Genomic DNA, 65754 nt, shown 5'->3' with positions numbered 1-65754 from the left:
CAGGCCACACCTCCTAGCAGTGCCACTCCCTTTGGAGGTCATTTTTGTTCAAACCACCCAAGCGGCAAACATTTTTACGCGCTAAACCATCTGTCTGTCCCCTGTGGAAGCATGCCTAAAAAGTCGAGAGTTGTCTTACTTTTGTCTCTTCCTGCTTGCTTGATTTTAGACAAGACCGCCAGAGCTTGAGATTGTGCTGTGAGTGAAAGCTCTGTGCCCACTAGGAAGCAGGGATTTATTTTTTTTATTTTTTATTTTTTTAATTTATTTATTTATTAAAGATTTCTGTCTCTTCCCCGCCACCGCCTCCCATTTCCCTCCCCCTCCCCCAATTAAGTCCCCCCCCAGCCCGAAAAGCAATCAGGGTTCCCTGTCCTGTGGGAAGTCCAAGGAACCCCCACCTCCATCCAGGTCTAGTAAGTTGAGCATCCAAACTGCCTAGGCTCCCACAAAGCCAGTGCGTGCTTGCCATTGTTCTTGAGTTCTCAGTAGTCCTCATTGTCCGCTATGTTCAGAGAGTCCGGTTTTATCCGGAAGCAGGGATTTAGTAGAACCTTATATCTGACACTGGTTGTCTTACCTGTCCTGGATTGTTTATACTTGGTCTTATATAAGGGAGAAATAGCAAGGCTGGAGAGCTGGCTCATCAGTCAAGAATACTTGCTGCTCTTGAAGAGGACCTGGGTTCAGTTCCCAGCACCCATATCAGATGACTCATAACCACCTGTAACTCCAGTTCCAAGGGGGTCTGATACCCTCTTCTGGCCTCACCAGGCACTCGTAAGATATACATACATGTAGGTGCTCTCACAGACAGTGAAAAATAAATATATCTTTAAAAAAGTAATAGAGAAATATCTCCTGTCGTGTTTAAGTTACTTTGACTCCAGGCTTTCTTTCACACAACCGAATGGTATAGAGAGTCCCAAAGCTCAAATGCTGTCCCTGTAAACGTGGGTGGTTCATCGCTATAGCCCTAGTACCTAGTACCCTGTGTGAGGGAACGCCGCCTATCTGCATCAGTGAGGTAGGAAGAACCTGAGTTTAAGATCTGTGGCTACAGATTAATTTTCAGGAAAGCCTGGGCTGCATAGTATTCTGAAAACCAAACAAACCAAAAACAAAACAAAAAAACAAAACAAAAAAAAACCCAAACCAACCAACAATGAAGTTAATTAATAACCCCTTGTTTGTTTGTTCTTTTGAGACAGAGTTTCTTTGTGTAACAGCTCTGGCTGTCCTGGAACTCACTCTGTAGACCAGGCTGGGCTCGAACTCACAGAGATAAGCCTGCCTCTGCCTGCAGAGACCTGGGATTAAGGGTGTGTGCCACCACACCTGGCTTAACTACTCTTTTTTTCCTTTCTTTCTTTCTTTCTTTCTTTCTTTCTTTCTTTCTTTCTTTCTTTCTCTTCCTTCCTTCCTCTCCCTCCCTCCCTTCCTCCCTCTTTCTTTCTCTCTCTCTCTCTCTTTTGTTTTGTTGTTTTTCAAGACAGGGTTTCTAGGTAGCTTTGGAGCCTGTCCTGGTACTAGCTCTTATAGACCAGGCTGCCCTAGAATTTACAGAGATCCACCTGCCTCTGCCTCCCGAGCGCTGGGATTAAAGGTGTGCACCACCACTGCCCGGCTACTCATAATGTTTGTCAGAATCCTTCCACACTTAACTGCCTGAAAGAGTTCAGTTATCAGAATATGAAATCAACAGCACTTGCAACAGTCACTGCAGCATGTCACTTCTGCAGCAATAAGTATTTGTGTGTTTATTTCCAGTGACCATCACAATTTCAACATATAATGCACACAAAGAAATCATTTGAGTATAACTATTTAGGGTTTAAAAATAAATTCAATTGAGAAAACTATTGCTTATTCACAGAAAAAATAAAAGTAAGACAGTTTGCCAGTTTTATAGAAGCCTATTTAAAGACAATTGTCAACAGGAGTGGAGAACCATGCCATCTAAAGAGAAGCTGGTCATGTCTGAGCTCACAGGGCAGCCATGAGTGGGATGATGGTGCCTCAAAATTAGGGAACAATGACCATGAGGTCATTCAGTTACAATTAGTGTTTCTCCTTTTGAATTTAGTCGGTACATACGTGGAGGTGTGGATTATTATTATTATTATTGCTTTTTGGGGGCCTACCACCCAGCTCATAAATAAATATACGAAGGCTTATTTTTTCTTACAAATGCCTGGTCTTAGCTCAGTGTGTTTCTAGCCAGCTTTGCTAACTTAAATTATCCTGTCTAACTTTTTCTCTGGGCTTTTACCTTTTTTTATTCTTATCTCTTTTTTTCCTTCTTACTCCATGACTGGTTGTGTTGCTGGGTGACTGGCCCCTGGCATCCTCCTCTCTTCTCCTTTTCTCATTCTTCCCCTTCTATTCTCTCCTATCTATTTTCTCTGTATGCCAGCCCTGCCTAGCCTGTCTCTTCTGCCCTAGCTATTGGCCATTTAGCTCTTTATTACACCAATCAGGTGTTTTAAGCACTCAAAGTAACACAGTTCTACAGAGTTAAACAAATATAACATAAAAGAATGCAACACGTCTTTGCACCATTAAGCAAATGTTCCACAGCATAAACAAACTTAACACTTGTTAAGCTAATATTCCACAATGGGGTGCGGAGGAAAAGAAGGGGGAGATTCACCATCCAAGGGTACTATGGAGTTTTGTTCGAACAACTGATTGGCCCTTTCTTTTGAAAGTTGTCTACTTTCGATCAGTTCTGCCCAAAATTAATAAAACAAATGTAGTTGCTTTTCTTTTCTTTTTCTTTTTTTTTAAAAAATATCTTTTAAAATTTTACATATCAATTCCAGTTCCTGCTCCTTCCCTTCTTCCCATTCCCTCCACCTTCTCTCCCACCCCACCCCATCCACTCCTCAGAGAGGGTACGACATATTGATTTGGGGAAGGTCCAAGGCCCTCCCTACTATATCTAGGCTGAGCAAGGTATCCATTCACAGAGAATGGGTTTCCAAAAAGCCAGTACAAGAAGTAGGGGTAACCAGCAGCACAGATGTAGTGATAAGAGCGGTGGGGCTGTGTCCCCAGCACCCCAGCTGCCTGGCTAGCTTATGCCCGAAATAATTACACGGAAACTGTATTCTTTTAAACATTGCCTGACCCATTAGTTTCAGTTTCTTATTGGCTAGCTCTTACATATTGATCTAACCCATTTCTAATATTCTGTGTAGCCCACGAGCTGGCTTACCAGGAAAGATCATAACCTGCGTCTGCCTGGAGTGGGAGAATCATGGTGACTCACTGACTCAGCTTCTTTCTCCCAGCATTCCGTTCTGTTTACTCCGCCTACCTAAGGGTTGGCCTATCAAATGGGTCTAGGCAGTTTCTTTATTAATAAGAAATCACTCCCACATCACACAGACACTGAGAGAAACAACTAATAAATGGGACCTCCTGAAACTGACAAGCTTCTGTAAAGCAAAGGACACGGTCAACAAGACAAAATGACAGCCTACAGAATGGGAAAAGATCTTCACTAACCCCACATCAGACAGAGGTCTGATCTCTAATATATACAAAGAACTCAAAAAATTGGTCATCAAAAGAACAAATAACCCAATAAAAAAATAGAGTACAGACCTAACAGAGAACTCTCAACAGAGGAATCTAAAATGGCTGAAAGGCACTTAAGAAAATGTTCAACATCCTTAGTCATCAGAGAAATGCAAATCAAAACAACTATGAGATTCCATCTTACACCTGTCAGAATGGCCAAGATCAAAAACACTGATGACAACTTATACTGGAGAGGTTGTGGGGAAAAGGGAACACTTCTGCATTGCTGGTGGGAATGCAAGCTGGTTCAACCCCTTTGGATGTCAGTGTGGCGATTTCTCAGAAAACTAGGAAACAACCTTCTTCAAGACCCAATAATACCACTTTTGGGTATATATCCAAAGGATGCTCAATCGTGCCACAAGGACATGTGCTCAACTATATTCAGAGCAGCACTGTTTGTCATAGCCAGAACCTGGAAACAACCTAAATGCCCGTCGACCCAAGAATAGATAAGGAAAATGTGGTAAATTTACACAATGGAGTATTACACAACAGAAAAAAAAAACAATGACATCTTGAATTTTGCAGGAAAATGAATGGAGCTAGAAAACATCATTTTGAGTGAGGTAACCCAGACACAGAAAGACAATTATCACATGTACTCACTCATAGGTGTTTTTTTTTTGCCATTACAAACAGAAACTTTTATTACAAAGAGAAATAACTACTTTGTGTTGTTTGTAAAAGCCAACCTACAAACCACAATCCCAGAGAACTTAGACAACAATGAGGGCCCTAAGAGAGACTTACATAGATCTAATCTACACGGGAAGTAGAAAAAGACAAGATCTCCTGATCTTGGGAGCATGGGGACATTGGGGGGGGGGGGCGGAGAACAGGGAGGGGAGCAGAGAAAAATGTAGAGCTCAATAAAAATCAATTAAAAAAAAGAAAAAGAAGATGAACTGTAACTTAGTTCTATATTAAATCTGTAGTTATCTACATATAAATACATTTAGTTTGTTCCCTAAACCTAAATGTGCTTATAATTATTTTGCACAAGATTATTCTTATGTATAAGTCATCAATAACTCAAATTTTGAATTAGTAGCCACCAGAGGTTTTAGTGCACTTAATTTTAACTTCCTATTCAATAACTTGTTTTTAATGTGATAGACAGAAACGTAGCCGACAAACAGCACACTAGAAGCAAACATTTCACTGAACATCAGAAGCCACTGCCAGTAGCCCCGCAGTCTACCCTATAAAACTGCCACCGACATTCAGAGGGTCTAGTTTGTTCCTATGCTGCTTTCTTCCCGGTCCTGCTGGAGTTGGTGAGTTCCCATTAGCTCAGGTAAACTGTTTCAGTGGGTGTCCCCGTCATGACCTCTTTGTTCATATTCTCACTCCTCCCTCTCTTCAACTGGACTTTGAGAGCTCAGCCATAGTTGCTTTTCTAAGGATACCAATATCCATTTTAATAGATTTATGATTAATTTAAACATATATTAAGATTATTTCAACTTTTAATTATTTTTTAATCAAATTATTTTTTAAATCTTTTTCTTTTGGTATGAGTGTTCTGCCTGCATGTATGCCTGCATGCCAGAAGAAGGCACCAGATCTCAATACAGATGGCTGTGAGCCACCATGTGGTTGCTGGGAATTGTTCAGGACCTCTGGGAGAGCAGTCAGTGCTCTTAACCCCTGAGTCATCTTTCCAGCTTCCTTATTTTTTAATATTTACAAATGTTTTAATTTTAAATTTATATGTATGAGCATTTTGCTTGCATGTATGTCTATGTATGATATGTGTGTGCCTGGTGCCCAGGATGTCAGTTATTCAGGAATTAGAGTTACAGATGTTGGACCCTAGAGTCCAATCACTGAGGAGGAGTTGCTCCAAGAGACCACTCTCACACTACAGTTGATATAAAAGCATGAGGATTTTATTAATTCTGTCATGACAGGGTTTTTCAGCATTCGAGGAGCCAGAAAGACCCTGAATGGCTGGTACAGGCTATTTTTAAAGGAAAAAAAAACCCCACAGAAACAAGGGGGGGGGTGTCTGGTTCTTTAACTATTATGATTGGCTTATTCAAAAGGGCTATTACCAATAATTGGCTGGAGAGTGGTTGCCAGATCAGATGAGGTAAGGGGGAACATCTGAGGGTCACTTTGCCCCCTTCCCAGGGACTGAGTCAAAACATCAGGAACTGAGTCAACACCTAAGGGCTATCTTGCCCCTATTCAGGGAGATGGAAAGTTCCCAACATCTCAGTACGCGCATGCATAGCTGTTATGTCCTTTGTTCCCAGGGGAGGGGGGAGCACTGCTGCTGAGAGGCCTCAGACATGGCTTCAGAATTGTCTTAAAGTTTTAAACAGACAGTTGTGAGCCACCTATGGGAATCAAATCTAGGTTCTCTGGAAGAGAAGTCAGTGAGCCAGTGCTGTTAACTGCTGAGCCATCTCTCTAGCTCTATTTTTATTTTTTAGGCTCATGGCTCTGGCTGACCTGGAACTCACAGAGATCCACCTGCTTCTCTCCTGAATGCTAAGCCACATTAATTTTTTTAAAGCTAGTTTTCCCTGCAATGGTTTCTGCTGGTTGTGGGGTTGTGCACACAGTAGGATGTGGTGAAGAGGCAGAGGCAGGAGAATTATGAGTTCAAGGCCAGTCTTGATCAAACTTTGCTAAAAGCCAGTTTATCAACATAATACCATCAACAAAATCTTTAATCCTCTAGTTTTATAAATATTTATTTTTATTTGTATAATTGTTTGCTTGTGTAAATGTATGCGTACCACATGCATGCCTGTTGCTGATGGAAGCCAGAAGAGGGCATCAGATCCTCTGGTATTGGAGCTACAGGCAGTTGAGAGCTGCCATGTGGGTGCTGGGAACTGAACCTGGGTCCTTTGGAAGAGCAGACAGTGCTGTTAACTGCGGAACCATCTCTCCAGTCCCCAGACAGCATTCTTAACCATGGCGACATTTCTCCATCCTCTGATCTTTACTTTTAAATGAATTTAAAATAAACAGTCACACAGTGTGGGAAAGGTTCTAATGATACGACCTTGTGAGGGAAGATCTAAGGTGTTTTTCATTGACTGGAGCCTGGGTTAGTGGCTCTCAGCTTGCACAGCTGTATCCCATACTTTGAACATGTCTGATGCCAACGTTGGATTTCCGATTAATTATGTCAGACCTCTAGGATAAGATTCATAAATCAGCATTTGTGGAATTCTCTCTCTCTCTCTCTCTCTCTCTCTCTCTCTCTCTCTCTCTCTCTCTCTCTCTCTCTCTCTCACACACACACACACACACACACACACCTGCCTCCTGCGATGATTTTAAAGTCAAATTTGTGAATAACTAACTGATCTTAATTGGGGATGATAAAATTGATTCCATTTGAAAAACTGGTGTGTTTGTGGACTTTAAAAAATCATGTTTGTTTCAGCGTGCAATTCTAGAGTTGGTTTTTGTTTGTTTGTGGGGTTGTTTTTTTTTTCGAGACAGGGTTTCTCTAACTTTGGAGCCTGTCCTGGCACTAGCTTTGTAGACCAGGCTGGCTTCGAACTCACAGAGATCTTCCTGCCTCTGCCTCCCGAGTGCTGGGAGTTGTTGCAGTGATAAGAGTTTACTCACAAAGGAAGCAGAAGCAAGTGGTACAGGTTTCAAAGTCTCTGTTTTAGATAAGCCAGGGTAAGCCCGACAGAAACCTGAGAGCCACAGATACTCTTAGAAAAGGTTACTTACTAGCAAAAAGTTCAAGGAAGACAAGCAGTCAAATGCAAGCCTTAGAGGAGAAACAACCGAGTTACCAGTGTAGACGGTTCTTAGAAGTAACTCTCTATGATCCTCATGCAGAGGCTACAAACATCTTGTTAGCTGAAAACAAGGCTGCTCTCAGAGACACAATCGAGGGAAGTTTAAATTCCTATTGTTTGGGGGGGGGAGTGTCGGAATACGTCAGGATGGGCGCACATTTCGGGTTCTCACACTCAGTTTACTTAAACACTCAGTTTGTCCGCGAGCTACCCGATCCAGACTTGCCGGGCGCGGGAGTCGAACCTTCTGCGCACGCGCGAGCGGCGCGCGAGTCCTTGTGGGAAGGCTCCGGCGGCTGCGTGTGACGCCGCGCGTCTCCCTGGCTGCGGTGGGTGTGTGGTGACTGCCGGGGCGGGTGAGCACGCTTTCCCGTTACCGCCGGCTGCAGGGGCGCTCGGGGTGCCGGGCGGGAGCGTGGGGTCTGCCTGCGCCTGGCCGGGAGTAGGCGGCGACGGCCGCCGGGCAGCGGGGCTGCGCGGCCGGTTCCTGAGTGGGCTCCGCGCGCCGCCGAGGCCTGCGCGTTCGGCCTGACCGGGAGCCGGCTCTCCGTCCCGGCTCTATGGTGGTGGGCGTCTCGGAGCCGCCGTACGGTCGCCTCCTGTTGGCCAGGGTGTGAGGGTGTTCGCCAGGCGCTGGACGTTTCTGGTTGCCCGCGTAACGAATCCCGTCTGTAGCCGGGGCTGTCGTAGGTCCCGAGGGCGGGTGGGTAGCGGAAGAAGCGCTTTTGGCTCTGCTGCATTTCATGGTGCCGCCCCCCCCTCCGTAGCTCTGGCTGTCCTGTTACAAACTTTGTTGTAGTAGAGCAGGCTGGCCTCGAACCTGCTGCCTCTGCCCCCTGAGTGCTGGGATTAAAGGCGTGCAGCATCACCTCACGTCTAGTTACTATTGAACTCACTTCAGGGTCTTGTTTCGATTTGTGCTGGTTTGTATCCAGCAAGAGCATTATATTATACTAGTTTTGTTTATGAAGGAAATGCACGCGCATAACCAAATGTGTACACTGCTTGAAGCTTAAACCGTGTTGTTGAGGAGGAGTCAGAAGATCCCTTGCACCCCCAAACAGTCTCTTTTTAGTGGGGAGAAAAAGCTGTTATGTTCCTATTCTCACTCTCATAGTTTCTCTACCTTAAAGTACCCGGACTTATCATTTTATCCCTTCCTTTTCGTCTGTCTGTCTGTCTGTCTGTCTGCCTGCCTGCCTGCCTGCCTGCCTGCCTGCCTGCCTGCCTGCCTGCCTGCCTTCAGTCTTCAGGGTTGAACTTAACGTCTTTTTCAATTGTTGGCACATGCTAACCCTTTAAAAATTATTCTTAGGCAAGGTCTGTTAAGTTGTCCCGTTGATCGTAATTTGTAATGCACCCTCTACCTCCTGAAGAACTGGAATAGAAAACAATGGCCAGCTGTGCCCAGCTATATAGTCTTCTTGTGCCTTCAGTGTCTTAACATTATTTTTTTATTTTTTATTTTTTTTTGGTTTTTCGAGACAGGGTTTCTCTGTGGCTTTGGAGCCTGTCCTGGAACTAGCTCTGTAGACCAGGCTGGTCTCGAACTCACAGAGATCTGCCTGCCTCTGCCTCCCAAGTGCTGGGACTAAAGGCGTGCACCACCACCGCCCGGCTTTAACATTATTTTTTTTAATTTTTTTTTTTTTGGTTTTTTTTTCAAGACAGGGCTTCTCTGTAGCTTTGGAGCCTGTCCTGGAACTAGCTCTTGTAGACCAGGTTGGCCTCGAACTCACAGAGATCTGCCTACCTCTGCCTCCTGAGTGCTGAGATTGAGTCTTGACATTATTAAATACAAAGTTACCCTAGTCCCATATAATATAATTTATTTAACTCATTTCTACCCTTAAAAAAATCCCATGTATATTCTCATTTTTTATAGGGCCTCTTCAGGTATGTGCGCTCATGTGGCATTTGGCACTGCTTTCCCACTTAACAAACTAATTTTCTCGGGTCTTTGGTGGCCATGCTCTCTCATATCCTTCCAGCTCCCTAGGTACGGATGCCTAGTTTTTCTGATGTAGCCATCTCTTCCTGGTCCCTAAGTATTACTGTTCTTCAGGCTCTGTCCAGTTTCCTGTTTAAGTATTCTATCAGTTACAGTGGCTAAGCATGTTCAAACGCATGATGAGTTTCTACCTTTATTAATGCTGGTGTTGCCAGGCAGTAGTAGCACACACCTTTAATCCCGACTCTAGAGAGGCAGAGGCAGGCAGATCTCTATGACTTTGAGGCCAGCCTGGTCCACAAAGGGAGTTCCAGGACAGCTAGGACTATTATACAGAGAAACCTGGTCTCGAAAACAACAACAACAAAACTTTAGTGCTGGTGTCCCCCACATTTATCTCTAGTCCCTTTACCTACTGGTTATCTTCTGATGACCCCTAAGCACTCAACATTCAGCAGTCCAGACTGAACTCATTCTGCTATTGTTGCCTCCCTTTTAAAATTGCTTTTCTTTTTCAAACATTTTAATTGTTTTTTTACTGTGTGTGATGGTGCATGCATGTGCTGTGGTATACATGTCAGAGAAAACTTTGTGGAGCTGGTCTTCCCTTTGCACCTTTATGTGGGCACCAGGATAAGTTGTCAGGCTTGAGTGGCAACTCCAACCTTGCTCAAAATGTCATTTCTTGACTCAAAATGACATTACCTGTTCCTACCAAGCAGAAATCTAGAACATCATTTAAATCTTTATTTCCCAGTTTCTCACCTAAGTAGTCATCAGGTTATTTTTATTTTACCCGTTAGTCCTTTTACGTGGCCTTTAGAATGTAACACCCCATGGCCTGGCATTTCAGGATCTGTCCCGTGTCCATGTCTAAGCTCTTCATTCCCTCGGCATTCTCTCTGCTGCCTTTTCCTTCCTGTTACTCCTTTAACTGGACCACTTTTCCAAGCCCAACTGAGGTTTGAACACTTAGTCAGTTCTACTGTTTTACCCTCTGATTTACGTTTATTTATGCCACGCCAGCATAGTAGTGACCAACATACGTGGCCTTGTTGAGCACCTCAGAGTGACCTTGGACCTTTGACACTACTGCCTCAGTCTTCTGAGGGTTGGCATCACAGGCATGTACCACTACAGCAGGTTTAAATGCAGTTTTCTATTTCACAGAACCATTAAATTATGATGGATTTATGGAGATGCATCTCCATTGTGAATTTAAGCATCTGTCATTCCAATTCTTACCATAGGGTGTTTACTCAAAACTTTGCAGGTCAGAATGACTTCAACAAGTAAAGCCATTGAATTACAGCTACAAGTGAAACAAAATGCAGAGGAATTGCAAGATTTCATGAGGGATTTAGAGCACTGGGAAAATGACATTAAACAAAAGGACCTGGAACTAAGAAGACAAAGTGGTGTTCCTGAAGAGGTAAATGAAGGTTTCCGTTAGTATAATTTGTCATTAGTGTGTGTACAATGTATGTGCGTGCACGTGTGCCAGCATGCCACAGGCAGCTCCCTGGGGTTGGTTCTCGGTGGGGTCCAGGAAGTAAAGCACTTTCACCTGCCAAGCACGTTACTGATCCAGAAATTTATTTTTTAAAAAAGTGTGACCTTGTAAAATGTGTTCTGAAAAGCCTGAAATTGCCTGTAATCCTAGTACTCAGTAGGTGGAGGCAGAAGGCTCAAGAGTTCAAGGTCCTCCCTGGCTATGTAGAGAGTTTGAGTCTAGCCTGGGCTACATGAGATCCTGTTAAGAAAACATAAAAATGCTGAGATTGGAGTGGTTTATGTCACCGTTAACATTTTCAGAGACTCTGCTTACTGAGTTTGAATAATGTGTTAACTATCACAAGATATTCTAAATCTTGGTGTTTATTGAAAAGATAGTCATGTGATAGTACTTTTTTTTTTTTGAGTCAGGGATTCTGTGTTGCCCTGGCTATCGTGGAACTAGTTCTGTAGACCAGGCTGGCCTTGAACTCACAGAGATCCGCCTGCCTCAGCTTCCTGAGTGCTAGGATAAGAAGCGTGTGCCACCATGCCTAGTTAGGTTGAGCTATTTGTATTAAGCTGGTGTGTTTAAAGTCTGGCTAGGTTTTCATGCTGTATGTAGCAGTTGTTAGCATGCCAGGTTGCCTTTGAGCTTGTGCTCATTTATCCTACTAACTGAAAACCAGGAAGGCTTTGAAGTTTGAATTTAGAGTTGTAAATTTAAAGGCATAATTCAGACTTCAGGTTAATACTTTTTTTTTTTTATTTTCTCTCCCATTCACCATAGTTTTTTTTTTTAATTTATTTATTTATTAAGGATTTCTGCCTCCTCCCCGCAACCGCCTCCCATTTCCCTCCCCCTCCCCCGATCAAGTCACCCTCCCTCATCTGCTCGGACGAGCAATCAGGGTTCCCTGACCTGTGGGAAGCACAAGGACCGCCCACCTCTATCCAGGTTAATACTTTTGTGATTGAACAATCTGTAGCATTCATCAAATAATGAGTTGAACTTATAATCACTGCTTTTTTTTTTTGTGTATGTGTTTTGTATGCCTAGGTGTGCATGCTCATGCATGTGCCCATGTGGTACATGTCTCAGCTCCTTGTATTTGGACACAAGGTCTTTCAGTGACCTGCCATATCCTGTGTTGTAGCAGCTAAGCTGACCAGCCTGAGAGCTCCTGAGATCTGCTTGTCTCTGTTTCCCACTACAGTCACAGGCATGCAGACTCAGGTCCTTTTGCCTGCATAACAAGTGCTCTTACCCACCAAGCTATTTCTCCAGTCCTCATAATCAGTACGATAAAATGATGCACTTGCAAATTAAATTGAGAAAAAAAAATTTGTATTTGAAAATATCATTTTTAGTGCCAGGCATGGTGGCACAGACCTTTAATCCCAGCACTTAGGAGGCAGAGGAAGGCGGATCTCTGAGTTGGAGGCCAGCTTGGTCTACAGAGTGAGTTGCCGGATAGCCAGGCTTATACAGAGAAACCCTGTCTCAAAAAAAAAAAAAAAAAAAAAAACAAGCCGGGCGGTGGTGGCGCACGCCTTTAATCCCAGCACTCGGGAGGCAGAGGCAGGCGGATGTCTGTGAGTTCGAGGCCAGCCTGGTCTACAAGAGCTAGTTCCAGCACAGGAACCAAAAAAGCTATGGAGAAACACTGTCTGGAAAAATAAAAACAAAAAAACCAAAAACAAAACAAAAAAGAAAGTATCATTTAGTGATAACTTCATACATTGTTAGTATACAAAAGTAACAAAGTGTCAAAGTGCTCAAAGCTTTTGTTTTTCTTTCTCTTGTCTAGAATTTACCTCCTATTCGAAATGGGAATTTTAGGAAAAAGAAGAAAGGCAAAGCTAAAGATTCTTCCAAAAAAACCAAAGAGGAAAACACGAAAAACAGAATAAAATCTTTCGATTATGATGCCTGGGCAAAGCTTGATGTGGTAAGTTTATCTAGTTATGTATTTCTTAGTAGTTAGAAAAACATTTCTTGGCATAGATACTAGTCACAGATTATACAAAAAATGATAGTGTTTGTGTGGCCTGTGTTTCTCTCTCTTTTTGTGGTGGGCAAGGTGTTTGTTCTAATGTGGTTCAGGCTAGTTTTGAACTTGTGATTCTCTTGCTTCAGCTTCAGGAGTGCCAGACACATTGTAGACAGGTACATACCACCATGTCAGCTGCAATGCAAGCACGTGTCCTGGTTTGCTTCTCCGCTACTGCGATGAAGTACTGACCAAAAGCTGTTCAAGGAGGAAGAGGCTGGTTACATCCTATAGTTTAGAGTGCATCATCAGAGGAAGCCAGGGAGGAGCATAGAGGAACACTGCTTACTGACTTACTCTTAATAACTTGCTCAGCCTGCTTTCTTCCTTTTTTTTTTTTTTTTTTTTTTTTTTAATTTCTTGAGACAGGGTTTCTCTTTATAGCTTTGGAGCCTGTCCTGGAACTCGCGCTGTAGACCAGGCTGGCCTTGAACTTGCAGAGATCCACCTGGCTCAGAAGTTAAGTGCACTGATTGCTCTTACAGAGGTCCTGAGTTCAATCCCCAACAGCCACATGATGGCTTACGACCATCTGTAATGAGATCTGATGCCCAGTCTGTTTTCTTATGCAAACCTGGACCACCTGCACAGGACTGGTTCTGCCTATAGTGACATTAATAAAAAGATTACCATACAGACTTGCCTGCAGGCCAGTCTGATGGAGGGCTTCACTTTCCTAGGTCTGAGATAGCTACTGAGTACTGTGTGTATCTTATTTCCCATGTATGACTCACACAATGGTAAGACATGCTCTGCCTCAGAACCTATCCCAAGGCTCCAGACGTCTACTGTCACATTAGTTTGTGAACCTATTAGCCAGTTAGCCTACCTTATTCTGGAATCACACCTCTTAAAGTGATGTGGTTAGAAGTGTCTATATTTGGGGAGAGAAGTGAAACCCTGTTTAGAATATATGTGGGTTTTTTTTGTTTGTAAGAAGATTTATTTAGTTTTGTGTGTATGTGTGTTTTGCTTGCATCTATGTAAATGTACCACTTGTGTACAGAGACCTGAAGACAGAGTCAAATTTTCTGTAACCAGAGATAAGGAGTTGAGCTGTGGGTGCTGGGAAATAAACCTGGGTTCTCTGCAGGAGCAGCGAGTACTCTTAATGGCTGAACCATTTCTGTCATCATCAGTGTCCTAGCAATGCCTCAGCATGCATGGGCAGCCCGTTTATGGTGGTTCTCCAGTTGTTCCTGTCCTGGGCAGTCCTAGATCCTCGTGTTATTGTCATACCCAAGGTTCCACAGTCTTCCTTTATGTTGTCTATCCATTGTTTTTTGGGTCTTCCTCTTTGCCTTATCCCGTGCACTCCTCTAAGCAGTGCTATCTTTAGGTATCGCCATCATTCATTCTCATAACATGGCCAAAGTATCTCAAGTGCTGTTGCCGTATCCTGTAGTTTACTTCCTTTTGTAGATGGAGATGTTTCTTAATGTCATCTCTTTGTGTGATACCTAAAATCCTCCGGAGACATGCCATCTCAAACACATCAGCTGCTGTTCTGAGGAGCGTTTCATTGTCCAGTTTGCAGAGTTGTAAAGAAGGCAGCTCAAGACAAGTGTCTCATAAACCTGTGATTTTGTTGTTGTATGTCTCTTGCTGATGAAACCTTTCCTAGTACCTGAAATGCAGCCCTCGCTATCCCTATCTGCCTCTTGAAGTCTGAAATAGTTCCCTCCTTTGAACTGAGGTTTCCTCCCAGATAGACAAAGTTGACTGTTAGCTTGAGGTTCTGATTCTTTATTACAATGTTAAAATCCTTATGCTCCCTTCCCAAGTGTAGCATCTCAGTCTTCCCGATGTTTCCTTTCACACCAAGGCTTTCACTGACTCCCACCACTCTATTCACCATGGCCTGCAGCTCATTCGGACTTTCAGCAACTAGTGCTGTGTCGTTGGCAAAACACAAGTTATTGATTCTCACACCACCTATCTGCACGCCAATCTCCTCATCCTCCAGGGCTGTTGCTATTGTTAATCCCAGACTATATTGAAGAGCAGTGGTGAGAGGACGCATCCCTGCAACACTCCCATGATTGTCTTAAACTGATCACTTAGTTCTCCGCAGACTTTGTTTGCAAAGGTGTCTTTATAGGCATTTTCTAGTATTCTTATGATTTTCTCTGGGTACCTGTAGAACCTCATTGTTTGCTAAAATCCTTTCCTCCAAATGCTATGGAATGCCTTCCTGAAGCTCCTGTAACAGATAATTCTTTGTATTTTCTGTCAGTTGCCTCAGAGTGAAGATCTGCTCAGTTTTGCTCCTGTTAGCTCTGAATGCACACTGGCCACTGCTAGGACTTCCTCTGTTCTGCCCTTGATCCTTTGCAGGATAATGGGGGAGAAGGTCTTGCTGCTATGGTACAACAAAGCTAATGCCCCCGTGTTTTGAGCAGTCCAGCTTGTCCTTCTTGTTTGTGGGAATAATGACTGAGTGCTTCTATTCTGTGGGAATCACTTCATGTTACCATATCTCTGAAAAGTCTGAGAAGCGCCTAGGCCACTGAGCTATTGTAGGCACTTCAGCTCCTCCACCGTGATGTCATCCTCTCCCAGAACCCTCCTGTGTTTCACTCTCTTGATAGCTTTCTCTATCTTGCTCTCGTCAATATTTAATAGTTCCTCATCGTCTCTGGTGTTGGAGTGACTGCCAAAGTGTTTCTTGTTGGAGTCTACACTGACAGCGTTGGGGTCATTTGTATAGGGTGTCAAAGTATTGTCTCCATCTTTGCTCTACTTCCCCTGGTTCTGCTAATAAATGACCTTGCCCATCTTTAATCACCCGAATCTGAGGAGCATATCTGGCAGTTATCCATCTGATAGCTTCATAGACAAGATGTGTTTTATTATGGAGTCTAGCCTTTTCCACCTCTTTGCATATACATTGTATGCACAGCTCTCCATCCTTGTTCGCTCTTTAGACCTCCCTGCACAGATAGTTGTGTTCTGCTGCCTGCGATTGTCTTGTTTGCTCTTTAGCTTCCTTCTTTTTTCTGCCAGGTTGATTGTCTCTGCGGTAAGCTGTTCTACTGGTGTTGCCCTTTTTGCATACAGGCGTCTCCTTGGGAGCCTCCTGTGTAGCTCTTTTGATTTTCTCCCATTCGCTTTCTATATTAGTAAGGGTTGTTTCATGATTTCCCTCGTCTTTTTTTCAGCGGTTCTCTTGTACTCTCTCTGTACTGCTGTGTTCATCAGTTGTTTACAATCAACCTTCCAGTTTGTCTTGCCTGGTGTGCCTCTCCTACGTTTCAGTTGAATGTTGGCCATAACAAGTTGATGATCTGACCCGAAGTCAGCACTAGGAAATGATCAACTGTTTTTTATGCTAGATAAGAGCTTCCTCCTGACAGAATGTAGTCAGCTTGGCTGTATGTGTGTTTGTCAGAGGATTCCCACGTCCAGCATCTTGATAGTTGGCCTGCTTGAATTTTGTGCTGGATATGTACAAATCATTTGCATAGCAGAGGTCAAGCAGTTGTTTTCTTCTGTCGTTCCTTTGTCCGAATCTATATGTTCCCATGACACTATAGTTCATTCTTTCTCCAGATTGCACTCTTGCATTGAAGTCACCCATAATCATTAGTATGTCATTCTTACGTGCCCTGCTTACCTCATTCTGTAGATCTGTGTAGAAACTGTTGATGACATTCTCTTCTGCTTCCGCTGTTGGAGCATATGCCTATATGATAGTTACTGACTGTGTCATTGTCTGAGATCTGGCTGATATAATTTGGTCATTTACAGGTCTGTACCCGAGCATGCATTTTTGGGCCAAACTGGACAGCACTAAAGCTCCACCTGCTGTGTGTTTTCCCCTCTACCTGAGTTTATAATCTTGCATCCGCGTACTACACATTCTTGTGTTCCTGTCCAATGTGTTTCTGTCAGTCCAATGGCATCCACCTGAAGTGACTGAGCTCATGCATGAGCAAGCCGGCTCCCCAGACTGTGTTAGTGTTCTCGGGTTCCTGTTGTGACTCTTTTTGGTGTGAGGAAGTGCCTTTCCTGTCCATTTCTATCAGTTCCCCTCCTTCCTCTTGGCTTTAAGAGAGAAGCATCATTTGTCCTGCTCTTAGGACATGGAGGTCCTGGGGCACTGTCAGGTTCTGGGACTTTAACCCAGGTGTTTCTGTTGAACTTGTCCATATTGGATTTTATGGTTTGAGTTGATGAGGACGACTGGCCAGGTCTCTTCCTCTTCATAATGTAGCCTTTGGCCATCTCTGTAGCCCCATTTATGTGTTATCTTGCTTGCCTTTTATTTTTTTTCTTTTATTTCTTTTAGACCAGGTTGGTCTTAAACCCCCAGAGATCTGCCTGTTGCTTTCTCCTAAGTACTGGGTTTAAAGATGTATACTACTCTGCTTGGTCTTTTTGTTTATTTTCAAAAAGATTTATTTAGTCTGTTGTTACAATTTCTTTTCTGGGAGAAATATAAAATAGTGTCTACTTTTCCTCCTAAGGTCCAGATGACAACCTGAGGCACAGTTCTGCCAAAGATTGCTCTGGGGAATCCACGAATGTGTTGGGTTTTCTTACAGAGCCTAGATGAACAACTGCCTCCAGGGCTGTAGATACTCCTCCCCAAACCAGCTGCATCTGGAAAGCCCTATCCAAAAAGGGTGTGAGTGTCCCCCATAGCCACATAGATGGAGTCCCCTCACCTCTGTATGCTCCTATCCCTTCCCCAGGCCACAGGCTGAATACTCAGGTGAGACTCTTTTGCCCCATTCCATGGAGATGATGTGGTGTAAGCCATCACCCAACCCAGCTGGGGTGATCTGTATGTTGGGGGAACATCTGAGCTCTCCAGAATGTTTTAAAAAGTAGTGGGTGGGGCTGGAGATGGCTCAGCCATTAAGAGCTATTGCTGCTCTTGCAGAAGACTTGGGTTCACTTCCTAGCACCTACCTGGTAACTCCCAACTGCCTGTAATTCCAGTTCCAGGGGTTGATTCTCTCATCTTATCTCCACAGACATCTGTATACATGTGGTATGTACATACACACACACACACACACACCATTTAAATAAATCTTAAAAAAAATCATATTATTTAATAGCTAGGTGTCTTGGTGCAAACACCACTTGGGAGGCTGAAGCAGGTAGATTGCTAGGAGTTTGACTCTAGCTTGGAGTAAATAGCATGTATTATATATTTATTCATTTGAAAAAATGTATGGAGATATATACATATCCTAGAGTACAATAATGGAATTAATACATGTGCTTAACAGTCTACAGGAGACTTCCCGTGCTGTGAAGCTCTATTGTCCATTTCTTTCTTTTCACATGTGTAGAGACAGTAGCTGCTGTTAATTTTATGTTATTGTCTTTGATTTTTTCTGTTTAACATATATACTAAAGTATAATGCACATAAATTCCCAATGTTAAGTGAATAGCGTTCTAAATTTTCATCCTATATACACATAGAAAAACCGTATTCTTTCCAGTTGTAAAGCATTTCAGTATCCCAGAAGCCTCCCTGTTAGATAATCCCTCAAAGCCGCAGCTCTTCTGACCTCTCATACTCTAGGTTACTATAGTTCTGTGTTCTAGAGTTTATATAAATGTGTATGCAGTATGCACTCCTGTGTTTGGTTTCCTTTGTTAGCTTTGTTTGCTGTTGGTCTGTGTCATTACAGTGTAGCGGTACTGTTTGTTGTTTTCATTCTGTTGTGTGGATTCATTGCAACATGTGTCCATTCTCTTGTTGATGTACACACGGGTTTTCAGTTTGAAGTCGTGTGGATAAGCATGCTATGAGTAGTCTCACAGGTTTAAGGATATAAGCACCTAAGAGGGGACTTGCTGGTCATAGTTCATTCTTCATTGAACAGTTTTCCCAATAAATTGTGTTGTTATTTTTGTTAATTAAACCAAAGTTAATTGACTCAATGTGTGTGTGTGTGTATACACTTGCAGAGGGGGCAGGGGAAGAGGGAGAGAGTGGGGAGGAGGAGGGTTTTGCTATGTAGTTATGACTGATCTGGAACTCATTACATAAATGTAAAAAAGAAAAAACCCTTTCTTTGTTACTGGGTGCTTAGTAACAATAGTGTATAAATTTTGCAAACTGTCATGTCATTCATAATACCTCATTGCTATTTGTGATATGCAGATTGTGTTGACTGAACTTTATGAGTTTAAAGTCATATATATAATAGATATTATGTATTTTGAGAAGGACAATGTATTGGAGATGGGGAACTCTTACACTGTAACCCAGGCCAGTCTTAAACTCACAATAATACTCCTGCCTCAGCTCCTGAGTGCTGGGGTTAGATGTGTGAGCTACTTACTATACTATACTTAGTCTAAGTCAGATTCTGTTTGTTTATGTGTGTGTGTGGGCATGCACATGTCGTGCATGCATGTGGAGTCAGGACAGCTGGTGAGCTTTTCTTTCCACTATGTAGGCCCTGGGGATTGAACTCAGGTCATCAGGCTTGGTGGCAGGCACCTTTACCCACAGAACCATCTCACCGTCCCCCAGAGTTGATTCTTTTTTCTCCCCTTTTGTATCCCTGATCTCTGTAAGTCCTGGAAGTCTGTGGGCCGGGCTGGCTTCAAACTTATAGATCCACCTTCCTCTCTCTCCTGAGTGCTGGGAGGTGTGTGCCACCACGCCTGACTCAAGAGCTGGTTCTTTTTGTGAAAATTTATTTTTAGTTACTATATGTAGGTATGTGTGTCTGCATATGTGTGTGTGTGCACATGAATATGAGTACCCTGAGACCAGAGGTGTCAGATCCCTGGAAATGGAGTTATAGGTGGTTGTCAGCTTTCCGGTGTGGGTGCTGGAAACTGAACCCAGGTCCTCTGCAAGAGCAGCTACTGCTCTTAGCTGCTGAGCATCTCTCCAACCCCTCTGTTTTTAATCTTAATTGAAGGAGATTATTTGGCTTTCATTTATGTTTATGTAAGTCCCTAGATCCTAATGACTTAAGTTCTGTTGAAGGTAATTGATTTTCTTAATTTCCACACAAGTATGAGCACTGCTCTGCTTATGATTTCAGGACAGTATCCTCGATGAACTCGACAAAGAAGATAGCACCCACGATTCTGTGTCGCAAGAGTCAGAGTCAGAAGATGACGGTGTTCGCGTGGATTCCCAGAAGGCTCTCATTTTAAAAGAAAAGGTACCTTAGGCTAGTTTTAGATTCCTTAGAGGAAGGCTGTATATAAGATTATGCAAATTCTAAAATTCTTAGCATGGTTCTGGGGATCTTCACATTTGAAATTGTTATTGGCTCTATCCTTGTTTGGCCAGGAGCATATTTTTAGAGCCAGATTAATTGCCTGGTTCTAAATCTGTAACAAGTTCTTTAAACTTCTTATAGCCCACTTTCTTAGCTGTACAATGGGAACAGAAATGTTGCTAAATCTCCAGTGTTGATATGTTCAGTGAATTGATTCCAAGTGCTTGGACCACATCTGGGATTATTCATGCTTTCAGTGGTAGACAGTAGCGTCTTGAAATGAGTGTGTGATTGTTGGTATAAATGTTACCTTCCACTTCTCCATAGCACAGGCCATCTTTGGTTACTTTTGTGACGTTTAGTATCTCTCATTTCTCTTGGAGAGGAGGGTTAATAGAAATATTTTAAAACAGGCTTAAGTAGAAGAGTTAAGAAGGGTGCTCAGAAGGAAAGACAGTCCAGAGCGTGGGTGTGGGCTAGCAGTCAGATGTGAGGATGGGTGGGTTTAAAGGTGTCTTTAAGGATTGCTAAGAAACATAAATGAGATGACAAGGTGGGTTCCAGGGGCACCTGGCAGAAGTACTGTTGGTGATGTAGAATGTGGACTACAGGGATGCAGGAAGGTAGGACATCTCCATTGTAGACAGAGTAGTTGTTGCTAACTCTGTAGTAGTTTCCTAACTACTAGTAGATTCTCAAGAGTGTCTAGGGAAGGAATCAGGCCCTACCCAAGGTCTTACGCATTTAAGCTCTAAGTGTGGCCACTGATATTTTAAGAGAATAGTATTTTTATGTTAGCAACCTTCATAGCAAATGTTAATTGTTCTAGAATTTTTGCTTCTCAGCTAATGTGAGGCTTTACTGAGAGACTCTCGGGTGAAAGGTTTCTTTTTCTTCTCATATCTCAATAATTTTCCCTGTCTTTCTGTCCTGCCTCAATTTGCCCCTGTGAGACTTTGATTTCTTAATCCTCAGGGCTTCTGATACTGAAAAGGGGCATGGAGCCTCCCCATCCAGGCATCCGAAGTTTCAACCCATGTTCTCTAAGTGGGACATGAGAGAACTTGGGCTGTAGCTTTGTGGGTTGTTATTTGAAGGTAATCTGGAGGAGAGGATGTCATTGCTTGGGGCATCAAGCTATATATAAGTAATAAAACATATAGGGAATTGTTCCTAAGGTTAGAACTAAAAATATCAGGGCCTGTTGTCCTGAGAACTGTGATGTCAATAAATCATTAACGCATAAAGGCAGAATCTGGAAGAGATTTAATTAGAGGACCAGCACATATTATTCCGGTTGTTAGCTGAATACTCCACAAGGTTTGTAGTACATCTGTTTTTATCATCTTCTAAGTGTGAGAGCCCATGGACTGTAAAAAGAACATACTGATAGTGACATATCAATACTATAGCAAAACATAAGGGTGGTTTTAAGAAGTGGAATAAATTAAAAGGAAAATAGCTTGAGATTATAATCACTGATGCATATCAACAGTGCCCAGGAAGAGAAACAGTGTAACAACCAAACCACACAGTAATACTGTAACCACCGATAAATTAGAAATGGGGCATATTGTATTACCGCTAGGCTTGCTATGAGTGTCCTACCTGCCATGTTAGTATCTCACACTTAGGGCTAATGGGGATGTCCTGAAGTATTGCTGTCTGTCCCTTTGAAAAGTCTAGTCAAATTGTTTGTTCTGAATTATTACCAGTCATTTTACTTTTTAGCTATACTTCTTGTTGGGTGCTTAAGACCATACAGGTTGCCAAAAATCAACCTTTTTTCTTTCACTTAAGGTCTCTTGGCTCTTTCAATCATCATTTATCATTGTGGCATCTGTGGGCATAGGTCAAGGTCTTGTAAGCAACATGACTTCTTAGAAGCATTTAGGGCACTTTTCTTGGTGTGGACCCTCTTTGTAGAGTGAACTGCTTACAGTCCAACTCTGTAATCTGTGGCCTCTCTGACCAAGAGGACAGGTGATTTAAGGAGCTTTAGGACACTTAGAGGTGTCCTGTTGTGCCCTGACCCCCTAGAACAGAAGCAGCCTGGGAGCAGAGTCCAAAGTATTGGAGGTTTTTTTTAGCTCTGTATCCTCAGTGGTGTTGAAAGGCTCCCTTTTCCTTCAGGCTGTCACGTTTCTGTGAGCTGGTGCTGTCCAGGAGAGCGACGCGGACTGTTTTCATTCCTCTGGCAGAACTCGTGGACTCAACCCATTTTGCTTGATTCTCTTTTCTTTCAGGGCAATAAATACTTCAAACAAGGAAAATATGATGAAGCTATTGAATGCTACACAAAAGGCATGGATGCTGACCCGTATAATCCTGTGTTGCCAACAAACAGAGCATCAGCTTACTTTAGATTGAAAAAGTAAGGGCTTTCTACACACGTGTGAGTGAGTGGTTGTGCGTGTGTAGAGATTGGGTTTCTAAATTTTTGTTTGTTTGTATTTTAATTTTCTTTCTTTCATTTTTTCTTTTTTCTTTTTTGAGACAAGATCTCATTTTGTAGCCTGGAACTTACTGTGTAATTTCAGAAATTAATTTTGAAGTTTTTGTCTGTTATTTTTATAACTTCATTTATTTTATTTTTTTTTTTTGAATTGCAGATTTGCCGTTGCTGAGTCTGACTGTAATTTGGCAATTGCCTTAAGTAGGACTTACACCAAAGCTTATGCCAGACGAGGTGCTGCTCGGTTTGCTCTGCAGAAGTTGGAGGAGGCCAGAAAAGGTACTCATTTTTTTAGGTCATCATTTAAGTATTTCTTCATTTGGTAACACAGAGAATACAGAGAATACTAATACTTAGTGTTTTGAACAAAGCTTGTCTTTTTGGCAATTAAAAAATTTTTATTTTACAGTTAAAAAAAAATACAGGTGTGTTTGGGTGTGTGTGCATGTCCCAGCGTGAGTGGATGCTGGAGAACAGCTTGAGGGAGTCGGTTCTCTCCTTCCAGGGTGTGCAGGGCTCCCAAGGATCAAACTCAATTGTCAGGCTTGACAGTGGGTGCCTTTACCTGCTGAGCCATCTTGCCAGTCCTTTCGGTAATCTAAACGATGCCTTCTTATTTTGGGAAGAATGCATTGTTTGCTGCGATCAGACTTTGTTTCAGATTCTTACATAATTGAACACTGGAACGGCACATGTGACTCATGTCTTCTGACATTTAGTTCTCATCTGCAAAATAAAGGTGAAGTCATCTTGTTGGCTGTTGTGAGGCAGGACACAGAACAAAGTGTTTTTATTTATTAGTAAACGCTGTCTTGTTATTCCATAACAAGCCCTGTGTAATTACAAAGTATGAATAAAACTGATGTTGCATGGATGTTGTTCTGTGTGGCTTGGTGGTGTACACTTTATGATGACATAACCGCCTGGGAGCTGGTGGAAGATGGTTTGCTGAAGGGTTTTCTTAGGGTTCTGTCTGCCTGAGAGAGAATGAAAAATGCTTAGTAGATTAATAGCTGTTCATTTTATTGTAGAATAATTGCTATGGTTTTGTACAAGTTGTAAAATTATCCTCCTTTTAAAAAATTCTCTATCTTCTGTTTTACTTAGATTATGAGAAAGTATTAGAACTGGAACCAGATAACTTTGAAGCAACAAATGAACTCAGGAAAATTGATCAGGTAAATGATAAACATTTAAGTACATCAGGTTTGACTTTTATATCATGAAGGTGAAACTTTTTGCTTAGATTGTATATATACTATAGATTTTTTAAAAAGCACATTTATTTAATTTTATGTGTCTGAGCATTTTGCCTATATGCACATGCTTGCCTGGTGCCTCTGGTGGTCAGAAGAACGTCGGGCCTCCTGGAACCAGAGTTACGGATGTTTGTGAGCTGCCATGTCATCAGCTGGGTCTTGAACTTGGAAGATCATACAGTGCTCTTAACTGCTGAGCTGTGTCATCAGCCTCCCAGCCACAGTAGATATCTGTTTCAGGATTTCAGTACATAGCTCAGGCAACTTGTGCAAGCTTTAGCTTCCCAAGTGCTTTCCCAAGTTATTTCATGTACTATACAGTTTAGCCAAACTGGCAAGGCAGAAGTACTGTAGAGATACAACCCTAACTGGTAAGGTGGGGGCACTCTACAGATATGGCCCCTACTCATAAGCTTTTTTATAAATTGGCTAACATTGATTTACTTAGAAATATTGATTCTTAATAATTTTATTTCTTTGAATTATCATCAAATCGTTTCATTATACGTAATTTGTATTGCTAAAATAAATAAATAAATAAATATATATATATATATAAATAAAATAAAGTATGGTTTAAAGAAAAAAGTTGGCTGAGATTTCTGAAACTGTTGCCTCTTTTTTCCCAAATGACATTTTTTAAATTTTTTCTTTTTTAAAGATATTTTTTGATTGAAAAATTTAAAAAATTTTAAAGATTTATTTTCAATTATGTGCACATGTGTGTCCAGTAGAGGGCACGAGATCCCTTGGAACTGGAGTTACAGGAAGTTGTAAGCCACTGATGTGGGTGCTAACAATCGAACCTGGGTCCTCTGCAAAACCTGCAATTGCTTTTAACCAGCCCAGTTTTAAAATTATTTCAGTGATTATTTCTTTGATAAATGTTTGCATATTATGTGATTCTCTGCTGTGTAAGCTGTATGTTAGTAAAATTACTAACTTTATAATAGAATCATCAGACATGGTGGTTCACTCCAGTGACTGACATGTGGGACAAGAGAGATGTGAGCGCCCAGATTTGAGGCCAGCTTGTGCTACATAATGAGTCTGCGGCCAAAAAACAAAAAGGACCGTAGATGTTATTAAATGGGAGATTGGTGCTCTGATGGCAGAGAGCAGTTGCGTACTCTTGGCCTTTGAATTAAAGCGGCAGTTGTTTTGCAATCTTGGCACATTGTGAAAAGTTTGACAGTCATTGAGGAAATCTGGTTTTAAATATTACTTATTGCACATAAAATTGATGATAAATATATTAACTTCATTATTGTTGCAAAGGGTATTTTCTTACATATTAGGTTAAATAATAGTTGAATAATAAATCTAGGAAATTTAGTAATGTGATCTCAGTTATTTTATGCTTGAAAACAGCACCTAGAATAGTGCCCGGACTATGTAGAAATTTGACAAATATTTGGAGTTTAGATGATCAACTATATTTGCTGGCTACAGCTCATTTTATCGAAACAGGCAGCATATTAAATTTATTTTACATATTTACACAATACTGCTTTTACTTTAATAAGTAGAAAGACTGGATGCAAATAGAAAGTATCCCAGTGTTTGAGTGTAGCAGACATTTTACTCTATTTAATTGCGTTTTGGGTCTAATACAGATGCATCTTGCATTACTTGTTTTATTTTAGTTGAGTGCTGTGTCTCCTAGGCTTTAACATCCAAAGAAAACTCATGTCCCAAAGAAGCTGCTGCAGTGACTAAACCAGCAGAAGGGGAGAAAAAACACATTGAAGAACAGCAGAACAAGCAGAAGGCCATTTCAGAGAAAGATCTGGTAATCCAGTGGGCTTGTGATGTTCAGTGAATTGTTTGCTTCTAAGTGTGCTATTTGTCGGCTACGTTTCTGCCTATCACATTAAAATCAAGTTATTGAATAGGAAGTTGAAATTAAGTGCACTAAAACCCCTGGTGGCTACTAATTCAAAATTTGAGTTATTGATGACTTATACATAAGAATAATCATGTGCAAAATAATTATAAGCACATTTAGGTTTAGGGAACAAACTAAATGTATTTATATGTAGATAACTACAGATTTAATATAGAACTAAGTTACAGTTCATCCTTTTTTTTTAATTTTTTTTAATTGATTTTTATTGAGCTCTACATTTTTCTCTGCCTTTCCCCTCCCCCTTCAGTCCTCCCCCAAGGTTCCCATGCTCCCAATTTACTCAGGAGATCTTGTCTTTTTCTACTACCCATGTAGATTAGATCTATGTTAGTCTCTCTTATTGTGCTCATTGTTGTCTAAGTTCTCTGGGATTGTGGTTTGTAGGCTGGTTTTCTTTGTTTTATTTTTAAAAACCACCTATGAGTGAGTACATGTGATAATTGTCTTTCTGTGTCTGGGTTACCTCACTCAAAATAATGTTTTCTAGCTCCATCCATTTTCCTGCAAAATTCAAGATGTTGTTTTTCTCTGTGTAGTACTCCATTGTGTAAATGTACCACCTTTTTCGTATCCATTCTCCGGTCGAGGGGCATTTAGGTTGTTTCCAGGTTCTGGCTATGACAAACAGTGCTGCTCTGAATATAGTTGAGCACATGTCCTTGTGGCACGATTGAGCATCCTTTGGATATATACTCAAAAGTGGTATTATTGGGTCTTGAAGAAGGTTGTTTCCTAGTTTTCTGAGAAATCGCCACACTGACATCCAAAGGGGTTGTACCAGCTTGTATTCCCACCAGTAATGCAGAAGTGTTCCCTTTTCCCCACAACCTCTCCAGTATAAGTTGTCATCAGTGATTTTGATCTTGGCCATTCTTACAGGTGTAAGATGGAATCTCATAGTTGTTTTGATTTGCATTTTTCTGATGACTAAGGATGTTGAACACTTCCTTAAGTGTCTTTCAGCCATTTTAGATTCCTCTGTTGAGAGTTCTCTGTTTAGGTCTGTACTCCATTTTTTTTTATTGGATTATTTGTTCTTTTGATGATCAATTTCTTAAGTTCTTTGTATATTTTGGAGATGAGACCTCTGTCTGATGTGGGGTTAGTGAAGATCTTTTCTCATTCTGTAGGCTGTTTTGATCAGTTTCTAATGTAAGTAAAGACTTAGTGTAATATTTGTGCCTTAACTGTTTAATTAGTTCAATAATGATGTTGTAGAGTAATATAGTAGCATTTTTGTGCTGAAAAGAGAATAGCACCATTTAAGAAATCCATGTTCTAATAGATAGTAAATGTCTCATGAAGTAGATGTTTGTAACATCTATGTAAGGGGTATGATTGTGTGAAGGCCAAAGATCATCTTTCTCTGTTACTCTTTATCTTATTATTATTATTGAGACATGTTTTTTTTTTCTGAACTTGGAGCTTAAGCTGGCTAGACTGCCTGGGTAGACAAGCCCCTGAGCTCCTTGTCCACCTCCCACAGTAGGGGCTACAAGCTGGTGCAGTCACTCCTGGCTTTTCTGTGGCTCAGGTCAGTCCTCCAGCCTACTCAGCATGTCATTCGTTGCCTGTCTCCATCTCTAGATTGTCAGCAGTGGAAATATAGTATAATTACTGATTTCATATTGGTATTTGGTATGTTTCTTTAAGATTTTAATTTTTCAGCATGTTTTGATTTTCATCTCTCTCTCCCAAATAATAGGGGAATGGATTTTTCAAAGAGGGAAAGTATGAGAGAGCAATTGAATGTTACACTAGAGGGATAGCTGCCGATGGTGCCAATGCCCTCCTCCCAGCTAACAGGGCCATGGCCTACCTGAAGCTTCAGAAGTAAGTATTATGTTTTGCTTTCAGGGTGAAATTTACTATAGAGTGCATTTTAAATTAACCAATTAATAAAGTTTAGTCGATTTAATATTTTTTCATCTGTCTTTGATTCTTTTTTCTCCTTTCTTTCTAGTTTTCTTTCTTCTTGGTGTTAGGGTTAGAATTCAGGACCTCTCATACACTAGAGATGTGCTCATTAACTTTAATGCAATGCTTAAGAATAAATCAACCCCCAGCATTGCATTAAAGTTAATGAGAGTAAAATTTAGAGACAAGGAATGTGTGTATATGTGGTGTAGTATGTATCATGTGAGTTTTATTATCTTTACATTTTTAATAGACATTATACAACTTATAATTATACTGTTGTATATTATTTAAAAATTATTTTTATTACATTTATTACTGTGTGTGTGTGGTATATGTGTAGTCAGAGAGCAGGTTGCAGAATTGGCCTCTCCTTCCATGTCAGTTTTGGGGATCAGATTTAGGTCATCATGCTTGTGGGCAGGACCTTTACCTGCTGAGCCATCTTCCAAGCCCTACAAACTTTTGTTGTTGTTGTTTTTGAGGTGGTGTCACATGCAGGCAAGCAGTAGGTTGAATTACTGCTGTGGTTCTGAAATAATAATGAGCATTAAGGACTTTTTGAGGTCTAATGTAACACTGTATTATACATAATAGTATCTGTTTTATTGGTTCAGCGTTACAGTACTGCTTTACTAGTGAGCTTAATTATCTGTTTGTAATTGAAAGAAAGCTAAATTTCACTTCAGGGTTTCTGAGACTATGTAATTTTTCCCCTTGCAAGTTTTCAGACTCCTCAAAGGACTCCAGGTTAGGAAGGCTATTAAGGAGGGAAATGTTGGTTGTGTTTTTAACCTCACTTAAGCCGATAGACACAACTTGAGCTTTGTCTTTTCTTGATTAGCCAGTAATGGTTATTCCAGCTTTTGGGAGCTTATGAATCTTGTCATTGAACTATCATGCGTTGTTTTAGACAAAGACCCAAATGGTTTGACTAATGTCAGACATAATACCTTCACAGAGGTGAGATTTTGTTTGTATTTGTGAGTGTATCATTGTATTGATTTATTGCTTTTGTTGATAATCACCTTAGTAATGTATTAGGTCAGCACAGTACAGTTTAGCATCACAAGCCTTCTCCTGTACTTGAAAGGTGTTTATATATTAAAGGCAAATGTAGAACATAAAGTACAGTATTTTAAGCTTCCACAACCTTTTGTTTAAGTAACAAGCTGTGGCTTGATTTCCACAGCTTTCAGGCTAGAGCTGATTAGATGGACAGGGTGGGGAAGGGAGATCTAGGAGTGGGTGGGAAAGTGGGCTAGAAAGGGAGAACCGGTTCAGTTCCCAACATGGTAGTCTGAGTTCGCATCCCTAGAGGCCACATGCAAAGCATGGCAGCATACACCTGCAGTCCCAGCCCCGGAATCACGGACTTGCCAAAGCATAGTCTTATCAGTTGGTGAGCTCCAGGGTCACAAAGGTGGAGGATCATTAAAGACAGTTCACAATGACTTCTGGCTTCCACATGTACACATAGGAGCGCATATTCCACACACAGGAAGAAAAAGGAAAAGAAAAACTATTCAAGTTGTTAGACTAGCTAATTTATATAAGAAATACTGTTTCTTGAGGTGGTAGTCTGTATTGGTAGTTGGTTTCTAGTAGATGAGTAAGGCAACCTTGAGCTATAGTAATGGAGGTCTACAGGCGGGCAAACTGGACTGTAGGCTGGTGAATGGTTAGCTTCAGAAGAGCTGTCGAGGTGCTGGGATATAAATGATGTATCCAGCCATGGGAGGCAGGATTTTAGTACTTGAATAAAGTGGATCCAGGACAAATCTGGGTCCTATTCTCGAGGTGCATATTGAAGTAAGACATATAAAAATAACTCAGTAGTATGCTCTTTTGTTACTCTTAGACTAGCGCCAATCAGTCTGAACTGATTGCTGGTTGCATTACTGATTAGTATTCATCCAGATATCAGACCATGTGCAATAGCTCACATACATAGCAATCCTTTAATTTTCTCTGGGTTTTCCCCTTACGTTAGCTGCTCCGGGGTTTGGTGAGCCTTACCATGAAGCCAGTGGTGCCAGTTGTGATTGTCATGTAGCCCATTGCGCACTGAGACTGGAGAGCTGTGTAGCAGTGCTGTTCTTTAGACTACCCTATGGTCATGGGCTCCATGCTTCCCTGACTCTCCACAGTCTGAGACTCTTTTCTTCCTTTCCAGATGGTTCAGAGATTTAATGGGAGTAAGAAATTTTGAAAATAGTCTTTCCCCCCAAATAGTTTTGGGAATTGTTCATTGAAATTATATATGCTAGACTGAGGAGAAAGTATAGCCAATTCTAAGTCAGCCTGGTCTACATAGTAAGACCAGTCTCTCTCTCTCTCTCTCTCTCTCTCTCTCTCTCTCTCTCTCTCTCTCTCTCTCTCTCTCTCTTTTTCTCTCTCTCTCTCATGCTTTCATGCATGGCTTGTGTGTGCATGCACCATGGCATGTGGCATGGAGGTCAGAGGACAACTTGTGAGAGTTGATTCTTTCCTTCCACCATGTGGATAATGGATCCAGGTCTTCAGGCCTGGCAACAAGCACCTTTATCCACTGAGTCATCTCACCAGTTTCAGTATTACATTTTCTATAAGGTACATGTTTTCCAGTTAGTAATTTTATCTTGTTCAATAGATATGAAGAAGCTGAAAGAGACTGCACACAAGCTATCTCACTAGATGGCTCATATGCAAAGGCTTTTGCCAGAAGAGGAACTGCAAGAACATTTTTGGGCAAGATCACTGAGGCCAAGCAAGGTAAGGCTATAATAACTCACATACTCACCCTGATAAGACTCCTAGGGGCAGAAACAAAGATTTCTGTAACTTCCCACAGTTCAAGGATAGTGAATTTCACGAAGCACACCTGAGAGCAAGGTGAGTTTGAAAATAGCACCTTCCATAGTATGCTTGATTATCTATAACATATTTGTCAATCACTAACTGAAGGAAGGAAAATGTGAATTGCAGACGAATAGGAAAAGCGAGAAACAGTCAAGAATGAGAAGAGGAGGCATCAGCAGCTGGCATTGAGAGTAACATGAGGACTGTAATGATTCCTTTCTTATTCTTTTTGTTTTGTTTGAGATGGGGTCTTTTAGTAGCCCTGGCAGTCCTGGAACCCACAGATATCTACCTACTTCTGTCTCCTGAGTGCTGGAATCAAAGACATGTGCTTCCACACCCTGCCATCCTTTCTCAATCTTATAAGCATTCCTTTTCTCTTTCTTTGTGATCTTGTCCTGTGGGATTCCTTTTCTTTCTCTTCAGAACACTAACTTGGTTCTGCTACTTCTGTTTTCTTTTGTTTCATTTTGCACTTTGTTCTTCATCTTTGTATTTCACTTGTTTCTCACTTTTTGTTTCCTTTGAAGTCTGTGCTGCTTAGTTTTATCTCAGCTTGACACAAGCCAGAGTCATTTGGGGAGAGGAAACTCCAATTGAGTAAAATGCTCCTACCACACTGGCAACTAGGCAAGCCTGTGGTACATTTTCTTGATTGTTAATTGGTGAGTGAAGGCCCAGCTTACCGTGGGCAATACTACCCCTGCTGGCCTGGTGGTCCTGGGTTTTAAATTTGGACTTTTTTCCATTTGAGGTGTATATTTTCAGTAAAAGTGTATTGTCAGTGTTGTGCAACGTTCTGTCTGTATTCATTCTAAACTTTGTGTATCAGATGCTAATTATTCATTTCTTCCCTTTGCCAGCCCGTGGTAATCACTGTTTTTCTGTGTCTGTTAACCTGACTATTTTACTGTTACTACTGCGTTTTTGAGACAGGGTCTTACTATATAGCAGACTGGATTTGAACTCTTTAGCCTCTTGAGTGCTGGGATTATAGGCATGTGCCACCACACTGGGCTAAGTTTGAATATGTTAGATATGCTGCATAGGTGGACTCATGGCCATATTTTTATGTCTTGTCCTTTTAACTTAGAATGTTTTTAAGCTTTACACATGCTGAAGTATCAGAAGTTCATTCCTCTTTTTAAAGTTTTCTAAAAATTTTATTTTATTTTATTGAACATGTGTATGTACATGCATGTATGCCACAGACACATATGCGGGGGTCAGAGGCCAACTTGCAGAGAGTTACTTCTTTCCTTCCACCACACGGGGCCTGGGGATAGAACTCAGATCAGCCAGGCTTGTGGCAAGTACCTTTACCTGCTAATCATTCTTACTGAACATTTTTTTCAGTGTTTGAGAGACGGTCTTGCTATATTAGCCCTGGCTGGCCTAGCATTTGATATGTAGTCCTGAATAGGTGTGAACTCATAGCAGTCCTCCTGCCTCTGCTTCCCAAGTACCGGGGTTACATGTGTGTAGCTGCACCTTGGTTTATTGCCTTTTAAGCACTGAGTAATATTCTAGGGTATGGTAGTCTCGTAGGGAAGTTACTCCATCATCTATTAAGTGTGAGCTGTGGTTAAATTCAGTGTTCTCTTTGTATCATCTGTAAACCAGGGTTGTGGTAAGAGTTCCCTGGAATCCCTGTGAAACCACTATAGCAGCTGAACAGACACTTGTTCTTACTGTTGCCTGCCTGTTCCTTAGTGTCTGAAGCAGAGCTCATTGGATAGCAGTGAGATTTCTGTCGGCTGTGGTGACATGCTCATAGTCCCAGCACTCGGGTGTTAGAAGTAGGATGATTAGGGGTTCAGGTTATCTTTGACTGTGTAGCTGGTTTGAGAACAGCCTGGGCTATGCAAGAGCCCGTTGCAAAAAGCCAAAATGAATAAATAAAATAAAGGGATTATTAATGAAAGATGTTGTGTTTTGAATGTCATAAAGTAATTTCACTATTTTGTTGCTTTTTAAAATACCCATTAGACTTTGAAACTGTATTACTTCTGGAACCTGGAAATACGCAGGCCATCACCGAACTTTCCAAAATTAAAAAGGTAGTATATTTCTTCATCAAAATATCATCATGACATCTGGTACATAAATTTATTAGTTACATAATTAACTTAAGAATATTTGATAGCTATTATAAATTTATTTTCAAGGAATTAATTGAGAGAGGACATTGGGATGAAGTTTTTCTTGACTCTACACAAAGACACAATGTGATAAACGCTGTGGATAATCCACCTCACCGTGGGTCACCTGTGAGTACTGCGCTTTCATTTCTCCCTGCCCTTGAGTATCTGATGTGGGATTCCCCTCTGTCTGCTGTGAATACCATTGGTCAATAAAGTAACTGCCTTGTCCTGTTGATAGGGTAGAATAGAGATAGGCAAGGAAAACTAAACTGAATACTGGGAGAAAGGAGGCAGAGTTAGGGAGAAGCCATGTAGCCCCGCCAGAGACTAAGCCACAGCAACGTGGTGATACACAGATTAATAAATATGTAAGAGTTAGCCAATAAGAAGTTAGAGCTAATGGGCCAAGCAGTGTTTTAAATAATATAGTTTCTGTCTGATTATTTCGGGGCTGAGCAGCTGGGAACCAACAAGCAGCCTCCTTACAACAAATATCATTGTTACAGGATTAGAACTGGAAACAAACTTTGTACTAGTAAATGTAAAATGTTGGAAACCTTGGTGTACCTAGTCAATACTCTTAATAAATGCCTCATAGAATTATTGACAAAATTAGGGAGAATTCATTCTAGAGGAACTTACATTTCATTTATACATTTTTACATATTTTTCTTATATAAAGAAATTTTTATATTGTGTTATTGGCTCAACTTTGTCCTCCATCTCTGAAATTTTGTTTAGTATTGTCCATTGATGATGCTTTCTGATGTGTTTTAATCTATTGATTCTTCCATTTCTTAAATTCCCATTTGGTTCCTTTTTAGCATCAGCTTACTTGTTGAATTTTTCCTTTAAGTTATGAATTATTTCACTTACTTTGGTAACTTCTTGTCTATGTCCTGAATTGATTTCCTTATCTTTTTCTTTGGGTCCCATATATAGTCATCGGTCCTATTTGGGGTAGAACTCAAGTTTTTTTCTGGCATTTCAGGTATCTCATCATCTGTTTTTCTTACCCAGAAGGTGTCAGCTTGATGGGTGTGTGCCACAGTGGAATGCTTTCATGGCTTTGGTATTTCTTTGTGTTTGTGTATCATTTGGGGTGTATGTGGTCTTTGGATTTTAGTTTTCCCCAATTGATTTTGTTCATCCTGATGGATTGTCTTTGCTTGAAGTTATGTTCAGGAGAAGGCTAACATACTTGGCATTTTACTGTGATTAGAGTCAGAGAGACCACTGGGGTATTGGTTGGAGAAAATGTAGTTTATGGTATTTTTGTTTCAGAGCTAAGGGTATTAGTATTTAAGTAGTGATTGAGGGGGAGTGGGAAAGCAGAAAAGAGGAGGTAAAGAATGAGGAGAGTGTTGGAGATATGGAAAGCAGAGAAAATGCTGTGTATTAGATTTAGAGAGAAAATACAGACATAAATGCTTTTTCCAGTGAAACACAAGTTACCATATAACTGACAGTACAAAATTGTAAATGCTAAAATAAGGCAAAAACTAAAAAACAAAACAAATATAACAAAAAACAAAACAAAGCACCAATGAGATGGCCCAGTGGGTGGAGCACTTGTCAGTTCCATCTCTGGGGTTCACATTGTGGGAGGGAGGAGAGAACTGACTTGTAAGTTGTCTTCTGACTTGCACATGACCCCTCCCATTAGATAGATGTAAGATTAAAATGATGCAAACAAAAATGGACAGTCGGGCCAGGGAGATGGCTAGGTAGGGGAAAGCAGGCTCTTTGACTCAGGTTTAGTCCCTGGGTTCAGTCCCTGGATTCCCTGTGAAAAGCTGGATTTGGGATGTGTGGCTGTCTGTGGTTCCAGCACTCTGACAAATTGGCTGGAAGCTTCAGGGCAGCTGGTCTGGAGAAGACATCATAGCAGCAGAAGCAAGAGCAACTCTGCCTGTTTGGCTCTTCCTTGATCAGTAGTGAATGTTATTAAACTGGAAAACCATTTTGGGTAACCCCCACCAGGCTTGTAAATGTGGTTTGCAGATGTGTATCCTGGACTGGGCTTGTCCAGCTGTCGCACACTTGAGAGTGTGCGTAGGGTATCAAGCTAGACTTTCATATGCAGTGCTGGCTCCTGTGCGCTCCTGTGCTGCTTCCTCAGCCCTGAGGATGCCATCAGGATGGTTCTGGGTTTTCCCTATTGTCCTGAAGGTAGAGTCCAAACTCTGGTTTGTCCACAGGTTCCTGTACTGCTGTCCTCATACCCTCTCAGGCAGTCTGTACCTCTCCTCCCTCTCCTTTCTACTTTGCCATTCCTGCTCTTCGCAGTCTGAGCTTTCACCTTTGTAACTGGTGTTATGTATATCCCTTGCCTACCATTTAGGTGCCGGGGGGAGACAAATAGCTTTTTATTGTTTGTATTCTCAGATGTATTATTATATTCCTAAATCTGTCTAGCCAACAAATTGGATTTACTTTTAACTGGGATATTAGCCATAAGAACATAGCAGTCTTTTTAGACTTGTGACCTTAGGATGGGAAAGTTTTTAATATATTGATTTAAAGAATCAATTTTAATTGTTTTAGAAAGCACTCAAGAAGATTTTTATTGAAGAAACTGGCAGGTTGATAGAGACTGTTGGTTCTCCAGATGGTACTGTCACTGCTCCCCAGAGTCATCGAGCAAGTGCAACAGCTACGGTGGGCACCGAAAGCAAGAAGAATTCAAACCAGGGGGACGCCTTGCCTGCAGGTGATACTCCAAGAGCCAAAGTGTTGAAAATAGAAGAAATCAGTGACACTTTGGCCCTACAGTGAGTAGCTACTGTTACGACAGTCTCTATAACGATAATTTCACAAGCAGTTGGTATTACAGAGAAGAGTTCTCATTTGTTCTCATCATTGATGTTGAGCAGCTAGCTGTCTGCAGGCTCTAGTGTGAGATTTTGCTTAGGGAACCATAATTATTTCTTTACCAAAGCGAACACAAGTGATTTAGAGGTGTTTAAGTGTCTTCATTCTTTGTGTGTGTGTGTGGTTTATCGAGACAGGGTTTCTTTGTGTAGTCCTGGCTGTCCTGGAACTCATTCTGTAGACCAGCTGTCCTCCAACTCACAGAGATCTGCCTGCCTCTGTCTCCTGAGTGCTGAGAATAAAGGCATGCACCACCACTGCCTGACTTGATTCTTGATCAAATTGATTTTGCTTATTTTCTTCTCTAGAACTTCAGTAATAGCTATTGCTCTACTTCTGTTCTACTGGTGTGTGTGTGTGTGTGTGTGTGTGTGTGTGTGTGTGTATGAGAGAGAGAGAGAATATGAGATTGAGTATTTGATAGAAGTAAGTATCATAAAAAAAAAAATGAAGAGTTGATCTTTGAGTTTGAGGCCATCCTGGTCTACAGAACGAATTCCAGGATAGCCAGGGCTACACAGAAAGACTCTGTCTCAAAAAACCAAAAAAAAAAAAAAAAAAAAGTTAAAATGTTACCATTGTTATATCCATCAATACTGAAGACTATTGCGCACTCTTTAAAGATATAATTGAGAATTGAGAGTCAAAACCAAATAAGGAAGGCTATTTCAGGGAGGAGGGACCTCAGCGATAGAGGCAGAGACAGGGTGGTGTGGGAGTGGGGTGAATTAAAACACAGTGTAATGATGTGTGTACAAAAATGCCTTAATGAAGCAATCCCATTTGTATTCTAGCTTAAAATTAATTTCACATCATTTTCCTACTGACAGTAGAGAAGACACAAATCCACTGGGCTGGCTTGGGCTACTGGTTAGTCTTATATTGCCACTCAGTAAACACACAAAGTTTGTCTATTTTCAGCATTGAACTTTAGTAGTTTATTTAAAATAGTGTAATGCTGTTCAAAGGTAGCTTTAAAGAGAAGTATTTCTTCCTCAAATATCTTGAAGCTGAAATTCAGATTTCTGAAAGGCTGAGTTGTACTAGATAAAAATGATATTCTCAAAGAATGGCCTAACTCATGACCTAGCAGTTGATTACAGCCATTGTATAGCCAGAATGTGAAGATTTGTAAGGATGGGGACACACACAAACACATTGTAAAGATACATGTTCTGTGTACACACACACACGTTGAAAGAATTGAACATTGTCAGAATGCAGATAGGAAACACAATATTAGCAAAACCAGAAATTAGAAGTTTCCTGTTGCTCTTTCCTTTTTTGAATTTTGGCTGCTGCTTCTTTAACTGGTTGCTTAACGCTCTAAAATACTCCAGACCACAGGCTGATTTGAAGCGGGACCTGGGCCAGTCTTTCAATGAGAAGACCTCTGTGAAGGTAGAGCAGACACCGGATCAGTTTGCCACTGCTGTTCTGCCTCCAGTTCCTGCCAACTCCTTCCAGCTCGAGTCTGACTTCAGACAGCTGAGAAGTTCCCCCGATATGTTGTATCAGTATTTAAAGGTGAGTGGAGGGAGCCAACAGCGCCCCTGGGCGCAAGTCAGAGACTTTCTTCTGGTTTCTGTAGCAATACTATGTTTGCCTTTTGTGTAATGAAACCGCATAAAATGCTTCTCCCTTGCCTGGCGTGCATTGTCCTGGACAGACTGCTGGACATGTCGTAATCAGGGAAGTGAACTGTGTGTGAAATTCCAGTGCCTAAAATGACTTAAAGTCTAATTTCATATTAGACTTCAATATGAAAGTCTAAGCTTTAATATTTCATCTTTCAAGGGGGGGAAGAAGATTGCAGCCCTTGAGTGTCTTTTGTGTGTCAGGCAGTGCTTGTGGTATCTGGGCATTTATTTTCCTGAAAGCGAGCTTTTATTTGTCTCAAAATAAGTTAAACTGCATGAATTTAGCAAATCATAGATTAGTACAGTCTTCAGGTGTAGTGACGCTGCCTTACACTTTTACAGTGAACGGTCACTTCAGGCACTATCTCAGGCCAGGCTGCCTTCATCTCTGCTTGTAGTTGTAGCTTGGGACTTTCTCATAGGGCCCATCTCTTCTGTTCATGGATTGTTCTGACGATTTATAATTTTTAATTATGTACATGTGTATATGTATGTGTATACATATGAGTACTGGAGTCATAGGCAGTTGTGGGATGGTACAGGGAACTGAACCTGTGTCCTTCACATGAGCAGGAAGTACTCTTAACCATGAGCATCTCTCTAGCTAAGAGCCGTGATTATCTTATGTCCATCCTTCTTTCAGAACTGTGTTTAAGTAAAACCTCACTATTTCTCATTAAATATTAGTGTTTAGTAATTATTCATAATATTTTACATGAAGAAATATTATATAATATACGTACTATGAGTGTTGTCGCAATTCAACTTTCTAACTCTTCTTTTTCCAAGAAAATTGAACCATCTTTGTATCCGAAGTTGTTTCAGAAAAACCTAGATCCAGATGTATTCAATCAAATCATTAAAATTTTACATGACTTTTACATTGAGTAAGTTGAATCTTTTAGTTGTCTTCTCACTTTGTAATGTTATGTCCAGTGATCTGGAAAGTTCATTCACTTTGATCCTAATATCTTGTCCATAACAACATTCGGTTCCCAGTAAGATTTACTCTTACAGAAGCGAAGAGATGACAAGAACAAACCAGGAAGAAGGCAGAGTCTATGGGGACAGACCTCTTTTTAGAGAGAAGTAGAATAAAAAGTACCCTGTGTGAGAGACAGCAGTAGCACATGCTGTGCTCCCTTTAAGATACAGATTTACAGTCGGGCAGTGGTGACGCACACCTTTAATCCCAATACTCAGGAGGCAGAGGCAGGCGGATCTCTGAGTTCCAGGCTAGCCTCGTCTACAGAGAGAGTTATTAGTACAGTAGAACTGTTTCACAGAGAAACCCCATCTTGAAAAACAAAACAAACAAATATAAATATATATATATATATATATATATATATATATATATATATATAGAGAGAGAGAGAGAGAGAGAGAGAGACAGACAGACAGACAGACAGACAGACAGAGAGACAGAGACAGAGAGAGACTTATTTACCTCAAGGGAAAGTGAAGAATTTGTTGTTACTAGGAAAAAAATGACTGCCTATAACTGATGATTTGTGTTCATGTTTGGACTGTTTCAGGAAGGAAAAGCCATCTCTCATCTTTGAAATCCTACAGAGGCTTTCTCAGCTGAAGAGGTTTGACATGGCAGTGATGTTCATGTCAGGACCCGAGAGGAAGAGTAAGTTCTGAGAGAGCTTCCCCGCAGCTCCTCACCCTCCTCTGCTGCTGTTTTACTACTAGCTGCTTACCATGTACAAGATACATGCAGTCATCTATAGATGCTTGTAATTAAGTTAATTGATGTGCAGCTGGATTACATAGAGTTAAAACTGTAGCTCTTGGCAGTATTTTCAAATGTAGATACTATTATCATTTCCTAACAGAGGAAGCCAAGGCATGGGTTCATGTGTTTATGAAGGTTACAGAGTTAAGGAACCATACTGGAGCTTTGAGCCCAGGCTGTCCCCAGTTGTATCGAGATTGAATTCTGCTGTTGTGGGGCATGCAGAGACTCCTGCCACAGAACTGGGTACAGGGTGTGTCTCATCCCTTCTGAGGGGCTCCCTCCCTGAGTGTTTAATTTCAGCTGAATTCTAAGTGCAGAAGTTAGTTAGCCAAAGGAGTGGGGTCAGCATGTGCTGGAGGCCTGGACAGTCACAGCAGTAGCATTCAGAGCATGCAGTGCAGCTGGGTTCTAGTTGGGGTCAAGAGTGGTATGATGACCCTGAATTCTAATCCTTATTTGTACTGCTGGGTGGCATAACAGTTAAACTCTATAAAAGTTTCAGTTTTCAGCATTTGGCGGTCTATTTCTGTTTTTAGGCAAAAGATGAATCACTCAATTAAAAGAATGCCCTTTTTGGGTCTGTTTTTCAAGACAAGGTGTTCTGTGTAGCTCTGATTATCCTGGAACTAGCTCTGTAGACCAGGCTGGCCTTGAACTCAGAGATCCACCTGCCTCTGCCTCCTGAGTGCCAAAGCTAGAAGTGGTGGTGCATGCCTTTAATACCAGCATGTGGGAGCCAGTGGCAGGTGGATCTCTGAGTCAGACACAAGCCTGGTCTACACAGCGAGTTCCAGGACAGGCAGGACTACACACAAAAACCCTGTTTTGAGAAAATCAGCAATATCTTCAGTGCTCCCTGCACTAAGCATCCGTGAGCTCCTCTTAGGTCTTTGTTTCTAGTTGTAACACACAGGGGTCTCAGTCTGTACTCTGGTGTCGACGCTCTTAGCTGAGTGTGCTGGGCATGCACTGTGATCTCAGCCTTCTGGAGGATGAGGCAGGATGAACAAGCAGGGAGTAAAAAGTAGTTAGAACTGGAGAGATGGTTCAGTGGTTAAGGGCACTGCTTGGTCTTGAGGACTTGAGCAGTTCCCAGCATCCACATGGTGGCTGACATGTCTGTAACTCCAGTTAATAGGCTGTGGTGCCCTCTTCTGACTCTGGGTACCCGGCACATACATGACGCACATATGTGCATACAGGCAAAACACTCATGCACATAAAATGAATCTTTAAAAAAAAGAAATTTAACTTAAAAGTTTCTGTTTTATCTTTTAAAAAGAATTTTAAATAATTAAGAATATTTTTATGTTAGTGTAAGAGTGTGCTTAGTGTGTGTGTTGATACTTGTACAAATGTGGGCTGTCTGAGGACAGCCTTTGGTACCAGGTCTTGTCTTCCGTCTCGTTTGAGGCAGGGTCTCTTGTGTGCTGCTGCATACACTAGGCTAGCCAGCCCTCTGACTGACAGGGGATTCTTCTGTCTCTGCTGTCTCCTGTTCACCGCAGTGTCCAGCTTCATGCGGGCACTGGGGATCTGGTCTTAAGAATATCTGGCAAGTGCTTTATCCGTTGAGCCATAGCCTCAGACTCCCTCCCTCCCTCCCTCCCTCCCTCCCTCTCTCTCTTTCTTTCTTTCTTTCTTTCTTTCTTTCTCTTTCTTTCTAATATTTGGATAGGAAACAGAAAAGCCTTTGGGATATTCAGAACTCAACTGAGTATAAACAGTCATTCTGGATTTATGTGAAGAGAAAGTATGTGAGAACCAAACTGGCCTTACAGCTTCATGGAGCCTAGTAAATAGTGATGTAAATTCACTAAAGAGGATGAGTCATGGAGTCAAAAATTGTTATTTTTCCTTTGTTTTGAGACAGGTTTTTAACATATCTCAGGCTAGCCTTTATTCACTTGTAGCTAAGGATGACCTTGAATTTGTGACTTCCTGTCACTATCTCAGAGTGGAACGTTGGATTTTAGGTGTGTGCCACCACAACCTTTGGCTCATGTTGAACCCAGGGCTTCGTGACTGTGAGGCACTCTGCCAGCTGAAACACATCCCCAGCCCTTTGTTTTAGCTCATCAAAAACATTTCTCTCAAATTCCTAGTCAGTATTGCTATTATTACTATTCCAGAAGACTTTATTTTGTCATTTTTAAAAATCACAACAGAGCTTTGCATTTTAAAAATTATCTCCATCGTGTTATCACCAGTGTGTGTGTACACATCTGCATGCCTGTATAGCTCAGAAGACAGCTTTTGTTATCACCAGTGTGTGTACACATCTGCATGTCTGTATAGCTCAGAAGACAGCTTTTGTTATCATCACCAGTGTGTGTGTACACACCTGCATGTCTGTATAGCTCAGAAGACAGCTTTTGTTATCACCAGTGTGTGTGTACACATCTGCATGTCTGTATAGCTCAGAAGACAGCTTTTGTTATCATCACCAGTGTGTGTGTACACACCTGCATGTCTGTATAGCTCAGAAGACAGCTTTTGTTATCACCAGTGTGTGTACACATCTGCATGTCTGTATAGCTCAGAAGACAGCTTTTGTTATCACCAGTGTGTGTGTACACATCTGCATGCCTGTATAGCTCAGAAGACAGCTTTTGTTATCACCAGTGTGTGTACACATCTGCATGCCTGTATAGCTCAGAAGACAGCTTTTGTTATCACCAGTGTGTGTACACACCTGCGTGCCTGTATAGCTCAGAAGACAGCTTTTGTTATCACCAGTGTGTGTACACACCTGCGTGCCTGTATAGCTCAGAAGACAGCTTTTGGAGTAGGTTCTTTCCTTCCATCTTGATGTGGGTCCTGGGGTTGAACTCAGGTCATCAGGCTTGCATGGCAAGTACTCCATCTGCTGAGCCGTCTTGCCAAGCTTTTCCCTGGAGGCCTGTGTTTCTTCGGTCTTGAGTACCTACTCCCATATCTTCACCACTTCATTCTGTTGTCACTTTATTGCCATCAGCTCTGATCGAATAACTTCCTGCCTTCCACTGTTCATCTCCTTCTCTGTCTCCTTTCCCTGCTTATGCATTTATTTCCCTTCTCAGACAGAACGAAAGCTCCATGAGAGCAGAAATTGTGCCTCCTTCCCTAGGCCTTAGTGCCGGGACATAGGACGTGAGTGTTTTTCCCTCCAGCAGCCTAAGTTCAGGGTGTGCTCTGAGCCTGAGCTGGTTCTTCAGGTCACCCTACCATCAGGGTCTTGGTTGGTCTCTGCTGTCTGCTTGGTGAGACGTGGAAGCAGGTGCAGTCACTCTGCTCTAACTAAGCCTTCAGAAACATCAGTGACCTGCTTTATTACCACTGTCAAGTGACGGTTTGTCCCAGTTTAGTGTTGAGAAGCATGGACTGTCATTGTTTGCCAAGTGTTGAGTGTGGACTGCTTAGATTAATGGCATCAAGGATGTAAGAGAAATTTATACTGGAGCAAAATACTTTAGAAAGAAATACTGGATTGCTGTATTCTTTTCATATTAGCTTTTTAAATCTATAAACTAGAATTTATGAAAAATATTATTGCTTTTATTTGACAGGTTAAAATAATCTCTTGAATTTATGTTTTGCATAGTTTTTTAAAGCGAGAGTGATATACAATCTGTTTTTCTTTTTCAGTCACAGATGTATTATTCAATCACTTAGAAAAATCAGAATTGAAGGATTCTCTTGAAGAACTCAAGAAAAGATATGGTGGCTGATCATGACTGCTGAGCTTGTCTTTGTCTTTTACGTATACATTATTTTTCTCACTGAAATCAAGTTTTTTGTTTGACTTTTAAAATGAATGAAATCACACCTGAGAGGACTCTCATCTCGATGGTATTAGTTCATGTAAAGTGTACTAGTGAGAAATGGTTCAAACAAACTTAAGTTTTTATGAAAATAAAAAAATGTAAATAATGAGATATACTTGTAAGGGTCAGTATTTTATAAAAATTTTAAATGTTATATTTAGTTACATTCCTCAGTGTCTCATAATTGTAACATTTTTATAGTTTCACAAATTTCTGTAACCACACACAAAGCTACTTCATTACCACATGAATAAAGTGATTTCTTTGGAGAGGATATTGGATAGATGCCAGCATGGTCTCCCTCCTTCCTCTACACCAACAGCGGAGTGAAGGCAGGGCCTGGGCTTCCTGAGGGTCCTGTGTGGGATGCCCACAGCTTACTAGACTTGGCAGTTACAGTCCAGCTGCTGCTGTGGATCCCATTCTGTTGCCATAGGTGAGTATTGGTGGTGAGTCCTGGAGCAAGCCCTTACATTCTGTAACCCTTGGCTGTTTGCAAAACCTTTCCTGTGTGTAAGGTTCTGGGGTTCAAGTGTTCACGGATCTTAATGTGTGCTTGCTTCCAACACTCCTAACACTTGGGAGGCGACCCCAGCTGGATCGTCAGCTAGGAGGGAGTGAGGAACTGGTGATCCTGAGGGAGATAGGAGAGCCTGCTCAGTCCACACATCACAGAGCTGAGTGTAGCCAATAGGGGCCCCTGATACACAACAAGAGGCTCCCACAAAGTGAAGACAGCCTGGGTAGACATGAGCCAGCAGCCATGGGGAAGACAGGTCAGCTGATTCCCCCTGCACAGAGCAGTCTCCAGTTACTTCAGCTCTTATTTAAGTTTCTTGAAAACAAACAAAATTATTTTTTGGTAGTGTTTTTACTTATTGAATTAAAAATACTTTTATCTGTCACTCCCCTTCATGCATTTGACCAATGTACACTTAAATTATTGAGCAGCCATTGTCTCCCACCCCACCCCCATATCCCTTCCTTCTGTTTCTGTTTTTTTTTTTTTTTGTACACTTTTAGAACTAGTTTGACTATCTTGTTGGGTTTTTGTTGTTTTTAAAAAAGCTTTATGTTTTGACTTTTTTTTAAATTTATTGAAAAAAAATTTCCTCCTCTTCCCAGCCTCCCATTTCCTTCCCCCTCCTCCCACTCCTCTCCCCCTCCCTCCACTCCTCTCCCCTTCCCTCTCCAGTCCGAAGAGCAGTCAGGGTTCCCTGCCCTGTGGAACGTCCAAGGTCTTGACTTTTTATTCCCCTTCATTTATGATTACTGGCTTTCTCATTGTGATTTTGTTTTCTAATATAAGTTTTGCTAACATCCTTGACTTTGTGTCTTCTCTTTCATAACATTCTGCTTCTCTGATTTGTTTCTTTAGCTTTGATCCTCTTCTTTCCCCTTTCCCTGCCCCCGTCCGTTTATCTTATTGTTTATAATGTCTGTACTTACCCTCACTGACTTTTAACTCTGGCTCACTGCATATTGGTTTTGCCATTTTCTGTGGTTATAATTGACCTTTTATTGCACATTTTTATTTATGGAAAGCAAAACATTTTAGTGTTCATTTAGCCTTTCTTTTGGCAACAAAACAAAAAAATTGACAGGCGGATCCCAAATCAATCAGACTCCCAGAACTTATCAGACACTGTGGACTGGGCACAGTGAGAGATTTAGTGGATGTGCAGCCGCATCACAGATGGGAAAATAAACAAGGTCCGAATTCACCTCAGCAAAAATCTGCTCACCAGCAGGAAGGCTGGAGCGGAGGGGCAGTCTCTCTGCTGCAAGGGAGGGAGTAGGGGTCTGGGATAGAGGCAGGGATGGGAGAGACCCCTTTCCTAAACTAGAGGGCTAGCCTTATTTTTAATTATCTCACCACGGAGAAGGAAGACAATACAAAACTACAATGCCTTGACCACTCACTCACCCTCAAAAAGCTGGAGAGGCATGTGGGGACTGCCCCTTCTCGTGCACAGCACATGTGTGAATATGTGAGTGGGTGTCTAAGCAGCATTGTCCATGTAGGCCCAACACGTGTCTAAACGAGGTGCCACTTCATGGACCCTCTGTCTCCGTGATTCCCCACTGAGACAAATTAGTGCAAATTTCAGAGACAAACATGGGCAGAAGGGAGTGGGGTGGCCAGGGAGCAGGGAAGACAGTGCTCCGGAGAGGGAGGGGAAGGAAAGCAACAGTTAGAAATGGCTTATGTTATCAAAACATTTCACCTGCCCATCGCTCCCACCACTCTGGGCTGTAGCTGGCAGAAGTCAGGCCCCTCTACAAGCTGGTGGCAGAATTCCTCAGTGAGGCAGTTCCCTGAGGCTATGGTAAAACACCGTGACCAAGGCAACTGACAGAAGGAGGGGCTTATTTGGACGTGCAATTCCAGAGGGTTAAAGTTCGCCACAGCAGGGAAATATAAGAACAACAAGCTGAGAGCTCACTTTCCCCAGACAGGAAGCAGAGACAACAGGCCAAATGATGTGTGTCTTTGGAATCCCAAAGCCTGTCCCTAGTGACATACCTCCTCCAGTAAGGCCACACCTCCTAGACCTACCTGGGACCCAGTATTCAGCCATCAGAGCCTGTGGGGAGCAGTCTCACCTAAGCCACCAGAAGGAGCCATGCAGTAGCTGAGCAGAGCCTGTACCTGCTGACAGGCCTTTGCGACTGAGGTCACAGTGCTACATGAGATGCAGAAGCCCCACTTCTCAGTCAACTGTGGTTGCTGAGTTGCACACAGTGTCTTACGTGCTTGTCCTTCGTTGGGCTTAGAGACCCACCTGTCCTTGGGCACTCAGCAGGTCTATTTAGCACTGTTAAATCACCATTAAATGCTAAGAAGTGGTGGCACATGCCTTTAATGAGGAGGCAGAGACAGGTGGATCTGTGAGTTCGAGGCCAGCCTGGTCTACAGAGTGAGTTTCAGGACAGACTCCAAAACTACAGAGAAATTCTGTCTTGAAAACAAAACAAAACAAACAAAAAAAAATATTATTGAAATCTTAAAAAAAAAATCACTACTGATACTAAGTTCTTTCATTTATGTTTGTAAGCACTGTTTCTGTTTGTTTTCCTATAAACAAGCACCAGCACTGGGAATGGGGCCATTTGACTGCCCAATGAATAGTTCTAGCACGCCTAGGCAGCCTGAAGTGCCTTGAACAAAAGGACTCTAAGTCACCTGACTCCCCTTATGCCAGCACTGGCCATCTGGAATACTGGGATCCCTTGACACAATACACAAAAGATTGCAGTGTGCTGATTACCCTGGCTCCAGAAGGCGCGGCCTCTGCCAAGGCTGTTAGAAACAGCATGCTTGCTCCAGGCTTTCTGCCATCGCTAGCTTAGATAACCACTTTCACCTTGTCTAAGAGAGGGGCCCACCCCCCGGGGGAGGGGCTACTACAACAGGTGTCAAGGCTGTGATTAGTCTAAGCACCCCTTCTCGGCCTATGTAAGTAGGTGGCTTAGGATCACTCAGAATTGTCTGGGGACTCTCCTGCACCATCTCCCTTGGTGTTGGTTGCAGCATAGGTCTAGTAAAGACTCCACTTGAGTGGCCTTCCTTTGCCTGCTTTTGGTAGTTCAGGCTGAGCTGGTAACAAAATGGAAGCAGAGGATGGTTGCCGTGGAGACAATGGCAGCAGGCATGGTTTGACAGGATGAGCGCCAGCCTTGGCACTGGTTTCAGATAGCAGCTTGTTGGTTGGACAAGCTCTGCGCTGGGCCATGACTGGACAGCCAAGGGTCCTGCAGGTGCCACTGTGAACCTAACAGCACACATGCGCACGGCCTCACAGCCTGACAGCTGTAAATTGTGCAGAGCTGCCCATAGCTACCAGTGCTGCCCAGCTCAGAAGCCTCAGGTCTGTCTCTCCAGCCAAAGGACTGACAACCATTCACTCCTGAAGATGTGGTGGGGACACAATCCTTGGAGACCTGTGTCCAGGCGCCGTGTGACAGCAGAAGAAGCCGCAGTACTAGAAATAACCCTGGTGTCAATCCACCTGTGCACTGGTGTGCTGCAGGTGCCTCAGACGGCTCTGAGTCTGCCCAGGAATCCCACCTGGCCACTGGGTTCCTGCTCACTGCAGCAGAGGGTGCCTGACTGATCCTAGCCACACCCAGCATCCGATTCCTGACTGGCCCTCTAGATGCCTCAGATCCTGAGTGGAGGCGGGAACCCCAGCTCTACTCTGCCTCTCCTATGTCTCCACAGAGGCAAGTACTCATAAGTCTTGGCAGTGGCCATTAACAAATGAACAGCATTTGAAGACTTTAAGAAAAGCCAGGGAGGGAGAAGAGAGCCAGATACCAGAGAAAGATGGCAACGGCAATAAACATGTAAAGGCAGAGCAGAAGCAAAAGACATTCTGGGGTCTGGGGTCTTAGGGTCCTGCCCAACCATGATTGACCCATCAGGGAGTTTCCTCCTGGTGGGCTGACACCTTGAACATCAGTTGCCACCTGCTGCTCCTCTGACGTGGCCACCAGTATTTAATAAATGCTCATTTGTATGTATGTGCATATTATCACAGTCTAATTGTGTGTCCTCCGGTTCATATATTGAAAACCAATTACTTAAGTGATGCTCTCTCTCATGAGGAAGATACTTTGTGGCAGTGCCTGGGTCACCAGTGTTGTCGTTTGGTGGTGACTGGAAGGAAAATAACACCACACGTCTGAACTCACCAGGGAGGCTTACTGGGGGGAGGGGGGAAGGGCGCACAGGGCAGTGAGAGCTGCGCTGAGGGAGGGAGAGGGAGGGGTGGGAGCTTCTCTTTAGTGAGCGGATGTAGCACCTGCGCCCATGGAGAGGGGCTGTAGCTGATGCTGTGTCCTGTCAGGACCCTTAGCGCTGGCCAGTGTGGATGCCTGAGTACTAATAAGCACAGGGCTCTTAGTGGCTGCAGTTGATGACCCTGAGGGCAGGCCAGCATGATGCCTGAATGCTAACAACCAGGGTCCAGGCTTAGGGTCTTCATGGAGAGGGCCCAGAAAACCCCCTAACCTCTGCTGTGTGAATTCACAGAGGGAAGGCAGGCCCTCGCCTGACACCGCTTTATCTTGAGCTTGGCCTTCGCTGTGACCAGAACGTGAAAAATTTCCATCGTTCTTAAGTCACACAATCTGTGGTATTTTGTTAGAGTGTGAGGCCGAAAAAGATTCCATTTCTATGCTGGGTCCTTTTGGAACCTTAAACTATACCCCAGCCACCAGGAAAAGTTGAAGACCATAGGACCCCCTCTTTAGGGAAGTATTAGCTAATGGAGAAACCTAAGTTACATAAAGTTGCTGACTGCAGCCCGTTCCCCTACCCATAGTCATAAAGAGAATGTTGACCACCCGACTTCCCCTGTCAGCTGGGTAATATTTCAAGCAGCCCCTGCAGTCAGCAAAGGGTCAGCAGATGTCTGGAAGACGTAACCAGGGGGGCTGTTGCTGTCCCCCTTAGATAATAATAGCCTATCAGGAACTGACAGCTGGGCTTTACCTAATCTTTAGCCAATTATGATATAGAATACGTAATTTTGTATTTTGAGACTGTAACCTTGTGATTGTTTTGTGGTTTTTGTCTTTACAAACCCCTTACAATAGCAGACGGGATCCTTCTCCATCTGCTGTGTCAGACTGTAAAGCAGAGGACCCGTGAAAGCTCGTACCTAATAAACGAAACCTTGTTTTTGCATTTGGAAGTGTGGCTCCATGGTGGTTTTCTTGGGGGTCCTAGAACTCAGGCACAAGAGTAGTCTGCCCTGATAAAGATAATTCTAGAAAACCTATATCGTAAAACAGCCAACCCAGCGAACAACAGGGAGCCAAGGTTTGTATGAGGCACCCCTATCTACTGAATGCAGCTTTGCAGGAGATTACCATCAGGAGTTGGGTCCTCCACATCCAGGGACCCTGGAACTTATCTAAGAAACGCATGTAAGAAGAAATGCTCACTTGCTAGTTTAACTTCTCCGGTCTTGGTCAGTCAGATAAATGCTGGCAGGAGCCTCTTGGCTCCCCATGGAAGCCGGAGTCAGTAATCTTGTGCTTCCCCGTGACTAACTCTCGTAGATCCCAGCAAAGATGCTGGGCTGTGTGGCAGAAGGCTCACAGAAGAGGACTGTTGACAAAACGGGTGTGGAGACAGCTTCTGGGAACACACAGAAGAGGTGGTCGGGTGTGAGCCGGCAAGGACAGCTAGGATCTGGGTGGACAGCGGAAGGGATCAGTCCTAACTGTGGTGACGTCACATGGGTGGGAGAATGGTGGGATGGACATGTCCCTAGTAGCAGTGCCAACTGCACATGCCGGGCTCTGGGCTCTTCACTCAGGAGACATCTTGGGGAGAGAACGGTGCTAGAGTGGTCATTTGGTTTATCTCCTGGAAGATTAACAAAAATTATTGCTATGCGTACACACACATACGCATGTGTGTATGTGTGTGTGTGAGTGTATGTGTAGGGGGTTGGCGAACATGCCACAGTGTGGGTGTAGAGGTCAGAGGATAACTTTATGGCTTTTACTCTCTCCTTCCACCTTTATGTGAATTCGAGGGTTGGACCTCAGGTGACCAGGGAAACGTTTTTACCCAGAGTCACCTCACCAGGCCCCGCGGAGGATCTTGTATTTTACATGAGGGTACTTCAGCATTTAAGTTTCCTGTTTTAGGAACAGCAAATTGAGGGGTTGGAGTGGGGATGAAGGCAGAAGACATTTGTGCAGTTAAGACAGATAAAGGTCGGTATTTCGACCTGTGAGAGTCCATTGTTGGGTTTATGGTCTCTCTGGGAGTAGGGGTGGAGGTGTGCCTAAATTCTAGGCCTGTTTAATCTGCAGTTTCTTGTATGCTCTGCTAATTGGCATTTTAAATCACTCTAGGCCCTCATTAGTATTAATAAGTGATCACCCCGACGCTGAGGGAAAAATGCTATTTCATGAAATTTGTGCCAATCCTTGGGTTGGAGAAGAAGATAAAATCGGAGGGAAAATGAGATTAATAAAGGTTGAGGAATGCTATGGAAGAACATGTAGAAATATCATCAATAATAAAAAGTCTCAGCTGCTACTGAAATACATTAAATGTGTCTCTAAGCCCTGGTCTGGCTGCCCTTTGGTATAGAACCTTGCCTCTACCACAGCCTGGAGACAGCTGCCCAGGCAGAGCCATAGGGGGCTGTCCGTACTTGCTGACCAGTAAGAATTGCTTACCTCAGCCCACCATACCTTGAATTTTAAATTAATTGGCTCTTAAAAGACTGTAAAACAAAACAAAGCAAAACAACCCCAAATCGTCACCAGAATTGTAGCCAGATGTAGATGTCTTCATTGATACTCTGGTCATGTAGAACACAATTACAATACCACTGAAGTACACTGGGAAGTTTGTCCCAGAGACTCAGGCCACAGTGGAGGAGCTGGGATTGCAGCCACACGCTCTGTGCTGGAGAGTGAAACACAGACAACAGACAAATGAACAAATTAAACAAACTCAAGTTCTTATTAGCCTCTTGCTAGTGAGACACGTGCAACAGTTGTTTGCACAGGAAACAGATCGGGAAAGGTTAAACTGTTGCTCAAAGTCGGGGAACTTTAGTTTCTGTTTCCATGCTTTGCAAACCTCCTTCCAGGCGGCTCAGAAACTAAGTACATTGACTTTACTCAATGTAATGGGCGGTGCTACGGATTGAATGCTTTCATTCACTTTAGATCTTCTTTTAGAAGCCCCAGAGCCCTAAGGTGGCATTTGGAAATGGGGTCTTTGGGAGGCAGCCGGCTTACGGGAGGGCAGAAGACATCTTCTTCTCTCCTCTCATTCTTGTGCTCTCCGCTACACTGTGGGGATGCAGTAAGATGGTCGTTTGTAACCAGGGGACCTTCCCCAGGTACAGGGTTCACAGCATCTGTAACCAGGGGAACCTTCCCCAGGTACCGGGTTCACAGCATCTGTAACCAGGGGAACCTTCCCCAGGTACAGGGTCCACAGCATCTGTAACCAGGGGCACCTTCCCCAGGTACAGGGTTCACAGCATCTGTAACCAGGGGAACCTTCCCCAGACACAGGGTCCACAGCATCTGTAACCAGGGGGACCCTCACCAGGTACGGGGTCCACAGCATCTGTAACCAGGGGAACCTTCCCCAGAAACAGGGTCCACAGCATCTGTAACCAGGGGGACCTTCCCCAGGTACAGGGTCCACAGCATCTGTAACCAGGGGGACCTTCCCCAGACACAGGGTCCACAGCATCTGTAACCAGGGGGACCCTCACCAGGTATGGGGTCCACAGCATCTGTAACCAGGGGGACCTTCCCCAGGTACAGGGCCCACAGCATCTGTAACCAGGGGACCTTTGCCAGGTACAGGGTCCACAGCATCTGTAACCAGGGGCACCTTCCCCAGGTATGGGGTCCACAGCATCTGTAACCAGGGGGACCTTCCCCAGGCATGGGGGTTCACAGCATCCTGATAACTAAGATGGATCTGCTCTCTGTGTGATTACAGTCATATAAAACGTGGTTTCCATGGGGCAATGCTTAGCTGTGATCTGAAGTTAGCTACTTGCGAAATAAGCAAACAACGGATGAATTCAAATGCTGCAGAATGAGAATGAGGTCTGCAGATGGAGGAGAGCCTTTGAACTCACTCAAAGCCCTTGTCTGAACATTAAAGACCTATCTCATCATTAATGGATATTAGTTCAATTCTCTTTTACAAGATCGTGTTTAGAGAGCTGCTCCTCTCAAACATGTTCTGAACGCGGAGTAAGCAGGAATCGGATTCACATTTCTGCTTCTCAGTGGAACTCTCTTTTGTGGGTCACAGCACTTCAAATGGGCTTAGTGGTGCCATTATACAGACCCTAACTGTGTGTTAGACACTGTACTTTGCATGTAATACTTAATCTCAGAAAAGGGTACGAGGAGCTGGTTGTCCTGGGCGTTGAGCAGAGGCTACTAGGGTTTAGATATTTGTGTTCTTTCTTCTGTTTCTCTGGGTGACAAACGACCTTCAAGAGAATGTAAAGACGACGCAGCAGCTGGAGCCCTGGGGCTGGCAGTTGGCATTCTGCTGACGTTCCTGCCGCCTGCTGGCCTTTCAGAAAATAGCACATTATGTCAACATTTGATAGCGACAATGAAAGAGAATTTAAATTTCTCAGTAAACACTGGCTGCTGTATTTGTAGGTCTTATTTTAGTATGTTGCATTAGTCAGGGTTCTCTTAAGGAAGATAACTTATAACATGAGAGAGAGAGAGAGAGAGTGTGTGTGTGTGTGTGTGTGTGTGTGTGTATGTATATAAAAAAAGGATTTTTAAAAAGCTGATTTACAGGCTGTGGTCCCAGTAGTCCAGCATTGGCTCTCTTGATGGAAAGACCGATAATCCAATAGTCGTTCAGTCCAGGAGGCTGGATGTCTCTGCAGTTCTGATCTGGTACTGAAGCCCTGGAGGGTCTAGAGAGCTGCTGGTCTTCAGTCTGTGTTGAAAACCTAAAGAAGCTGGATTTACTATCAGCAGGATAAGATGAGCTTGTCAGGGTGAGTTAGGCCAAACAAGCATACAGCAAAGTTTCCTTCTCCTGTGTCCTTCATGTGGGCTTCCACCAGAAATGTGACCCAGAGTTAATGTGAGTCTTCCTGCTTCAAATAATCTAATGAGGAAACTCCCTCACAGGAGGACTAATGCCATGCCCAAATCCGCGAAGTCCCCGCAAAAGCCAGCAAGGAAACCGAATCCCATATGTAAAAGCAAAGAGCCTTTATTTTAATCAAGTTTGCAAACTCAGTCTCTTTGCATGTCCAAAGTACTGGAATAACCAGAGAGCCCCAAGCTCAATTAGAATAGGGTTTATAGTAGTAAAGGTGGGGGTGAGGGGTTTCTGAGGTTTTAAGACCCTTGATTGTCTGACATTTGTCTAGGGTGTCCTGGTGAATGTGCGCTGGCAGGTGTTCCTATCTACAGCACTTGGAGTACCAGGCATTTCCTTTGAATGGTCTGTTCTTGGGTGGGGGTCGGGTAATCTCAGTTTGTGGTTCCTCCTGCAGCCAGGCATTGCTTCAGGGTAAACTACTGAGACTCTGGCCTCCATTAAAATTTGTCAATGGCTGAATCCTACTCTGGGAGGTGATAATGGTTGGAAGTAAAGAGTTTCCTTTGGGTGATCTGTTCATATTTAACTTACCATGGCTGGTCCCCACATTTCCCCCTTCACAAGCACAGATGACAGGACCCAATCTTGGGTCCTGCTTGCTCCTGGTTTTAAGGAGGCATGGAACTGCTTAAATTAATAAATCTATTAATTGACAACTCTGGACCTAGTATATTAACAGGCACTATAGGTAGTTATCTTGTCTCCCATGCTAGGGAGCTTCCTCTTGTCTCAGCCTTTTAACCTATTTTGGGCAGGGGGTATGGGATGATGTGTTCCTTTTCACAACTACTTCAAGCTGACACTGGGGCGTTGCTACCGGGGCCCAAGCAGGTTGAAAGGCTAGCCAAAGGTGGGGGAAGAAATTTAGGCATTGGGGCACTCATCAGACTCCATTGAAGGGACAGGGAGAATTCATGTTCCTATCAGCTGGACTGGTCCACACCAGCTTTCAGGAAGTCCAGGGCTCGCCACCATTCAGAGCAGGTTGTAGTCAGCAACTGATGCTTAGGTGCATCTGCCAGCCAAGTGGAAGCCTATTGAGATAAGTTTAAACTAGGAACAGAGTAAAAATGTATTTACTTAAAGAAAAACCCATATTGTAGAAAAAGAGCAGATAACAGGTATCTGTAAACAGAAGGAATAGACTCATACCTTTGAGTCCTAGCAAAAACTACAGATTTGCTGGGCGGTGGTGGCGCACGCCTTTAATCCCAGCACTTGGGAGGCAGAGGCAGGCGGATCTCTGTGAGTTCGAGACCAGCCTGGTCTACAAGAGGTAGTTCCAGGACAGGCTCCAAAACCACAGAGAAACCCTGTCTCGAAAAACAAAAACAAAACAAAAAAAAAAAACCTACAGATTTGTTAGATGTATGTATATTTTTCTGCTGTCCAGAGAACCATGAATGGTTTGGACAGAGATGTTTTTGGCCCAATGAGAAACACCTTTAAGTGCCATTTAAACTATTTAAATGGCAACCAAAATAGATCGAAAATCTTGAGCTTGTGACTCAAACAGTAAGTAATCATTGCTCTATTAGCTTATTAGAACCACCATGGGGGGGCAGAAATTAGAAACATTTATTTACATTTTAAGTTATTTTTTTAGATCCTCAAGCTTATGAACTTTTGTATTCTCAGACCTTAAAACATTTTTTTAATGAGCTAACAAGCTGGCTGTAGCTTTGTGGAAGGATCTGGATACCTTTTGCTGATAAACTGACATTGTACTATCAGAGCCATTAATACTATCAGAGATCACAGAAGAATAAATAAAGTATATCTGAGTACAGACCAAATAGTTTTTAAATCTATTAAAAATAACAGGGACCAGAGTCCATATACAGTTAGTCATACCCAGGTCTCCATAGCATTGGAGGTAGAAGTATCCAGAACAGCAGTCTTACTGTCCAAGCCAGGCCCACAAGGTGAACTTTTCATTTTCTGTGGAAGAGGGACATGGAAAGACTAAGCTTATTTCGTCTAGGCAAAAGGTGCAATCAGTTCTCCAAGGTCCTGCTGTTTGTCCACAGTCTGGATCGGGTCCTGGCAGCTGGTATTGCCCTGGGTCATCTAGCCCAGTGGTCAGCACTGTCGTAATCCAGGTGGAGACATTATGGTGTCTCATAATCTTCTCTGGAGACCTTGGGTCACTGCTAGGCTCTTGGAGTCTCTGTCTAATATAATAAGCTCTTTAATTATTATTTTGGATGCCATATTTTGCAGATCTCTGAAGTATGAGGGCTGCCTAGATATGTCTGATTAGACAAACTTTGTTTTTTATTGCTTGCTTTAAGTTTGACTTTGAAAACATAGACAGGGAACTAAATAAGGCTTATTATTCCTGCAATTAATTATATCAGCGCTTTAAAGATGACTGACTAACTTGTATTTTTTTAACAGTCTATAATAAGTTAGCAGCTTTTACAAGACTAGAACTCCACACTCTGTAATGATTTTGAATTAAAGCTAATAAAGAAGCTGAATTAGTCATCCCGAGGGTAAACACAGAACAAGTTTGTATCTAGCTGTTAATGCTGTCTCCTGCAAGGGCAAAGAACAGGTCCCAAGGTGAAATGGGAACAGAAGGGAGTCTTAGGGCAACTGAGACTCAGGTCTTCCTTCTTGCTGATCTATAGACCCCATCTTGGCAGGTGTGTACTTAGGTGACCTGGGAAAACTGTCCTAGGCCTTACATTTTTCCCCCTTCACAAATACTGATGACAGGACTCAATCATGGGTCCCGTCTGTCCAGGGACTCAAGGAGGTGATCCTGGAACCTTAATACCATCAGTTGAACAGTATTGACCCATTCTCGAACAAAAGCCATCAATTCTATTGATAAGAAACAAGATCGTTAAAGCTGGAAGCAAGGTTGTTAACCAAGGAGACCACTTGAACAAGTTTTTATCCAGCTTAAGTGTGAACATTTTGTTTTTTATTATTAGCAAGGCCATTGAATCTCTAAGTACCCCAGAGTGATTGACATAGAAACAACATTTTTTTTTTCAGAAGAGGAGGTCTAAACCTCTTAGTATTAATGCAAAAAAAATTATGACTCAGTTCATCCAAATAGCTTAAACCCTAACAATATAAAACATTTTATAGCACAGATGTCTCACAACCTTATAAATGTATTTAAAAACTTAAAATCTCTTAAATGTCTTTTTAACCAGTATTACTTGGGTGACTCTTAAATTAACAAAGTCTAGCTGGCAGAACAAGGTAGCTTTAGTCTATTTTAATCCAAACTATTTTGGAGATTTGTTAAGCCCATTCCACGTTGGTCACCTTTAATTAAGATGGCGGTGAAATCATGTGGCATCCATTTTTTTTTTTTTTATTTTCGAGGCAGGGTTTCTCCATAGCTTTTTGGTTCCTGTCCTGGAACTAGCTCTTGTAGACCACGCTGGCCTCTGCCTCTGCCTCCCAAGTGCTGGGATTAAAGGCGAGCGCCACCACCGCCAGGCGTGGCATCCATTTTTTAAAACTAGTAAAATGGCAATCCAAAAATTATTTATTTATTTATTTTTTTGGAGAGAATATTCTTTTAATATCAACAATGACACAGTGTAACAGCACAGGGAGGAGGGGGTGGAGAGAGAAGATGGTTGGGCTTTCTCTCCCTAACCAGCCTGGATCTGAACAGCAGAACCCCAACAGCTTAGGAGCCACTCAGCGAAGAGGAAGGGAGGGGCTGGAAACCAAGGCTTGAAACTTAGAGGATGGCAAACTGGGAGAGGCCTGGTAGTGAGAGGGGGCTGGCGGCTGAGGAGCCCTAGTGCAGGTCTTCGGCCGTGAACATGCCCTTGGCCCTGCGCAGGATGGAGTTTTTGGCTGCATCATAGGGATGTTCCTTGGATGGGATCTCCAGGATAGCTGGGATGGAGCGCTGGTGGGCGTCAAGGGCATGCCGAACCATCTCTGCGATGTACTGGTTGATGAGAATGATGCCAATGTCATCCCTGTTTAGAAACTGCCTGAAAGTGTCTTCGATCTCATTGATGGTAGTATCCTTCTCCACTACCAGGAAATTAGGGTGGCTGTTCTTGTTAAGCTCCCCTATGCCGCCCAGCAGGAAACCCGCCACCATGTCCTGTCTCCAATCACCGCGATTAGTTTACCCTGGCCCGCCATTCTGTCGGCAGAGCAGAGAGCTCATCCCCCCCGCCCCCCCTCCACCTGTGGAAATCCAAAATTTAAAATGGAATCATGCCTTATGATTTTTTTTTTAAAAATTACCCATGTATAGATTTTAAGTAAATAAAACATGGGTCTAGCAAAGGAAGAGCCATAATCTAATTTTAGAACCAGCTTAAAAAAACAGCAGCACGTAACAGTTTTAATATTATCTATATCAAAAAGTTATTTGAATTTTTGCTAACCCAAATTTAGTAATCAGACCTCAGTGATAAATTTCTGAAGTCAGGCCTGTAACAGCAAAAATAGACCAGATGTCTCAGCTCCATACTTGCAAAGAAAAAAACCCTTACATAGACAAACTTTTCAACGAAACAAGCATATTTAGTATTTGCACGTATGAAAAACCACAGCAAACATAGTTTACATTCCTTTTTTTCTCGCTTTCCAGATGACATATTAAAATCTTTTTTTAAGACAATATAAAAACTCTTACTGGTCTTTTTTGTGGTTTTCCTTGAAAGACCCCCAAGGTGGGCTGCCTTTCAGTCTGGGGAGACCCTCCCAAGGAACAGCGAGGCCATACATGCGGATGCAACAGCAAGAGGTTTATTGAGTAAACACAGGTACCTGCGGGCAACAAGTCTTTCGGAGGACTTGTGCGCCTGCAGACTGGGGGAAGGTCTTTTTATAGGAAAGAGGGCAGCAGAAGCAGATTACAGAAGCAAATGCATGGTTAGTGGTCGGTTGGAATGGGGCAAGGGGCATAGGTGGTTCTTCCTTTCCCAGCACAGATGTATGGCAACAGACTTCCTGTTAATTGATGTCCTGTCCTATTCTATAGATATAGATATCCTGCCTTGCAGCCAGGAACCCTGACCTCACTCTGCACTTACATTGTTCGTCAAAAGCCTTGTGGAATGACGTTACAGCAGCTAAGCTGGGATCTTTCATAGGGGAAATTGTTTCTTCTGTGAATTGCTGATATTCTAAGTTGGGCACATGTGTTGACTATAGGCATCCTGTTTCCCTAAGCAAACGGGATGTTCTCATGAGAGCCTGCTAGCTGCAGGTCCTGGTGTGTGGGGGGTGTCCGGAGGGTCTTTCATCCTCAGTGAGTAGGTGCATGATATATGGTTACAATATTTTAAACAAGAACAGCACATAAAATCCTGTACCAGTGTGAAACATTTGAGACCATCAGTATTTTTTTTTTTACATTAACCAATAATAACTTGTAACCAGCCCCTACAAATGATGACAGATTTTTATAACCCATTGGATCTGAGAAGAGTCCTTGACCCTCAGAGGTCAGGTTTGACCACAAGTTGTGGCTTGCAGCCCCCAGGGCGGGTGGAGGGAACTCATCCACTAACGTGGGAAGTATGCAGCACTGTGGGGAAAAGATTGTTAACCTCTCCAGCCATAGCAATTAACCCTAGATTCTCTGTTTAGTGTTTGAAATCCTATTGGGGTACATCCGCCCCCTACAACTGTGCATGGCAGCCTTGCTACATTGTAACAGCAAGGCTGCATAGCCCAGCCACCCAGTCACCCAGCCACCCAAGCCGGCTGCCCTGCAACCTGCAGCCACATGCTTGGGGCCAAGGCTGACTTCTTTTCATGAAATGTTTAAGATGACAAGGAAAATATACCCCTATGTAGGGCCCGGGTCTGCCCTTGTTTCTGGGGTGCATTTGCGAGGACAGTTTCTGGCCAGCTAACTAAGCATCCTGTTTGTTCCTGTGTTCTCCCTGCCCTGCCTGGTGATTAGCTGTAGAGCATTGACTCCGTTGTTAATATGGTAATTTCCCACCTGCCTGGGCGGAGATCCTTGTGCAGCAGTTAGGTACTTAAGGATTTCCCCAAGTCTAAATAAACATTCGGCTGCTCTCCTTTCGAATGACCCTGGTCTCTTTGTGTGTTCTTTCAATCTCCAGGCCCTTGCCCGACTTGCGTGTAAGGTACGGTGGCACTTGAACTGTACCGTGGGTGTAACACAGAATCGGGTGTTACACCCCTATGCTTATGGTCCTATCTCTAAAGTCCTGTAAAGTAATCACAATATCAAAGTCAAAGAAGTCATGATTTGAGTCTGTTGGAGTCAGTCTAAGTCAGGACAAAAGCACAGTACATAATATACAGACATACAGGACAATGGCGCCAAACCAAACCAAAAACACAGCTTCAAGCAACCAAACCAAAGAAACAGCTTCAAGCTGTTTTGCCGGTGTGACCTATCCCTCTAGAACAATGAGACCCCGCTATCTGCGTGTCTTTATACAAACTTGAGACCCACTACCCGCGTGTCTCACCAGAGAACTGACCATGCTACCTGCGTGTCTTACCACAGAACTGAGAAATGCTACCCGTGTATCTCCCCACGCTACCTGCATGCCACACCACAGAACGAGAGACCCGCATGTCTCTCCACGCTACCCGCGTGTTACTACACCAGAGGGAACCACCCTCTGCAGAAGGGCCCTGAGAACATCTTCCCGGGTGCCCCGCCTGTGATCTTTTTGTTCATCCACAGATCGTCTCCAAGCACTATGTTTCCTGGGCCCACTCACAGACAGACATGAGACATGAAACAAAACACAGAAAACTTACTGACCCGTTACTACGGATGCTAGTCCTAGTGGGCCTTGGGGGACCTGGGACAAGCCCCCAAATGTTATGCCCAAATCTGCAAAAACCAACAGGGAGACTAAGTCCCATATGTAAAAGCAAAGAGCCTTTATTTTAATCAAGTTTACAAACTGGGTCTCTCCGCATGTCCAACGTATTGGAACAACCAGAGAGCCCCGAGCTCAATTAGAATAGGGTTTTGTAGTAGTAAAGATGGGTGTGAGGGGTTTCTGAGGTTTAAGACCCCTGATGGCTGACATTTGTCTAGGGTGTCCTGGTGAATGTGCGCTGGCAGGTGTTCCTATCTACAGGTGTTCTTATCTACAGGTGATCCTATCTACAGGTGTTCCTATCTACAGCTCTTGGAGTACCAGGCATTTCCTTTGAATGGTCTGTTCTTGGGTGGAGGTTGGGTAATCTCAGCTGTGGTTCCTCCTGCAGCCAGGCATTGTCTCAGGGTGAACTACTGAGACTCGAGCCTCCATTTAAATTTATCGATGGCCAAGTCCTACTCTGGCAGGTGATAGTGGTTGGAAGTATAGAACTTCCTCTGAGTGACTTGTCGATACTTAGTTTATCATGGCTGGCCCCACATACTCAGTAGCCTGGGGGTTAGCTGATTCTAGATGCTGTTGTGTTGACAAACAGGATAAATCATCGCATGTATATAGCAAAAATTAAGACAATCTTTCCATGTGTTATCTGGAAAGAGGGCATGGTGAGTAAGGGACTGTGGGATTATGGTTGAAATGGCTTGTTCCCTCATTCACACATGAGGCATCTCAGGAAGGCCGCCTCTGTGCCAGACACTGTGGTGGTGTGACTGAGTGCCAGCACACAGGGAGGGCCATGGGATTCACCCTGTCCTTGGACTATAGGCAGGTCAGACAGAGAAGCTGGGTTCTTGGTGGCATATCTGGACAGGTGCACAGCCCACAGCTTATAGCTGGTATCCAGCCATGGCCAGGTTGGCATGCCAGCTGCCCACCCTAAAGGAAACCTCTTTGGTAGATGTGTATTAGGTCTTTCTGTTATGATTTTGCTGGCCTGCCCTGTCACCTGGGTACCCTGTCCCTTTAAGAAGTAAGCTCCGCCCACTCCCAATCTCCCCTTTCTCCCTGAGGCAAATGGGGGTCTCCCACTCCTCCCCACTTTCTTCTGAGGAGGCAGCTCTTTGCCTTCCTCCTTCTGCTTCTCTTTCCTCTCTCTCTTTCTGCCTCTCTATTTCTCTCTCTTCCCTCCTCTTATACCTTCCCAATACTCACTAGATAAACTCTCCATCCCAAGCTCTCTCTGCATGGCGTATCTATCTGTCCCTTACCCACTGAGGTCCTCCACCTGCCAAGGGATCTGAGGGTCACTGGCGCCTTTCCAGGGACTTGGAAAGTATTTAGAGGAAGTACCCCCACCCCCAGTATGTCTGTGTGTACCCCCTCCAGATTTAAAATTAATATCAGAGTGAGCTTTGCAAAGAAGAACTATCACAAAAGGCAGGAAGGAGCAGGTGGAAAAGGTTCTTCTCAAGGTGGTGGTGGTGGTGGCTCAGTGTCTTTTGTGGCTTCAAAGCTCCTAGCTATGGTCACCTAGGAGCTCCTGTTTCCTGTTTGCTCCCCTTGTCTCTCAACTCCCAACAGCAGCAAACTTGTATGATGTTTACTTTATGAGGCCCATTTAAATAATAAAATATAAGTTTGATATTTATTATTCCCACTGAGGTGATTGAATATGCTTTTCACCAGACCCAAGCTATAAGTAGGCAGGCAGGATATTATGATGAAGTAGTCATTTGCCATGACAAACAGCTAAGAGAGAACAAAAAGATGTTATAGTTTTGTGCTCACTGATCTGGATTTTTGGATTACATCATGGTCAATCCTCTTTTAAACATTTTTTTTTATTATTATTACCTGTGTATAATATGTGTGTGTTTGAGCTGTAGGTGCATATGTCCCATGATGTGTGTGTGTGTGCGCGCGCGCGTGTGTGGTCAAAAGGCAACATTTTAAAAAAGGTGTATTTATTTTTCATAATTGTGTATGTTTGTGTGTGCCCATGTCTGGATAAGTGCAGTGCCCGTGGAGCCCAGAAGAGGGTGTCAGGGTCCTGTAACTGGAGTTACAGGCAGTTGTGAGCTCTTCAATGTGGGTGATTGGGAACTGAACTTGGGGCCTCTGCCAGAGCAGTAAGTGCTCTTAATTGCTGAACCATCTTTCCTGGCCTGTTTTAAAAATGTATTATTTTTACTATTTATTTATTAGTACTGTTATTATTATTAACTTGTATGAGAGAAAGACACACAGAGATGGATGGAGGCCCCACCAGAGAGCTTTCATGAACCGACCTTATGACACACCCTGACCAGGAGATGGTGCTGTGCTTCTCATTTAAGCTGGTTGGTTTCTTCCATACATGACTGCCGGCTGATGTTACATTGCAGTAAAACACATTAGAGAAATTGAATAGGGAGCTACTTATTTTTATCAATCAAATATGGTACTAGATGTTCAGGCACCAAAACAGAAACTTAAAAAGCCACCAAAGCTTAAAACTTGTGTGCATACATACAAGGCTCATAAAAACAGAGCAAACGTGTTAAATAAATTATATTTTGATTTGATACAAAATTATTGATTGACAGCTTTCTTTTTAAACGCTGATAATTTTTGTGTTATATTCTACGGCCCTCTAAGCCACGGTGCCTAATGAGAAATCTCTTGTTTTCCTCCCATGGGTAAACTGCCAGGTTTTTGTTTGTTTGTTTGGTTTGGTTTGGTTTTATTTGTGTTTGTGTTTGTTTTTGTTTTTTAAACTATTTTCAAGTAGATTTGTTTTAGTAAGTTTAATTAATTCAATTAGTCATGATGTGTGTTGGCACAGATTTCTTATGCCTTATCATATTTGAGGCTTGCTCATATTTTTGAACTTGGAATGATTTCAGCCATTATTTCTTTGAGTATCTTTCTCTCCCCTTCTGAAACCCCAAAGAAATGACTTAAGACTCTTCTTATAGCCCTACAGGTCCTCGAGACTCTGTTCATTTTCCCGAATCTGTTTTCCTGTCCAGAATTCCTCCGGTCTGCCTCTGCACCACTTGAGCTATAGTTGTGTGTTTTCATTCCAGGCTTTCATCCGGTCGCTGGTAATCTGAATTCAGGACCTTGTGTTTTGTGCCAAAGACTGCACTTGACTGAGCCAATCTCCCAGGTCCGCTTCACTGGGATTAAAAAAAAATTAGTCAATTAGTTTCTCTTATGTGTATGGCTGTTTTGACTGCATGTATGTCTGTGCACCACGTGTGTGCCTGGTGCCCACAGGGGCCAGAACAGGGCACTGGACCCCCTGGAACTGGAATTACAGGTGGTTGTGAGCTGCCAGGTGGGTACTAGGAATTGAACCCGGGTCCTCTAGAAGAGCAGTCACTGCCCTTAACCACTGAGCCACCTCTCCAACCCTTCATTTCAGCTGCTTTATTTTCAAATCTAAGTTTACAGCTGGTTGTTCTTTACAGCTTCTATTTTTTTACCTTTTTTTTTGTTTGGATTTTTTTTTTGAGACCAGGCTAGCCTCAAACTCAGCGATCCTCCTGCCTCTGCCTCCCAAGTGCTAGGATTAAAGGTGTGTGCCACTGTGTCCAACCTATTTTTTTACTTGTTTCAACCAGGTTTGCAATTGCCTGTTAAAAATTTTTTATCTTGGCTGTTTTAAAACAAAAAATCATTTCAGCATTTCCGTCATCTCAGGATTAACATTTATTAATTGTCTTTTCATCATACAGTTTGAAAAGTTTCTTTATATGTTGATTTTTTTCATAGTATGTATTTAAACTTTATTTTAAAGACTTATTTAGCTGGGTGGTGGTGGCGCATGTCTTTAATCCCAGCACCTGGGAGGCAGAGGCAGGTGGATCTCTGTGAGTTCGAGGCCAGCCTGGTCTACAGAGTGAGTTCCAGGACAGCCAGGGCTACACAGAGAAACCCTGTCTTGAAAAACAACAAAAAGAGAAAAACAAAACAAAAAATAAAAATAAACCTTATTTATTTTTTAAAAAATAAATTTAAACCTTATTTAAAAAAACTGTTTTAGGGCTGTCGAGACAGCTCAGTGAGTAAATGTACTGCCACCAAGTCTGTTCTGAGGTTGAACCCACGCGGCAGAAGGAGATAACCAACTCCTGCACGTTCTCTCTGACCTCCTCTTCATTCTCTGTGGCATGTGTAAGGGTGCTCACACATGCGGATGTATAGACACAAGCACACACATAGATAATGAAATGTAAATACAAAGACCCTATTTAAGATGTCATTTCTTTGTCAAGGGAGAAGCTGGCACTCCCTGTCACCGCCAGATGGCAGTAGGGTCTTCCTGATCCCACTTGGCTTAGATAGAGTGGGTAGGGGCTGTCGGTTCCTCATCAGTGACTGGTGGAGCCAGGTGTCTGGGTTCCCATGTGGTCTCCAAGGACGCGGTTACATGGAATGATCTCATTATTTCTTTAAAACATATTTGAGGGGTAGGGTTAATTTCATAAAATATTTTGATCATATTCTTTCCCCCTCCCTAACTCCTTCCAGATCTTTCCCCTTATCTCAGTTCTGAGAGGTGGCCAAATTCCTACTTGTTGGTCTTCTGGCACCACCCTGTTTGGGAATGAGAAGGTTCTTCCTTGCTCATCGTAGAGGGCTCAGCTCCAGGTGCTTCGTGGGGTCTCCATGGTTACAGGCAAGATGCTTCTCACTGGCCAGCAGGGACACGTCCCTTTGTGTTGGCGTTCCTCTTTACAGTCTTACCAGTACAGGGGTCTGCACTGCCACCTCCCTGTGTTCTGGTGTGGGTGACTGCAGGTTCACAGGGCGTTCTGTGGTGACGGACTGGAGTCAAGAGGTTGTCATCTAGAAGTGTCTGACTTGCTCGGGTGCTGGTTTCGGGTCCTCTGGCTGAGAGCTGGCTGCTCGGTGTTTCATTTGGAATCCATGCCCATTGGTGTTCCCAGCTTGCCGGCCTCTGGGGTCTGCTTGGGATGTGAGGAAAACACTAAGCTCAGGGAAATCACACTGTATTCTTCATAGCCCAAGGCCCCTCGTCAGGCTGCTTCCTTTTCTGCTTTATTAGAGTCCTCCTCCTCCTCTTTTTCTCCTTCCTTTCTTCTCTCCTCCACATCCTTGTGCTTGTCATTGTCTTCCCCTCCTCTTCTTAAGACAGTGTCTCAATATGTAGCCATGGCTGTCCTGGAAACTACTATGTAGACCAGGCTAGCCTCAAACTCACAGAAATCTGCCTGCCTCTGCTTCCTGAATGCTGGGACTAAAGGTGTGTGCCATTATGCCTGGCTTTTAAAGCCTTCTTATATTGATTTATATACAATGTCCAGGCCTATCAGTTGTACTTAGCAATTAAAGCATGCAAAACTGCATTGATTTTTAATTACTTAACAATATTTTCCGTACCAATTTCTAACCTCCCCAGGGGTGTAAGGAAATCTGTCTGTGTTGTTTGTATCCCCTCTATGTGCTTCTGTTGAGTGCCAGCGGTGACAGGCTGGCTTTGGGAAATGTTGCGGTTGGAATGTGAAATCCTCCCTACAGGCTTCCATCTTGGAACATCTGGTCTCAGTCTGGTCGTGCTTTTTTGGGAGGTTATGGAATCTTTCTGGATACCGCACCTACACGACAGATGAAAGGCTACAGCAGCAGTTCTCAACCTGGGGGTCACGACCTTCTGAGGAGCCAACAACTCTTACCCGGGGGTTGCCTAAGACCATTGGAAAACACAGGTATTTACATTATGATTCATAGCAGTAGCAAAATTACAGTTACGAAGTTGCAATGAAATAATTTTATGGTTGGGGTCGTCACACCATGAGGAACTGTATTAAAGGGTCACAGCATCAGGAAGGTTCTACAGGGATGGGTCTTGAGGGTTAGAGACTGGCTGTGTTTCCAGTGTAGCTGTTTCCGATTGATACTATGTAACACACATCTGGCCCAGGCTCCCGCTGCCAAGCTGTGAACGCTGCCACAGTGGACAGCGTCCTCTCTAAAAAAATCCTTCCCCCTCTCAGTTGCTTCTGTCCGTTATCTATCACAGCAGCCAGGAAAGGAGATAATCCAGGACTTGCCTTGCTCCTTCCACACCACAAGGGGTCGGTAGAGAGGCACCATGCTAGAAAACAGGTTCTTATCAGACCCTGGATCTGCTAGGACTCCCAGCCTCTGGGCTTTATTAGGACAGCCTGCAGCTGTCCTTGGCACCTTAGCCCCCACTGGCCCCTCAGGTCCTCTGGGTTCCCTCTCTGAAACTCACTCAGACTCGCTTCCTGCTGTCTTCACTCCACAATCTCCCTAGTCTGCCCCAGGATGCTCCTATTTGGTCTTCCTGCTCCTAGTCCTCACAATCTGTTCTCTATAGCAAGAGGAAATGTAAGAGTTATTTATTAGCAATGCATACGTGTGTGTGTGTATGTGTGTGTGTGTGTGTGTGTGTGTGTGTGAGAGAGAGAGAGAGAGAGAGAGAGAGAGAGAGAGAGAGAGAGACAGAGGGAGAGAACGTGCCATGATACGTGGGGGTCATAGGATATCCCAATGTAGTTGGTCCTCCACATTCGGTGATAGAAAGAGCTCAGGTTGTCAGGGTTTCATGGCAAGTACCTTTTAACCAATCACCATCAAAC

The 65754-nt window shown here is 42.9% G+C and overlaps 2 protein-coding genes across 3 annotated transcripts; one reads left to right on the top strand and one right to left on the bottom strand.

Moving 5' to 3' along the window:
• Positions 1-7632: 7632 nt before the first annotated feature.
• Positions 7633-42781, top strand: Rpap3 (RNA polymerase II associated protein 3). Of its 2 annotated transcripts, none has more exons than XM_075960495.1 (17): positions 7633-7699; positions 10595-10753; positions 12627-12767; positions 19896-20018; positions 22325-22452; positions 22691-22812; positions 23641-23711; positions 25459-25584; positions 27407-27534; positions 30251-30372; positions 32449-32519; positions 32628-32729; positions 35151-35377; positions 36818-37004; positions 37907-38004; positions 38656-38756; positions 42492-42781. In XM_075960495.1, exons 2-17 carry the CDS (start codon positions 10601-10603, stop codon positions 42572-42574), a joined length of 1983 nt encoding a protein of 660 aa, XP_075816610.1. In that variant the 5' UTR covers positions 7633-7699; positions 10595-10600; the 3' UTR covers positions 42575-42781. The 2 variants fall into 2 exon arrangements, with proteins under 2 accessions (XP_075816610.1, XP_075816609.1); XM_075960494.1 differs by having other exon boundaries at positions 7641-7726.
• A 13082-nt stretch (positions 42782-55863) lies between these two features.
• LOC142844735 (V-type proton ATPase subunit F) lies at positions 55864-56453 on the bottom strand. The gene is given in 2 exon segments (XM_075963537.1): positions 55864-56414; positions 56417-56453. Coding segments are annotated over 2 exon segments (357 nt in total). The 3' UTR covers positions 55864-56094.
• Between the last annotated feature and the right edge of the window lie 9301 nt (positions 56454-65754).

The sequence above is a fragment of the Microtus pennsylvanicus genome, chromosome 2 (genome assembly GCF_037038515.1).
Source record: "Microtus pennsylvanicus isolate mMicPen1 chromosome 2, mMicPen1.hap1, whole genome shotgun sequence".
NCBI classification, from domain to species: Eukaryota; Metazoa; Chordata; class Mammalia; order Rodentia; family Cricetidae; genus Microtus; species Microtus pennsylvanicus.
Note: the sequence above shows the minus strand (reverse complement) of the source record. Positions and strands in the feature narration are given on the sequence as shown.

Excerpts from the sequence above, each read along its gene's own strand:
- Rpap3 (XM_075960495.1), top strand. The coding sequence starts at position 10,601 with ATGACTTCAACAAGTAAAGCCATTGAATTACAGCTACAAGTGAAACAA. Across the intron at positions 12,768-19,895 it reads CCTGGGCAAAGCTTGATGTG|GACAGTATCCTCGATGAACT; the intron begins GTAAGTTTATCT and ends TTATGATTTCAG. Across the intron at positions 20,019-22,324 it reads CTCTCATTTTAAAAGAAAAG|GGCAATAAATACTTCAAACA; the intron begins GTACCTTAGGCT and ends CTTTTCTTTCAG.